The sequence below is a fragment of the Zingiber officinale genome, chromosome 2A, assembly GCF_018446385.1.
Source record: "Zingiber officinale cultivar Zhangliang chromosome 2A, Zo_v1.1, whole genome shotgun sequence".
NCBI lineage: Eukaryota > Viridiplantae > Streptophyta > Magnoliopsida > Zingiberales > Zingiberaceae > Zingiber > Zingiber officinale.
Genome location: NC_055988.1, coordinates 19,064,827 through 19,136,915, shown reverse-complemented (window position 1 = coordinate 19,136,915; position 72,089 = coordinate 19,064,827). Strand labels below are relative to the sequence as shown.

The window sequence follows — 72,089 nt, the reverse complement described above, 5'->3', positions numbered from 1 at the left end:
CAGCTTACAAACACGACTGTTCATCACAGTCCGAACGTACTGGATTCTATCCACAGTCCGGCCCAGTAGCATCCAAACTTTGGATCACAGCCACAATCCAAAAGCCTGACAAATTCAATTGATTCAACACGATATCGCTAGCCCGATCTGCCAATGAAAGCTCTCCTGTTAAATCAGTCCAGATCCGTTGGTTTATAACCTCTAGTCCCTTTTATAATTTGTATATTCGATCATGATTAAAATTCGATCAAAATTAATTACGATCTTCTCTGAGTTCATCTTTCCATTTAAATTATAATTTTGGATCAAGTCAGATAGTTGGAGGTCATTGATGGTGAACGGACCACCCTCTACTCGGCACTATACAATCTGTTCACCGTTAGTGACTTTCGACCGTTTATCTCGATCCAAAATTATAAATTAGATGGAAAGATGAATTTACATAAGATCATAATTAATTTTGATCAAATTTCTATCTCGATTTGACGTATAAATTATGAAAGTAACCAACAAAACTCAAGAATTATGGACTAAGATCTGGAACCATCAACCCAGCTTGCAAATCGGGCTGTCCACAGCAACCTGACTATTCTCGAATTTTTGGATCCCACTGAAATCTGGATAATCCACATGCACATTGATTTCAAATTTGGAATTCAAAATGCGAATTTTACACCATTCCCCCTGATGTTAGTGTTATATAGTTATATGGCCTATTTAGAATCCGTTAAAATAGGGTCTTGAGTTAAAATCGAATTGAATCATGCTCACCGAAACTGTATAATTTTTTTAAAAAAATAATTGAATCGATTAATTTTTAATAAAATTTAGATAAATTAAACTGATAAAATATTAATTAATTCTATCTAAAATTAAATTAATTAAAATTTTCTAATTAAGTTCTAAAATTTTATCACAATCAAAGTGGTGCCGAATTTAAAATTCCAACACCGCATCTTTGCGATTTTTTAAATCTAATATTATTTTTTATTAGTTCATTTTTTTATTTCAATTTATTTGATTTAATTGAATAAAAAAATTTAAAATTCAAACCGATATAATCAAATTTTTTAGAAAAAAATAAAATTTTAAAATAATTAAATTTGGTTGGTTTGTTCCATTTAACCAAATTTACATTCACTATTAGGATCCGCCATATATGTCACTGAAGTTATGCCCCCACATCGTATCTCTTCCTTTTCATCTATGCAGTTCTCCATCCCACCTGTATGCCATGACTCCTCTGCTGCCTTCCTCCTTTATATGGACCGAATAAGTTTTTTAAATTTTTATTAAATCAATTAAGTTTTTATTATTCTTAAAAAATAGGTTAACTGAGTTTACAATGGAATTAATAAATTTGATATCGATCTGGTTTATTTATTTATATGATTAAATAATAAAAAATTTATTAACTAGATGATTAAATAAAAAAATTATATTAATTTATTATTGAATGTGAAACAATATAAGTAATTATATTAAATTTGACCCGTTAGATTTTGAAATCTATGATTTAATCCTAATTCCATGATAAAATCTTGATTTGTATCATCTTTTGTTGTTGGTATGAATTTTGAATATGTTTACATAAGTTGTTTTTAGGATACATTAAAATGATTTGATATTTTTTTCCACAAAATAGTGTATGTTTTTTTTAAACTATAAGATATGTATTATTAGTGCTTTTGATATTTAATTTGTGAAAAAACATTCTGTTTAATAGTTATTGCCTTATATATTTATGACGTCTGTAAACTAGTCTATGTTTTAGTCTATGTTTAATAGTTATTGCCTTATATATTTATTAGTTTTTTTGATTTATGCTTTTCTTTTATCAATTCAATATCAATTGTCTGATGTACAACAATCGACTAATATAAAAATATTTATCATTGGCCCAATTAATCAATTTTATATTGATTAATATGTTTGATTTTTTTACAATAAAGTTTGATCGATTTGTTTTGTTAAAACAAAAAAAAACACGAACCCAACTGCTTCCCAAACTTTGGATCACAGCCCTATCCACACAACTTGCAAATTGGAGTGTTCATCACAGCCACAATCCAAAAGCCCGACAAATTCAATTGATTCAAGCCGATATTACAGAGCAAGTATACTTCGGTCAACTTTTTATGGATCAGGAAATGGTCTACAATGTAATTATAACAAGATTATGATTATAATTCGACCCTAATTGATTGCAATCCATCTTTAGATTCAACTTTCCATCCAAGTTATAGTTTGAGTAGGGATGGACGGTTGAAAATCGCCGATGATGGGTAGGTGGCCACCCGGGGGGACTTCTGGTCGTTCGCCCTAACTTAAACTATAATCCTATAACCTAGATAGGAAGGTAAACTTAGGGAGGAATTACAACTAATTACGGTCGAATCGTAACTACGATTCGACCACAATTATATTGTGAACCATCCATTGATATACAAAAAAAAAAAAAAAAAAAAAAAATGGATCAGATAATCTAATCTCAATATAATCATCCCCGCCATTGAAAGCTCGCCAATTAAGCCATCAGCCCAGCTTGCAAACTGACTATTGTCGAATTTTTTAGATCCCAGTGAAATCCAGGCAATCCACGTGCATATTCAATCCGTAATTTTGATATCTATTGATTTTGACTTCAAAAACAGCCGATGTTCAAATTTAGAATTCGAATTCAAATTTTGCATGCTTCTTTATTTTATCTGAATGCACGTGTCTCATATGTGAAAAAAAAAAAATAATTTGTTCGCTCCTAACGTCCTCGTCAAATTATCCGTACCTCATAATCTAATAAAAGATTTTAAAATTAAATTTTAAAAAATCAAAATTATGAAATAATTGAATTTCGTAAATTTGTTCCATTTAACCAAATTTTTACTTTGTATCCTCCCTCTATATGGACCGATTAATTTTTTAAAATTTTTATTAAATTAATTTAGTTTTTATTAAGTTATTAATTTTTATGATTCTCGAAAACTCGATTAATTGAGGTATGCCCCGAATTAATAAATTTTATATCTGTTTGGTTTATTCATTAAGATGATTAAATAAAAGTATTCTCTTTTTATAATGATTTACTGTTAAACGTTAAGAATACAAGTAATTATATTTGCTTTTCTAATTGTAATTTGAATTTTTAACATTTAGTCTAAAAATAATTATTTCTACGTAATTGGGTGAGAAAGTGATTATATAGTGAAAGTTTCTTAACTTGATTTGTATCTTTATTATAGAAATTATTTGTAGTAAAATATTTGTTTTAATTACTACATTGATATAATATATAAGATAAATATCAGAAATGCATTAGTTTCAGCCTCATAAAAAAAAAAGTTTATATTGTTATATTTGTTAGGTTGACGAATTGTGACATATTTTTTAAAAATCAATTATTGCATAATAAAAATCGGAATATATATGATGACATGAAAATAAGTATTCCAATTAGTGTGGAAATCAAATTTTCATATCACTGTTATCATTTTTAAACTAGGAATTTTACTAATGGTGTTTACTAGTCTTTTGTATGAATTTTGAATATGTTTATGCATAACTTCTGTTTAGAATACATTAAAATAATATGATATTTTTGTTAGAATATATAATTATTAGAATTATTTATATATACCCTTTGAGTAATTTAGCCTTTTACCTTTTTAATTTAGGGTTTAGATTTTTCTTGTAATTAATTATATAAAACTTTGTACTCTTTATTTCTTAATCACTTTTTGGATTCATCAAATCAAGATGAGTACTATTTCTTGGGCGTCAATTTCTATATGGTATCAAAGCCTCCATCTATATGTTTTTTGATAATTTGATTAAAGAATTGTTAATTCAATTGAATTTTTTTTTGTGCAACCATACAGTTTTGATTGAGTTTCTTTTTCTTTTCGCATCTACTTGGATTTATTTGTTGTTCAGTTATTCGTGAGCATAATTAGTTCTATCATCATGAGTGGTCACACAGAAGATTCGCTTCAATCGATCAATGTTCGACTGGATGGAAAAAATTATTTGTATTAGGGATATGTTATGAAAAAAAATTACGGGAAAAATCTATATGGGGATATGTATCAGGTGTGCGAGTTCAGCCTATGGACATCAATAATGCTGATGATTATGTAAAGTCGTTAGATGTTTGGGAGACCAATAATGCGAAGATTATTACGTGGATCAATAATTCTATTTCACACTCCACTGGTGCTCAGTTGGTCAAGTACGAGACAGCCAAAGAGGTTTGGGATCATTTGGCAAGATTATACATACAGTCTAACTTTACCAAACAATATTAATTGGAAGCAGATATCCGTGCACTTTGGCAGCAAGATATGTGCATCCAAATATTTTTATTCTGTCATATCAGAACTATGGGACCAGTTAGCACTCACAAAATCCTTAGAATTGCGAGCATTCTCAGCTTATGTCACTCGTAGAGAAGAATAACGTCTGGTTCAATTCTTGATGGCTCTTCGTGATGACTTTGAAGGATTGCGTGGAATAATTTTACATCGTAGTCCTCTCTCTTCCGTTGATTCAATATTACATGAATTTCTAGCCGAGGAGATTTGTCTTAAGTCTCAGGCTGATAAGAGGATTATTGCATCATCTATGTCATTTGTTTTTGCAGCACCATAGCGGTCTATGCTGCATAATCAAAATAGGTCAACTTCGAAGGTTTCTAGCAATGAGTGTGCTTATTGCAAAGAAATTATTGTTAAACAAAGGTAAATTACCGTAGCAGCAAAAATGGCCATCGCAACAGCAATATCAGCAGCAACAAGCTCAACAACCACCATTGCTACATTAGAATGTTTCATGAAAATCTGGTAATCAACCACAATAGTTGCCAAATGGACTATCTGTTAGAGTGTATACTAAAAGCCTAGCTTTTGGTATAAACATTTATCTAGAAATAAGAATCACATTGGTCAAATGTCTACATTTGTGATAAATGTAGTTGTTCAATTAATTTATATTGTAGATAACATGGTGTGTGGTGTCACACACAGAGGATCATGTTATCAGTACCTTATAAATTATAAACAGTAGCTCACGACCAAAATGGAAAGGAACAAACCATTAGAAGGTCGTAGTGTAATTAGGTATCAGTTTATCTTGACTGTATAATTACACTAGTACACTTAGAGTGTATTGAGTAGGACCATTTGAGGTCGTTTCTTTTATACTGATTTTATAAAGAAACAAAGACCTCAGTTATTATGGAAGTGTGTGCTCTTAATCCTAATATAATAACAAGCACATATATTTGATATTTATTTCTTTAATTTATCAAAGGGTGAGATTTAGTTCGACGAATCAATAAGCCCGATAAGTTGGGAAATGGTATCACTTATAGTGTGTGTTGTTGATTATAGAAGGAAACTGTGTCCTAGAGATACTAGGTTGATAATGTCCCCAAGAGGAGCTCATAAGGATTGTCATGTTAAACCCTGCAGGTGGACTTAGTCCGACATGACGATAAGGTTGAGTGGTACTACTCTTGGACTAAGATATTAATTAAGTGAGTTGTCAGTAACTCATTTAATTAGTGGACATTCATTATCTTAAACACAGGGAGACTAACACACTCATAATAAGAAGGAGGCCAAAATGTAATTTGGGATTGGTGCGGTAGTTCAATAATAGTTCTTTAGTGGAATGAATTATTATTGATGAAATTAAGTTATATGTTCGGGGTGAACACGGGATGCTTAATTTCATCGGGAGACCAAAACCAATTCCTCCTCTCGGCCCCTATCGTAGCCTCTTGTATATAGAGATTTATACCCACCACATACCCACCTTCTTACCCAACCAATAGGGGTCGGCCAAGCCAAGCTTGAAGCTCAAGCTTAGGGCCGGCCAAGCCTAAAGGTTGAGCCTTAAGGTGGCCGGCCAATAGCTTGGAGCCCAAGCTTAGGTGACCGACCGCATCATATTAAAAAGGTTTTTTGTTAAAATTATTTCTTATGTGGATATCATGATTTTAAAAGAGAGTTTAAAATTTAAATCTTTCCTTTTATAGCTTTCTACAAAAGTTTAAGAAAAGATTTGAAATCTTTCCTTATTTGTAGATTGAAAGGTAGATTTTAATTTTGAGAAAACTTTCCTTTTTAACCATGTTCAAGATTTAAAAGAGAGTTTAAAAATTAAATATTCTCTTTTATAAGTTTCTACAAAAGATTAAGAAAAGATTTGATATCTTTCCTTATTTGTAGATTGAAAAGAGATTTTAATTTTTAGAGATAACTTTCCTTTGAAATTATCCACATGTTTAAAAGAAGAATTTTAATTTATAAAATTATCCACCATGAAGGAAAATTATTGGAGAAATTTTTATAAATTTCGGAGACAAATTAGGAAGTTTTAATTAATTAAAACTCTCCTTGTTTATAACTTGATGGTGGCCAGCCATGTAAATTGAGAATAGGAAAATTGTTTTAATTAAATAAATTTTTCTTTTCATGGCAAAAGAATTAAGGAAGTTTTTAATTAAATTTCCTTATTTGCCAAGACCAAGGATTATAAAAGAGGGGGTAGAGGTGCCTTCATGGGTGATTAACTCTATTATTCTTCTCCTCTCTTTTCCTCCTTGGTGGCCGGCCCTAGCTTCTTCCTCTTCTCTTCTTCTTATGGCCGGCGGCAACCTCTCCTGGAGCTCTTGATGGTGGCCGGTTCTAGCTAGGAGAAGAAGGAGAGAAAGGTGGTTTTGTTTCTTGCATCCCTTGGAGCTTGGTGGTAGTGGCCGGACCTCTACTTCTCTTGGAGAATTGTGGTGGCCGAAACTTGTAAGGAAGAAGAAGGTGCTTGGTGGTTCTCATCTCGGAAGATCGTTGCCCACACAACGTCCGAGGTTAGAAGAGGAATACGGTAGAAGATCAAGAGGTCTTTTAGAAGGTATAACTAGTAATTTTTCCTTTCCGCATCATGCTAGTTATTTATGGAAATAATACTAAAATACAAGAGGCATACGATTCTAGAGTTTCGAATTCGTTTTCGATATAGTGTTCTTTTATTTTTCTTTTCCTTGTGATTTGATTGTTCTTTTCGGTTAACCTAAAGTTATTTTAGGAAATTAAATATTAGATTTCTATAAAAGGTTTTGTCTAGTCGGTGGTGGTTGCTCCCATATCCAAGAAGGCCATGTGCCTCGCCACGTCCAAAATTTAATTTAAAAGAAAATGGAATAATAACTTAAGGTGACTTGGGTCGAACGTGTTAAGTTCCGGAGATCCAAGTCAAAACCTAAAAGAACAAATAGATTAAGTTTTGGATCAAACGTGTTAAGTTCCGCAGGCGATCCAAAATTTAATTTAAAAGAACACATGGTAGCTAGGAAAAGGTTCAGACCTTTGTACAAAATTTTGTACAGTGGAACCTCTAGGCTTTCCGAGTAGCAACCAACAATTGGTATCAGAGCTAGGGTTTTGCCTCTGTGTATTTGGTATTAGTTTAATTATGCACATGTCATACATAATTTAGGCAGGATAATAGTAGGATGTGCTAACTTTGTGGATGCAGGATCCAACTATTATGGCTTATAGTTTTATGTGTGTGATTGGACCCTTGGACATGTCAAGGGCATTTATATGTGTGTGCATGATTGTATTATAAAATACAGCAGGAGCTGTATTTAGTTTTATTAGGATTTTATTTTTGATCTAGATACATGTACATTCCTTTTATGGAATATAGGATCAAAATTGTAAAATTCTATTTATGTCGCGGATCGAATCTTGCAAAGCGTGGAACCTTCTAAGGACCAGAGGCGCAGCGGAACAAGGAGCAAGATGGATGCGACAGCTAGACCCGGTGGCGGTGGCCAAATATGGCAGCAGCTTGGGATGACAACACACGGAGGACAACTAGAGATAAAAGCCATAATAGTTGAAAATTAGATTTTCTATTTATTGCTTTTATATTGTGTGTGCATGTTAGTTTACAAGTTTAGTAGGCTAGCATAGTTAAAATTCCTCATTAATAAATAACTAAGTGGGAGAGGATTTTAAGTAAATCCCATGGTCTCCATTACTGGTTTGTAAGTGATGCAAACAAGCTTGCGCGTTGGCTCTGAGTGCCTTCCTCCATAACGGATGAGCTTGTTTGCGGATCACTAGAACAGACTTACATTTTTGGATGACTATAGGAAGTTAATTAAGAGCGTGTGATCTTCCCCAACGGAAGGGGCATAATCTTATTAATGGACTTAGTGTCAAGTAATGGTATACACTTAGACACATCTAATAGTATCCTCCCATCGAAGTCACTGCTATTATTTGTGTGACCAAATGAAACCAACTATTAATTTGTCATAAAACTAGGTTGACAAGATAATAAAATTAAAGGGTTAAAACCCTCTTACAAATGATTGATTTTGTATACGTCCACACTAACGTGGCATACAAAATTAACGGTGTTTGAGATAATTTTATTTGTCATAAAGTTACGTTGACAAGATAGTTAATGGGTAAAACCCTCCTCTTACAAATGTTGATTTTGTATACGTCCACACTAACGTGGCATGCAAAATTCACGGTGTTTTGAGGTGTTGGTAAATTTAAATAGTATTGTTAGAGGAATCAATATTATTTTAAATTTAGAGTCTTGACCAAATATTTGATTAAAGATAGACCAACTATTAATTTTATTCGTCATAAAGTAAGGTTGACGAGATAATAAAATTAAATGATAAAATTTCCTCTTTGAATTTGTATACGTCCACACTAACGTGGCATACAAAATTCATGGGGATTTTTAAGGAGTTGGTCTTAACCAAATATTTTTGTGATTCTTAGGAAGATGGTCAATCCCTAGCTGATATACTTTAGGATAGACTTAGTGGTCCCAATTATAATTGATTGGAAATAGAATTTGGACATTAAGGTAGACTGTCCTCTTAGAACTAAGAACAATATAGGTGTATTTTATTCATTAGTTGATACTTGTTTAGTGGAGTTATCTACCGGTACCTGGTGTGTAGATATGGGAGTCACTGATCATGTCTGTAATTCATTGCAGGGTTCCAGGAAACCCGACAACTAAATGAAAATAAAAAACACCGTCCACATGGGCACTACTGCAAAAGTAGCAGCTGTTGCAGTGGGAGAGGTTTATTCTCTAATAGGAATAAAATTTAGATTATTAGGAATTGTCTTTACATACTAAGTTTAGAAAGAACCTGATTTCAGTTTCTAAACTATTATAGAATAGATATTGTGTCTATTTTGATAACAAAGTTGTTGTCAAGAAAAATAGGCAAGTTATCTATTCTGGTATGTTGGTTGACAATTTATAATCCAATAACTCCCATGATGCAACAAATGGAAATTAATAACACATCTTCTAACTTAAGAGAAAGCAACCTTCGAAAATGAACAAATTATATCTTTGACATCTAAGGCTAGGTTATATTAACTTAAGTAAGATTCATTGGTAGCTGATGAACTTTTGGGTTCATTAGTAGTGGAAATCTTTCCAACCTGCGAGTCTTACTTGGAAGGAAAATAACCAAGAAGCTTTTAAGTCCAAGGGGTATGGAGTCGAAGATATGTTGAAATCGGTTCATTCTGATTTGTGTGATCCTATGACTATCCAGACAAGAGGTAGTATTGAATATTTCATCTATTTTATAGACAACTATTCAAGATACAAATAAATTTACTTAATGTACCGCAAGACTAAGTACTTTGATTAGTTCAAAGAGTACAAGGCTGATGCGGAGAAATGTTAAAGTAAATGTCACTATGGTAAGATCGTAGTGGCAAGTACCTCTTGGGAGAATTTAGGAGTCACTTATCAAAAGTAGGGATTCAATCCCAACTAACTGCACCTGGTACACCCCAACAGAATGGTGTAGTAGAAAGAAGGTAAAGGACTCTTATGAAATAATTATATAGATGATGAGTTATTTAGAAAATTACCAAATTTGTTTTAAGGATAAACTCTGATAACTAAAGTGAACATAGTACCTTCCAAGTTAGAACTCTCTACTCATATAGAATTGCTGAATAGGTGAAAACCTATTTTGAAGCATATTCGGATTCGGGTAATCCAGCACATATGTTAAAGAGAGACAATGATAAGTTGGATAGGAGTTCACTTGTTTGTAAGTTATCCTAGATAAACAAAAGTAGGTTTATAGTCTTAAAAATCAGAAGGTCATTGTTAGCATCAATGACTGTTTTTTTTAGAAAAGGACTATATAATGAACCACGTACTCATAAGTAAATTTGTTCTTAAGGAAATAATAAAGGACATGTCTAACCTAGTACCAACTGTACAAGATGAGATACCACAAGAAAACTGCAACACGTATCACAAATTGATACACAATTACAGAAAGTGTCTTATTGTAGTGGGAGGGTTGTTATGCAACCTAAATAGGTTCATGTTTTGGGAGAGTTTTTGGACTCGATCCCTGGAGGGCATGAACCTGATCTCCGGTCATATGATGTAGCACTCCAAGATAAAGATGCAGCATCTTGGCAAAGAGTAATGAATAAAAGAATTAGAATATATGTATTCTAATAAAATCTGGAAGCTTGTAGAATCACCAAATGGTGTAAAAGCCGTTGGGTGTAAAAAGGTTTATAATAGGAAAAGAGGGATAGACAGGAAGGTAGTAACTTTCAAAGCAAGGCTTGATGAAAAAGGAAACTTTTTCACTGGTAGTCATGCTTAAGTCTATCCGGATTCTTTTAGCTATTTGGCAAGTGGATGTCAAGACAACATTCCTTAATGGAAGTCTTGAAGAAAACATCCATATAAAGCAACCAGAAGGGTTCATTGCAAAGGGCTAAGAGCATCTTGTGTGTAAGCTCAATCAGTCTATGGACTGAGGCAAAGCTTCAAGGTCTTGGAATATCCGATTTATCAAAGTAATCCAGATCTATGGATTTAGTAACCGGATAAGTCTTGTGTATACAAAAGATGTGATGGAAACGTGGTGGTATTTTTTGTACTATACTTAGATAACATTTTTGGTAGTTGGAAACAATATCAAAATGTTGTCAGAAGTAAGGGTATGGTTGTCCAAACAATTCGATATAAAGGACTTGGGAGAATGTATATATTCTTGAGATCAAATTAATAAGGGATCGCAAGAAAAGAATATTTTACTTATCCCAAGCTTCATACATCGGAAAAATCCTTGTTCGTTTTAAGCATACAAAACTCCAAGAAAGGTTTCTTACCTTTTCAGGATGGAGTAACTTTATCTAAAGATATGTCTCTGTAGACATCAAAGGAGATAAAGGAAATATAGGCAGTTCTTTATGCTACGGCTGTTGAAAGCCTAATGTATGCTATGCACGAGATCAGAAATTTGTTTTGCCAAAGGCATAGTTAGCAGATATCAAAGTAACCCTGGACAAGGATAGTGGACTGCAGTAAAGCATATATTGTAGTACCTTAGAGGCACTAGAGATTATATAGCTTACAAGACAGTTAATTTGGTCCTTGTGGGTTGCATGGATTTTGACTTCCAATCGGATAGGGACAATAATAAGTTAACCTCGGGGTTTTGTGTTTACTTTAGGAGGTAAAGTCATAACTATGGAAGAGTGATAAGCATAGGTGTTTTTCTGGACTCCACCATAGAAGCTTAGTATATGGCAAACCTCTGAGGTAGCTATAAAAGCTGAATGACTCAATAATCTCAAGATAGACTTAGATAAGATTTCTGGTTTGTCCAAAGATTATTACAATTTATTGTAATAATATTGGTGCAGTAGCAAACTCGAAGAAACCATAAGTCTATAAAGGCAAGTAAACACAAAAGAGCGCAAGTACCACCCAATACGAGAAATCGTATAAACGAGGAGAAGTTGTTGCTGCCTAGATTGCATCAGGTGATGACCTATAGATCCTTCCACCGAGGTCCTTAAGGCAAGAGCTTTTGATGGACATGTTGAAGGGTTAGGAATCAGATGTATGGCAGCAGATATAGCAGCTTAGTCTTTTAGTATAAGTGGGAGATTGTTAGAGTGTATACTAAAAACCTAGCTTTTGGTATAAACATTTATCTAGAAATAAGAATCACATTGGTCAAATGTCTACATTTGTGATAAATGTAGTTGTTCAATTAATTTATATTGTAGATAACATGGTGTGTGGTGTCACACACAGAGGATCATGTTATCAGTACCTTATAAATTATAAACAGTAGCTCACGACCAAAATGGAAAGGAACAAACCATTAGAAGGTCGTAGTGTAATTAGGTATCAGTTTATCTTGACGGTATAATTACACTAGTACACTTAGAGTGTATTGAGTAGGACCATTTGAGGTCGTTTCTTTTATACTGATTTTATAAAGAAACAAAGACCTCGGTTATTATGGAAGTGTGTGCTCTTAATCCTAATATAATAACAAGCACATATATTTGATATTTATTTCTTTAATTTATCAAAGGGTGAGATTTAGTTCGATGAATCAATAAGCCCGATAAGTTGGGAAATGGTATCACTTATAGTGTGTGTTGTTGATTATAGAAGGAAACTGTGTCCTAGAGATACTAGGTTGATAATGTCCTCAAGAGGAGCTCATAAGGATTGTCATGTTAAACCTGCGGTGGACCTAGTCCGACATGATGATAAGGTTGAGTGGTACTACTCTTGGACTAAGATATTAATTAAATGAGTTGTCGAACTCACTTAATTAGTGGACATTCGATATCTTAAACACAGGGAGACTAACACACTCATGATAAGAAGGAGCCCAAAATGTAATTTGGGATTGGTGCGGTAGTTCAATAATAGTTCTCTAGTGGAATGAATTATTATTGATAAAATTAAGTTGTGTGTTCGGGGCGAGCACGGGATGCTTAATTTTATCGGGAGACCAAAACCAATTCCTCCTCTCGGTCCCTATCGTAGCCTCTTGTATATAGAGATTTATACCCACCACATACCCACCTTCTTACCCAACCAATAGGGGCCGGCCAAGCTAAGCTTGAAGCTCAAGCTTAGGGCCGGCCAAGCCTAAAGGTTGGCCTTAAGGTGGCCGGCCAATAGCTTGGAGCCCAAGCTTAGGTGGCTAGCCACATCATATTAAAAAGGATTTTTTATTAAAATTATTTCTTATGTGGATATCATAGTTTTAAAAGAGAGTTTAAAATTAAATCTTTCCTTTTAAAAGCTTTCTACAAAAGATTAAGAAAAGATTTGAAATCTTTCCTTATTTGTAGATTGAAAGGAGATTTTATTTTTAAGAAAAACTTTCCTTTTTAACCATGATAATAATTTAAAAGAGAAGTTTAAAAATTAAATATTCTCTTATTAGTTTCTACAAAAGATTAAAAAAAGATTTGATATCTTTCCTTATTTGTAGATTGAAAAGAGATTTTAATTTTTAGAGATAACTTTCCTTTTGGAAATTATCCACATGTTTAAAAGAAGAATTTTAATTTATAAAATTTCCTTTTTATTAACCACCATGAAGGGAAAATTATTGGAGAAATTTTTTATAAATTTCTGGAGACAAATTAGGAAGTTTTAATTAATTAAAACTCTCCTTGTTTATAACTTGATGGTGGCCGGCCATGTAAATTGAGAATAGGAAAATTGTTTTTAATTAAATAAATTTTTCTTTTTCATGGCAAAAGAATTAAGGAAGTTTTTAATTAAATTTCCTTATTTGCCAAGACCAAGGATTATAAAAGAGGGGGTAGAGGTGCCTTCATGGGTGATTAACTCTATTATTCTTCTCCTCTCTTTTCCTCCTTGGTGGCCGGCCCTAGCTTCTTCCTCTTCTCTTCTTCTTATGGCCGGCGGCAACCTCTCTTGGAGCTCTTGATGGTGGTCGGTTCTAGCTAGGAGAAGAAGGAGAGAAAGGTGGTTTTGTTTCTTGCATCCCTTGGAGCTTGGTGGTGGTGGCCGGACCTCTACTTCTCTTGGAGAATTGTGGTGGCCGAAACTTGTAAGGAAGAAGAAGGTGCTTGGTGGTTCTCATCTCGGAAGATCGTTGCCCACACAACGTCCGAGGTTAGAAGAGGAATACGGTAGAAGATCAAGAGGTCTTTTAGAAGGTATAACTAGTAAATTTTCCTTTCCGCATCATGCTAGTTATTTATGGAAATAATACTAAAATACAAGAGGCATACGATTCTAGAGTTTCGAATTCGTTTTCGATATAGTGTTCTTTTGTTTTTCTTTTCCTTGTGATTTGATTGTTCTTTTCGGTTAACCTAAAGTTATTTTAGGAAATTAAATATTAGATTTCTATAAAAGGTTTTGTCTAGTCGGTGGTGGTTGCTCCCATATCCAAGAAGGTCATGTGCCTCGCCACGTCAGTACTGGGAACCGATTATGGAAATTAATATTTAATAGAATTAATAACTTAAGGTGACTTGGGTCGAACGTGTTAAGTTCCGCAGGAGATCCAAGTCAAAACCTAAAAGAACAAATAGATTAAGTTTTGGATCAAACGTGTTAAGTTCCGCAGGCGATCCAAAATTTAATTTAAAAGAACACATGGTAGCTAGGAAAAGGTTCAGACCTTTGTACAAAATTTTTGTACAGTGGAACCTCTAGGCTTTCCGAGTAGCAACCAACACTATCTCAGTTAAGTAATGTAGTGGTTGCCCCCTCTTCAGATCTGCATATGCTTAAGCAGTTTCAACAATTCCTATCTTCACAGCGCTCTGCTATGTCTGTTTCTTCTCATATAAGTCTGTCATCCTCTGGTACATCAGATATATCTTTCTCTTTATGGATCTTAGATTCTGGAGCCTCTCATCATATGTCAACTAACTTGTCATCTTTTATCTCCTTATCTTCTAATTCATCTTTATCAGTTATGATGACTGATGGTACTCCGATGTCATTAGGTGTTGATTATATTATTACAACTTGCTTGTCTGATCCTGATGTCTATTATATTCCTAGTCTTACACTTAATCTTATTTCTATTAGTCAAATGTCTGAATCTGAATATTCAATCTCTTTTTCTTCATCCAATTGTTATGTGCAGAACCTATGATCTCAGACGGTGATTAGGATAGGCTGTAGGCAAGGGGAACTCTATGTCTTGGATAAACTTCAAGTACCAGATGTTGCAACTTCTAGTGTCGATTTGTCATCTTTCCTATTGTGTCATACTCATCTAGGTCATGTTTCAGCCTCTCATTTATAATTTTTAGCTTCGTCTGGAGTATTAGAAACTTTAAAAAGTCATGATATTTCAGATTATAGTAGTTGTAAACTGACAAAATTTTCTGTATTACCTTTCAATAAAAGTCTATCTTTTTCTCCAAATCCTTTTGATCTTATTCATTCTGATGTGTGGAGGAATTCTCCTGTTACTACAAAAGGGGGATCAAGATATTATGTTTATTTTATTGATGATTGCACTCTCTATACGTGAGTTTATCTTATGAAACACAGATCTAATTATTTTAACATCTTTAATAACTTTATTGTTCTTGTTAAAACTCAACATTCAGTAGTTATCAAGTGTTTTCGTTGTGATTTGAGGGGTGAATACACTTCTAATATTTTTTTTCATTTACTTGCATCAGAATGTATTATACATCAAACCTCATGTTGAGAAACACCTGAACAGAATGGGGTTGCAGAGAGAAAGCATAGACATCTTGTTGAGACAGCCTGTTCATTCTTATTATCTGCAGATGTTCCTAGTATTTTTGGGGAGAAGCTATTCTTATTGCAACTCATGTAATTAATAGGATTCCAACTTCTCATAATTCAGGTTTGTCTCCTTTTCAAATATTGTGTGGTCATGCTCCTGATTATTCCTCTTTACGTATTTTTGGTTGTACCTATTTTATTCTCCGACACTACAACAAAAACCCTCATAGACATTGATTTTCCACCGCTGTCTATTACATTTTCGACCGATGTCTATGAAGGCGATGTAAAAGGTCCGTCATTTTAGACATCGGGTTAAAATCGGTGTAGTATCACTTAACGACATCGGTTTTCGAATCGGTTATTAACCGGTGTAGTATCACTTAACGACACTGTTTCATCAACGATGTAAAACCGATGTAATATTATATGTTAATAACATCAGTTTTGGCAGCGATATACGATCAATGTAATATTAGTTAATGACACCGGTTTTACAGCGGTGGAAAACTGATGTAATATTAGTATTGTTTAACGACACAAATTCGATTTCCGAAACAGTGAAAAACCGACAGTATCCAAGAAAATACACAAATATTCACAAATTACACAAATATTTTTCTTCCAACAGTATCCATAAAATACACAAATATTCACAAATTACATAAATATTCTTCTTACAACAGTATCCATAAAATACACAAATATTCTTTTTACATCAAAAGCTAATAGATATTGTACACATCAAGGTAGAACATCGTGAGTCAAAAATCAAGCTGAGGCTACATTAAATTATGAGAATCAGAATCTGTTCAACTTGCTATACTGCTTCATTCTTCTTGCGCCTTTCATTTCCCTAATCTCACCACTTTTCACCTTCAAATGCCTAGTTTTCTGAGTTAAAACATCCACTGTTCTAATCTGTCAAACAAAAGTATTATTTGGTCTACTTAACTACAGCAAAGAACAAAAATAGAAGAAATATACATGCTGTAGAAGTCCTAGAATATCACAATCAGAAAGAAAAAATCACACTTGGTGGACATAAAACCTCAAACATATCCAGCAAACTACCTCTTGCAGTTTCCTCTTGACATTTTCCAGCCCACCAATATCATCGCAGCTGACATTTGGTACTTCAACAACCTGATCAAAACCCAACAAACTATCAGCATATCTCAAGGTAGAAATAGAAGTGGTTTTTAGACCATTCATCAACATATGACAGTAAACACAAGTTACCAACCAGACATATGAGGCTATAGAATTTCTTGAGTTGAAAAAGGTAAGTTTAATTTAGAAAGAACACCAATGTCAAATTTCTCATTTTCAATTCTTGCAGCAACAATTTATTTTAAAAATTCATGTAGATGATCATATTTAGAAGGAAAAAAACTAACTGAAAATGATTACAATTACTAAAGCAAAGACTTACAGTTTCACAGAGGGCAGATGGGTTACTAGATCCCAAAGCAGTCTTAAAGTGTTCATTTGTAACGGACAAGGAATTGAGAATCTCAGCATCAATTGATTCATCTTCTAGATCAATTATGTCCATCTTTTCACGGATACACTGTAGAGCAGCTTCAGTGCATAAAGCAGCAAGGTCAGCCCCAACATAGCCATGAGTATCCTTAGCAATCCTTTCCAAATCAACCTGCATTGAATAAATCAAATTTCACAACTTGGACATTCACTGCAAGATATCTATTAACAAGGTAACAGCAATTGGTAATGTTCACATACATCATCAAATAGCTTCATGTTCTTAGTATGGATGCGAAGAACCTCCAATCGGCCAACCTCATCAGGAACACCAATGTCAATTTCTCTGTTAAACCTACCGAATCGTCTAAGAGCTGGATCGATACTGTTTGGCCTATTCGTAGCCCCAATGACAATTACATGAGCACGAGACTTCAACCCATCCATCAGTGTCAACAGTTGAGACACTATGTGCCTTTCAACTTCCCCATGAGTTTTCTCTCTCTTAGGAGTGTCAACAGTTGAGACACTATGCACCTTTCAATCTCATCAATGAATATAATTGAGGGTGCATTTTTCTCTGCTTCCTCAAAAGCCTTCCTCAAATTACTCTCACTCTCCTGAGAATCATCCTCACTTATAATGTAGACATCATGAGTCTATGACCCAGCAAACACAATCCATTATGAATAAAAGGACATCCATGAAATAGTAGAGATAGCAACTAGAAGTCAAATAGAGAAATAGAATGTATTAATTACTAAATAAAAAGAAAATATTAATAAACGTGTACAAGTGATACCCCATAGCTAATAGAGTGAATATGTCACATATCCGGTAACCACAATTAGAGCCAGTCAATAGTTAGTCAGTCAACAGTTAGCCAGTCAATAGTCCCATGAACCTAGAGGTACCTCCTAGAGAACATGCAGTCAGTCATATAGCTGAAGCTACCATATATAATTTATCAGTCATGTTTGGATGGGTCCTCCCCGGAGCTCATCCCGGGTCACCCATCCCGTACTGTCGCCACATATGCTCATATTCATTCTATTAGCTATGTAGAAAACCATAAACAACTACCTTATCATGTGACAATTTATCATGCCTAGCTATTTCATTCTTACAGTCAACATATCCATTCACAGTGCCCATTCCTTATCCGTATTTCATACAGCATAGCTATACACAATATAAGCATGCGTATCAAAACCCAGGAAACTATCACAGAATATTCATATTATCATGGTAGAAAGCAGTCACGATTTTTAAGAAAAGCATGCAATCATACAGGGTAGTAGATCACAGAACTAGTAACAACCAAGGATTAGATTTTTGAACTTCTACCAAAAACCACAATCAAAACACCTCTGCTCGGAGAAAATTAGAACCCATCAACACCGTAACAATTCCGAAGAGAGAAGCTTAACTACAATTTCAAATCGTGTTTGAAATCCCAGCCACCATAGACGGACCTTCCAGCTTCAAAGGTCACCCCCACTTCCAAATAAAATTTCAGAGTCTAGTACACCACAATTAAGTCCGAACCGGAAAGCAAAACAAATCTCAAATTCATCTCGAAGATGTCGCAAGAATCAACACACCAGAGCTCCACAGAAATCCCAATTCATGACACATTCCACCAACCAGCCATTAAGCCAAGCATATCAACGAACAGGTAACGTGCAAGACGTGCAAAACACTTACAGTAGCAACAATACGGTGGAACTCGATTAAAAACTCATACACAGTCAATCAAACATTGCAATATTTGTATTAAGAACATTCCAGTGGTTATCAAGCTTCAACAATAACCGAATACACCGACCAGATATTGAAATTCAGAAATCAGGCGATTTCAACCGCACTTCGATGAACCTTCGATTCAAATCGATAAATCTCAGGGGAAACCGAGTACAATCTTATTCACAGACAGGCGAAATCCACAAGATTCACCACCGAGTAGACCACCAGAAATCCATTTCCATCGATAATAGAACGCAGGGAAAAAACTCAGAAACCACGCGATTCAAACTAAGAAATCCCCAATGAAACCTCAACCGAACAAGGCTCTAAAGAACGTAAACCTTTCGCAAATCATTTCACCAATCACTGCACCTAAGAGAAACGATCCACACCTCCTAAGTTCCTACCACATTACCTCACAGATCTCGCACAATCATAAAGGGAATGAACTTGCCTTTCCTTGTGTTTCCCCTTTCCAATGTTGCCTCTACGAGTCCTCACGCGATGGTAGCACCGTCGTGAGGTGGTGGTAGGAATCCATGTCTAGGCGCACTGCCCCTTAGAACCGCCTGCGTGAGGTGGCGCCTGGCGGAGAGCTCGGTCGTCGGTGAGGTGCTTCGCCAATTTGGTGGAGCGACATCGCCGAGAGGAACAGCGATCGCGAATGGAGATGGTGTGGTTCGATGTTGTTCGGCATGTTTAGGGCTACAGTGAATGGGTCAGTAAAGTTTAGTTTTTATAAGTAAGTTATCTTGCCTAACTTCGGATGTGGTCGTGGGCGTCCTCTCGCTGTTAGGATCTCGTCGGCCCCTGCCTCAGCCGGGAAGAGCGAAGAGAGGAAGGAGGAGGAGGAAGAGATGATCGGACGAGGAGGCAAAACGGAACGATTTATGCTGCGGTTTTGCTTAGGACCGAAGCAGGTGGTTTTGATCCTGATCGGAAGAAGCAGGTACGTTGATCTAGAAGGAGAAGAGGGAGATGAGGCTGAGAGAGATGGCTGGAGGAAAGTGGTGGTGGCGTTGCGACGATATAGGTTTAGGGATAAGTATGGGTGGACGGCGCGATATAGGTTTAGGTTTGGAGGGAAGAGTGAAGTGTTGCAAATTTCGGCTAAGTATGAGTGGAAAAATTAAATTATTTTATTTTATCATAGACATTGGATTTTAAAAACCGCTGTTAAAATCGGTGTCTATTAACGAAAAAAAAGCGCTCATAGACATCGCCTAAAAAATTGATGTCTATGAGCGAAAATCTGTGCTCATAGACACCGATTTTTGAAAAAACCGGTGTAAAATATTCAAAGACATCGGTTTTTGCTTAAAACCGTTGTTGTTCCACTGATGTCTATGAGGGTTTTTGTTGTAGTGTGACCACACATCGAGCATGATAAGTTGTCCTCTAAGTCTGCTTTGTGTGTCTTCCTTGATTATGGTGTTGGTCAGAAGGGATATCGTTGTTTTGATTCAGTTAGTAAAAAATTATATGTCTTTCGTCATGTTATTTTTCTTGAGCATATTTCTTTCTTCTCCATACCTCTTCTACCACATAACATGACTCATGTAGATCTTATTAGCATTGATCACTTCAGTACCGACACGGACGAAGCCTCCCCCACGACTACACTTCCATATGACGGCTTCACTGAATATAGTATTCTCGAGACATCTCCTTCACCTCCCCCTCCCCCTCCCCCTCCTGCAATTGTTCCATCACCACTAAAGATTGCGGACAATCCTATTCGTCGGTCTACACTGTTGGATCGATACACACGTGAGGAGAGGGGGGGGGGTGAATCATGTGATTTTAAAAACTTATCTTTTCTTTTTCTTTTTAAAAGCAAAGTACGAACGCAGCGAAAAACTAAAAAAAACGAGAACATAAGAAAGCACAAGCAGTTTTACTTGGTTCAGAGCCTTCGGCGACTTTTATTCCAAGACCCAGGTCCTGTGGACCTATCGATGGGTAATCCACTAAAAGTCTCTTCCAGTACCTCCGAAAGAGGAAATTGAATACAAAAAAGATCGAAGAAGTGTAACAGACTACAATTCCCGTTTACAGGATTTAAGTACAAGAAAAATGTATTACCGACAAGTAAGGATCGAAGTGGCTTGTTCGTGTGTCAATGTTGGTATGTTGGCAGCGATCAGAAGTCCTCGGAGCAGTTGTTGGGCATAGTAGCTTCACAGCAGAGTCATAGCAGGAGACCGGAAGAGTCAGAACCTCAAATGAATGCGTAGTAGCTCGTATGGAAGTTGTGTTTGAAGCTTTGGGTGAGCATCCTTATAAAGAGCTTGGAAGGCGCCTTCCATAACCATTGAAGGCGCCTTCAATGTGAGAAACTTTATCCTGAACAGCCTGACTCTTAGCCGCAACAACGTCCAAAGTTTATCCTGCAAAAGGCGCCTTCCATAGCTATGGAAGGCGCATTTGATGAATAGTACGAAGGCGCCTTCGGACACTGTTTATCCGAAGGCTTTTGCTCTTTTTTCCCTGCAAAATGTGTTAGTCTAATAATTAAAACATCTACCCTGCAAAACAAAGTTAGTACATTTGTAATAAGTGGTAGTAATTAGTTCCTGTTCTCCTAGGACTAGAAACTAGTCAAGGTCTTAATTTAGGGATCTAAAATGGACCTAAACTAGATCGACGCCTACTATCCCCTCAATCGGGACGTGTCCTCACTAAGTCACTCTCCTCTAGTGGCTTACCTTTACTTACCAATTTACTAGTTGTCCGGTCCGCAGACCTAATTAGACTTCTTACCATATATCTGGTCGACCCGTTGACCTATCTGGAATTCGCACCAGCTATCCAGTCGGTCTATTGACCTAGCTGGACTTCCCGCCAGATATCCAGTCAGCCCGTTGACCTATCTAGACTTCACACTAGCTATTCGGTCGACCCATTAACCTAGCTGGACTTCCCGCCAAATATCCAGTCGGCCCGTTAACCTATCTGGACTTCCTATCAACTATCCGGTCAGCCCGTTGACCTAGTTGGACTTCCTCAGACATGTCAACTCCTGCACACTTGGTAAAATGGTTAGATCATAACAACACCTAACTTAACTCACTTGTCATTCATCAAAACTTGAGTTAGACTGTTAGTGCAAATTGCACCAACAATCTCGCCCTTTTTGATGCAATGACAACCTGAGTTAAGTTAGGAAAAAGAATATGCAAAATAAGCAAAAAAAAATGATTTTTAAGAGAAGTAAAAGGTTAGTTTTGTTCTCTTGATCATTTTTAGGGTTAAGTTATTTTGATTTTTTGTTTGCTAACTTAATCTCTAACCCTCCTCCTTTGACATTCATCAAAAAATATGAGTAAATAAGCAAAACAATGCTAAGTAAAGCAATGAGGGAAAGTAATGAAATTTTGGTAACACAAAAAAATTTCAGGATTATTAAGGGAGTTTAAAGAATTTTAAACTTTTTCAAATCATTCGAAAAACTAAGTTTGCAAAACATTTGTATTTTTCAAACAAAAAATTATCAAAATTTTTAGGGTTTGTATGTTATTTTTCAAACAAAAAATTATCAGAATATTTTTCAAGGAAAGTTTTTGAAGGTTTATATCAGGTTTGAAAGCTGACTGTTACAAAGCTAACAATAAAGTTTAGATAGCTGTTTAAGACACTTTCAAAATAATTTTTAAGATCTACTAACTTTTCAAAATACTTTAGATAAGAATTTTGAGCATAGAAAATATTTTTAAGATGCTTTAAAATATGAAAAGTTTTAAGGAAATTTTAAAATAAGATTTGCAAGAATGAAACTTTTCAAAACTTTTCCAAAACATCTTTCAAAGTAGTTTTAAAAAATTGAAACAGTTTTCAAATTAATTTTTCAAAACATATGATTTGAGAAAGTATCAAAATTTTTTAATACATGTGATTTTTCAAGATGTGTTAAGAATGTTTTTGAAAAATATCTTTTAAAAATATTGTGAAAATTATTTTTAAATATCCTCCCCCTGAACTTGATATTCAAAAAATCTGATCATTTAGAAATTCTCCTTAAGTGTCTAATCGTTAGGGATGTAAATGAGCCAAGCCGCTCATGAGCTATTCGAACCTCGATTCGATAAAAGCTCGTTTGAGCTCGTTTAATGAGGCTCGTTAAGATAAACAAATCATGCTCAAGTTTCACAATATTCGGCTCGTTAGTGTTGGTGCAACCTTAGGTCAAGGTTGACCTGGTTGACCTGACTCGAGTTGTATTTTGATGTTTGACGAGAATAGAAAAGTTCTATTCTGATGTTTGACGAGAGTAGAAAAGTTGTATTATGATGTTTGACAAAATACAAACTTGGGAGATTGTGGGTGCAATCTTTGGTCAAGGTTGACCTGGTTGACCCGAGGTGAGTCGACCTGATTCGGAAAATCCTAGTGAGTGAAGCCAGGTGAAAGTCCTGGTGAGTGAAGCCAGGCAGTTGGAAAGTCCTGGTGAGTGAAGCCAGGCAGTTGGAAAGTCCTGGTGAGTGAAGCCAGGCAAGGGAAATCCAGATAGGTCAAGATTGACCAGACATCTGGTGAAAAGTCCAAGCAGGGAGCTTGGCACGGGAAAAGTCCAAGTATGGAAGCTTGGCATGTGAAGTCGGAAAGGGCTCGGTAGCTCGTTCTCCGGACTAGGTCAGAGAGGGCTCGGTAGCTCGTTCTCTGGACCGGATGAAGTCGGAGAGGGCTCGGTAGCTCGTTCTCCGGACTAAGTCGGAGAGGGCTCGGTAGCTCGTTCTCCGGACTAGGTCAGAGAGGGCTCGGTAGCTCGTTCTCTGGACTGGATGGAGTCGGAGAGGGCTCGGAAGCTCGTTCTCTGGACCGGATGGAGTAGGCGAGGGCTCGGTAGCTCGTTCTCCGGACTAGGTCAGAGAGGACTCGGTAGCTCGTTCTCTGGACCGGACGATGTCGGAGAGGGCTCGGTAGCTTGTTCTCCGGACTAGGTAGGGTTTAGGGCTGGGAGCTCTAAACCTGGATCGGTCTGGTGACCGATCCAGTGATACGCTGGTTGACTGATCGGTCTGGTGACCAATCAGTAACCAAACAGTGTGTTTCTGTGAATTACCTGATCGGTCTGGTGACCGATCAGTAATCATACAGAAGCGAAGAAGATCGGGAGAAGAAAGAGGGGGATCGGTCTGTGGACCGATCCACCTGAGTCCTGATCGGTCTATAGACCGATCAGAGAGTTGGGCAACTCTCTGTGAAGCGTGCTGATCGGTCTGGGGACCGATCAGTATAGGTCCTGATCTGTCCCCAAGACCGATCAGAGAAGGTCTGGACTGATCAGGGTGGAGCCTGATCGGTCCAGCTCTAGCTGATCGGACCAGCTCTAGCCGTTGAGTCATAACGGCTAGATTTCTGCTGTGTCTTCTGCCCTCTTCTTAGGTTCGCAGGTTCGCAGGTTCAGGGATATAAAGGGGTCGAGTGCCTCTATAGTCTGGTTGTCGCCTCTCTTTTCTTGCTGATCTTACTGAAATCAGAGCTTTGCTGAGCTCTCATTTTCCTGAAGCTTCGTGGAAGCTTCCTTCGGCTGGTTCCTGCTGTTGTAGGTGTTTCGTGAAGTTGCTGCTTCATCCAGTCGACGAGAAGGCAAGCTGTGTTTTTACATTCTTACTACCTTTGTATTGTATTGTATCTTTGTACTCCTATCTTGCTGTTGCAAGAAGTTTGTGGCGAGGTTTCTCCACCCAGAAGGAGTTTCTATTAGCCGGTTTTCCGGGGTCTCATCCACCGACAGATTGAGAGGATTCGTCCACCTTACGGACACGCCGAGGAGTAGGAGTTTCATCTCCGAACCTCGTTACATCGCTGTGCTTGAGGTTTGATTTCTCCATTTACGTTTCTGTTGTTATTTTTCCGCTGCGCTAACTTGATTTGTAGAAAGAAACGCGAATTTGGGGTCGGCTATTCACACCCCCCCTCTCTAGCCGCGACCGTCGATCCTAACAAGTGGTATCAGAGCGAGGTCGCTCTTCGTCGGATTAACACCCGGGGGAGCACGAGCTAGAGAATGGATGAACTTGGAGAAGACGTAACGATTCCACCCTTCTACGATAGCGACGACTTCCAAATTGTTGGTTGCTACTCGGAAAACCTATAGGTTCCACTGTACAAAAATTTTGTACAAAGGTCTGAACCTTTTCCTAGCTACCATGTGTTCTTTTAAATTAAATTTTGGATCGCCTGCGGAACTTAACACGTTTGATCCAAAACTTAATCTATTTGTTCTTTTAGGTTTTGACTTGGATCTCCTGCGGAACTTTACACGTTCGACCCAAGTCTCCTTAAGTTATTAATTCCATTAAATATTAATTTCCATAATTGGTTCCCAGTACTGACGTGGCGAGGCACATGGCCTTCTTGGATATGGGAGCAACCACCACCGACTAGACAAAACCTTTTATAGAAAGCTAATATTTAATTTCCTAAAATAACTTTAGGTTAACCAAAGAGAACAATCAAATCACAAGGAAAAGAAAAAATAAAAGAACACAATATCGAAAAACATATTCGAAATTCTTGAACGTAAACCTCTTGTATTTGGTATTATTTCCATAAATAACTAGCATGATGCGGAAATAAAAATTACTAGTTATACCTTGTAGAAAAACCTCTTGATCTTCTACCGTATTCCTCTTCTAACCTCGGACGTTGTGTGGGCAACGATCTACCGAGATGAGAAACCACCAACCACCTTCTTCTCCTCCAAGCAAGGTTCGGCCACAAAGGAAGAACTTCACCAAAGAAGAAAACCAAAATACTAACCAAGCTCCAAGAGATGCTAGCTTTCTCTCCTTCTTCTTCTTCTTCTCCAAGTAGTATCCGGCCACCACAAGAGCTCCAAGGAAGGGAGAGAGGTTCGGCCACCACAAGAGGAAGAGAGGGAGAGGATGGCCGGCCACACCAAGGAACAAAAGAGGGAGAGAAAATAATAGAGGTTGTGTCTCATGAAGGCACCCCTACCCCTTCTTTTATATTCCTTGGCCTACGCAAATTAGGAAATTTATTTACAATAAAATTTTCTTAATTTCCTTGACATGATTTATTTGAGAAAAATAAAATAAAATTTCCCAAATAAACTCTAATGGCCGGCCACATCAAGAGGAAGCAAATTGGACAAGTTTCAATCAACAATTAAAACTTTCTTTATTTGTTTCCGGAAATTTTAAAAATAAAATTTCTCTTTAAAAATCTCTTCATGGTTAATAAAAGGAAATTTCTATAATTTTAATTTTATTAACATGTGAATAATTTTAAAGAATAAAATAAAACATCTCTCCAATCTACAAATAAGGAAAGAGATCTAATCTCTTTCTTTAATCTTTTGTAGATCTTTTACAAGAGAGATATTTTAATTTTAATTCTCTTTAAATTATATCTTCCACATAATAATAAAAATTAAAATTAAATTTCTTTTTTAATTTAATTTGGCCGGCCCTACTAGCTTGGGTTCAAGGTAGGGCCGGCCACCCAATTTTATACCTAGGCCGGCCCTAGCTTGTTCCCAAGCTAGCTTGGCTGGCCCCTATTGGGTGGGTATATAAGGTGGGTATAGGTAGGTATAGAACTCTATAAATAAGAGGCTACGATAGGGACCGAGAGGATAAATTGGTTTTGGTCTCCCGATAAAATTAAGCATCCCGTGTTCACCCCGAACACACAACTTAATTTTATCAATGATAATTCATTCCACTAGAGAACTATCATTGAACTACCACACCAATCCCAAATTACATTTTTGGGCTCCTTCTTATTATGAGTGTGTTAGTCTCCCTGTGTTTAAGATATCGAATGTCCACTAATTAAGTGAGTTACTGACAACTCATTTAATTAATATCTAAGTCCAAGAGTAGTACCACTCAACATTATCGTCATGTCGGACTAAGTCCACCTGCAGGGTTTAACATGACAATCCTTATGAGCTCCTCTTGAGGACATTATCAACCTAGTATCTCTAGGACACAGTTTCCTTCTATAATCAACAACACACACTATAAGTGATATCATTTCCAAATTTATCGGGCTTGTTGATTTATCGAACTAAATCTCACCCATTGATAAATTAAAGAAATTAATATCAAATATATGTGCTTGTTATTATATTAGGATTAAGAGCACACACTTCCATAATAACCGAGGTCTTTGTTTCTTTATAAAGTCAGTATAAAAGAAACGACCTCAAATGGTCCTACTCAATACACTCTGAGTGTACTAGTGTAATTATACAGTCAAGATAAACTGACACCTAATTACACTACGACCTTCTAATGGTTTGTTCCTTTCCATTTTGGTCGTGAGCTACTGTTTATAATTTATAAGGTATTGATAATATCATCTTCTGTATGTGACACCACATACTATATTATCTACAATATAAATTAATTGAACAACTACAACTAAATGTAGAAAATTTAACCAAATGTGATTCTTTATTCATAATGAATGTTTACAAAGCTTAGGCTTTCAGTATACACTCCAATAATCTCCCACTTATACTAATGACTAAGCTGCCATATCTTCTACCATACATCTGATTCCCATTCCCTCCACATGCCGATCGAAAGCTTTCGCCGGAAGGGCCTTAGTGAAAGGATCTGCCAGGTTATCCGCTGATGCAATCTTGGCGATGACAACTTCTCCTCGCTTCACGATATCTCGTATCAGGTGGTACTTGCGCTCTATATGTTTACTTGCCTTATGAGCTTGTGGTTCCTTCGAGTTTGCAACGCTATTATCACAATAAATTGTGATGATTTTGGGCAAACCAGAATCACATCTAAGTCCATTAGAAAGTTCCCGAGCCATACTGCTTCTTTAGCCGCCTCAGCCATACTCAGCTTCCATGGTTGAGTCCGAAACGCATTTCTGCTTAACACTCCTCCATGAAATGGCTCCACCTCCTAAAGTAAACACATAGCCTGATGTAGACTTACTGTTATCCCTATCTGATTGGAAATCTGAATCCGGGTAACCCACAGGAAGCAGATCGTCTGCTTGGTAAACTAGCATATAATCTCTAGTCCTTCTCAGGTATTTTAATATATGCTTTACCGCAGTCCAATGTCCTTGTCTAGGGTTACTCTGATATCTGCTGACCATGCCCACGGCAAAACAGATATCAGGTCTCGTACATAGCATTGCATACATTAGGCTTCCTACAGCCGAAGCATAAGGAACTGCTTTCATGTCCTCTATCTCTTTCGACGTCTTTGAAGACATCTCTTTAGATAGAGCTACTCCATGTCTAAAAGGTAAGAAACCTTTCTTGGAATCCTGCATGCTAAAACGAGCAAGGATTGTATCTATATATAAAGCTTGGGATAGACACAACATTCTTTTCTTACGATCCCTTATAACTTTGATCCCAAGAATGTGTGCACAATCTCCTAAGTCCTTCATATCAAATTGTTTGGACAACCATACCCTTACGTCTGATAATACCTTGACATTATTGCCAATTAACAAAATATTATCTACGTATAGTACAAGAAATACCACCACGTTTCCGTTACACTTCTTATATACACAAGACTCATCCGGACTTTGAATAAATCCATATGACTGGATCACTTCATTAAACCGGATGTTCCAAGACCTTGAAACTTGCTTCAGTCCATAAATGGACCGATTGAGCTTGCACACTAGATGCTCTTTGTCTTTTTCAATGAACCCTTCTGGTTGCTTCATATGGATGTTCTCTTCAAGACTTCCATTAAGGAAAGCTGTCTTGACATCCATTTGCCAAATCTCATAATCCATATGAGCAGCAATGGATAAGAGTATCCGGATAGACTTAAGCATGGCTACCGGTGAAAAGGTTTCCTCATAATCGATTCCCTCTTTCTGAGTGTACCCTTTCGCAACAAGCCTAGCTTTGAAGGTTTCTACCTTCCCGTCTGTCCCTCTTTTCCTTTTGTAGATCCACTTACATCCAACGGCTTTTACACCATCAGGTGGTTCTACAAGCTCCCAGACCTTGTTAGAGTACATTGACTCTATTTCAGAATTCATCGCCTTTTGCCAAGATGCTGCATCTGTATCTTGGAGTGCTTCGTCATATGTCCGGGGATCAGGTTCATGTTTACCTGGGATCAAATCCGAAGATTCTCCCAAAAACATGAATCTTTCAGGTTGCCTTACAACCCTCCCACTACGACGAGGCACTGTCTGTGGTTGTGTATCATGTGTGACACGTGTTGCAGTCTCTTGTGTTACTTCATCTTGTACTGTTGGTACTGAAGTAGACGTGTCCTCTCTAAGTTCTTCTAAAACAACTTTGCTACTGGGCTTGTGATCCATTATATAGTCTTCTTCTAAAAACTGGGCATTGGTGCTAACAATGACCTTCTGGTCTTTAGGACTATAGAATAAACCACCTTTCTTTCCTTTGGGATATCCTACAAACACGCGAACTTTTGTACGGGATTCTAACTTATCAGCATCTGGTTTCAGCACATGTGCTGGACTACCCCAAATTCGAATATGTCTTAGACTGGGCTTTCGCCCATTCCACAATTCTATGGGAGTAGAAGAAACTGATTTAGAAGGTACTAAGTTCAAAACGTATATTGCTGTTTCCAGAGCATATCCCCAAAACGAATTTGGTAATTCTGAATAACTCATCATCGATCTAACCATCTCCATAAGAGTCCTATTCCTTCGTTCTACTACACCATTCTGTTGGGGTGTTCCAGGTGCAGACAATTGGGATTGAATCCCGGCCTCTGATAAGTAATTCCTAAATTCTCCTAAGAGGTATTCGCCACCACGATCTGACCGTAGTGTCTTGATACTTTTACCTAGTCATTTTTCCACATCAGCCTTGTATTCTTTGAACTTATCAAAGCACTCGGACTTGCGGCGCATTAGGTAAATGTATCCATATCTTGAATAATCGTCTATGAAAGAGACAAAATATTCAAAACCTCCTCTTGCCTGGACAGACATAGGACCACACAAATCAGAGTGAACCAACTCTAACACTTCTTTGGCTCTATACCCCTTGGCCTTGAACGACCTCTTGGTCATTTTACCTTCCAAGCAGGATTCACAAGTTGGAAAATTTTCCAACTCTAATGAACCCAAAAGTCCATCGGCTATAAGCCTCTGAATCCTACTTAAGTTAATATGACCAAGCCTTAGATGCCAAAGATATGCTTGGTTCATTTCCGAAGGTTCTTTTCTCTTTTTAGAGTTAGAAGATGAGTTATAAATTTCCATGTTTTGCTTTGTGGAAGAAATTGGATTTAAAGTATATAAATTGCCAACTAATGCACCAGAACAGATAATCACTTTATTTCTTTTAATAACTACATCGTTACTGAAAGAAACTGAATATCCATCTAAAAACAGTTTAGAAACTGAAATTAAATTCTTTCAAAAACTGGGTACATAATGACAATTTCTTAAAATCAAATTTCTATTTCTACTAAAAGATAAGTAGACGTCTCCCACTGCAACAGCTGCCACCTTAGTAGCATTGCCCATGTAGACGGTAATTTCTCCTTCAGATAGTCGTCGGGTTTCCTGGAACCCCTGCAAGGAATTGCAGACATGATCGATGGCTCCGTATCTACACACCAGGTCTTGGTAGATAACACCGCTAAACATGTTTCAACAACTAGAGTATGAGATATACCTTTGTTTTGGTTCCTACGAGGGCAGTCCGCCTTCCAATGTCCTGCCTTCTTGCAGATGAAGCACTTGCTTCTTCATTCCAACTATAAATCCCGTACTCGAGATTTATTCACTTTCTTTCTTGAACCGACTTGTTTCTTCTTCTTCTTTCCTTTCGGTTTAGAAGTAGAACCATTTTCGACATAGTGAATTTGAGCATTGTGACGAAATAATCCTTCTGCTTGAAGTTCATCAGTAGTTCCGCTAATGAATAAACCCTCTTATTCATATTATAGTTCAGTGCTCAAAACTTCTAGGTAGCGTTGGAGGATCATATCGATCTGGGTTTCCCATCAATTTCTCCTCCAAGGATCGTATCTCGTTCGGATAAGCCATCATCTTTAGGATATGATCCCTTACAGGAGTACCCTCTTGCATGGTGGTCATTATCTTTCTCATGGCTTCTTGCCTAGAAGCCCTATCACGATGACCAAAGAGTTCCTTGAGATTGTTCATAATATCATAGGTTGTTGGTAAATCTTGATCTTGATGTTGCAATACATTTGACATTGAAGCCAAAATGTAACACCGCCATCTCATACGCTTTTACCCATTTCCTATGATATTCAATCTCCTCTTGGTAGATTCACCAGTGGGTGCATCTCTGACAGTTCATATTTATAGCTTTCAGCAGTAAGAACAATGTCCAGGTTTCTTTTCCAATCTATGTAGTTTGGTCCAGTAAGTCTATTCTGTTGAAGTATGATGGACAGTGGGTTGAAAGACATCCTAAGAATCACAAATAAGTTTTGGTCAGAACTCTAAATTTAGAATAATATTGATTCCTCAAACAATACTATTTTAAATTAACCAACACCTCATAACACCGTGAATTTTGTATGTCACGTTAGTGTGAACGTATACAAAATCAACATTTGTAAAAAGAAGGGTTTTAACCCATTAATTTTATTATCTTGTCAACCTAACTTTTTGACAAATAAAATTAATAGTTGGTATCATTTGGTCACACAAATAATAGCAGTGACTCCGTTGGGGAGGATACTATTAGATGTGTCTAAGTGTATACCATTACTTGACACTAAGTCCATTAATAAGATTATGCCCCTTCCGTTGGGGAAGATCACACGCTCTTAATTAACTTCCTATAGTCATCCAAAAATGGAAGTCTATTCTAGTGATCCGCAAACAAGCTCATCCGTTATGGAGGAAGGCACTCAGAGCCAACGCGCAAGCTTGTTTGCATCACTTACAAACCAGTAATGGAGACCATGGGATTTATTTAAAAATCCCTCTCCCACTTAGTTATTTATAAATGAGGAATTTTAACTATGCTAGCCTACTTTACTTGTAAACTAACATGCACACACATCATAATATAAAAGCAATAGAGAAACTAATTTTCAACTATTATGGCTTTTATCTCTAGTTGTCCTCCGTGTGTTGTCATCCCAAGCTACTGCCACTGGTGTCGCATCCATCTTGCTCCTTGTTCCGCTGCGCCTCTGGTCCTTAGAAGGTTCCACGCTTTGCAAGATTCGATCCGCGACATAAATAGAATTTTACATTTTGATCCTATATTCCATAAAAGGAATGTACATGTATCTAGATCAAAAATAAAATCCTAATAAAACTAAATACAGCTCCTGCTATATTTGAATACAATCATGCACACACATTTAAATGCCCTTGACATGTCCAAGGGTCCAATCACACACATAATAACTAAAAGCCATAATAGTTGGATCCTGCATCCACAAAGTTAGCACATCCTACTATTAACCTGCCTAAATTATGTATGACATGTGCATAATTAAACTAAATACCAAATACACAGAGGCAAAACCCTAGCTCTGATACCAATTGTTGGTTGCTACTCGGAAAACCTATAGGTTCCACTGTACAAAAATTTTGTACAAAGGACTGAACCTTTTCCTAGCTACCATGTGTTCTTTTAAATTAAATTTTGGATCACCTGCGGAACTTAACACGTTTGATCCAAAACTTAATCTATTTGTTCTTTTAGGTTTTGACTTGGATCTCCTGCGGAACTTTACACGTTCGACCCAAGTCTCCTTAAGTTATTAATTCCATTAAATATTAATTTCCATAATTGGTTCCCAGTACTGACGTGGCGAGGCACATGGCCTTCTTGGATATGGGAGCAACCACCACCGACTAGACAAAACCTTTTATAGAAAGCTAATATTTAATTTCCTAAAATTACTTTAGGTTAACCAAAGAGAACAATCAAATCACAAGGAAAAGAAAAAATAAAAGAACACAATATCGAAAAACATATTCGAAATTCTTGAACGTAAGCCTCTTGTATTTGGTATTATTTCCATAAATAACTAGCATGATGCGGAAATAAAAATTACTAGTTATACCTTTTAGAAAAACCTCTTGATCTTCTACCGTATTCCTCTTCTAACCTCCAACGTTGTGTGGGCAACGATCTACCGAGATGAGAAACCACCAACCACCTTCTTCTCCTCCAAGCAAGGTTCGGCCACAAAGGAAGAACTTCACCAAAGAAGAAAACCAAAATACTAACCAAGCTCCAAGAGATGCTAGCTTTCTCTCCTTCTTCTTCTTCTTCTCCAAGTAGTATCCGGTCACCACAAGAGCTCCAAGGAAGGGAGAGAGGTTCGGCCACCACAAGAGGAAGAGAGGGAGAGGATGGCCGGCCACACCAAGGAACAAAAGAGGGAGAGAAAATAATAGAGGTTGTGTCTCATGAAGGCACCCCTACCCCTTCTTTTATATTCCTTGGCCTAGGCAAATTAGGAAATTTATTTACAATAAAATTTCCTTAATTTCCTTGACATGATTTATTTGAGAAAAATAAAATAAAATTTCCCAAATAAACTCTAATGGCCGGCCACATCAAGAGGAAGCAAATTGGACAAGTTTCAATCAACAATTAAAACTTTCCTTATTTGTTTCCGAAAATTTTAAAATTAAAATTTCTCTTTAAAAATCTCTTCATGGTTAATAAAAGGAAATTTCTATAATTTTAATTTTATTAACATGTGAATAATTTTAAAGAGAAAAATAAAACATCTCTCCAATCTACAAATAAGGAAAGAGATCTAATCTCTTTCTTTAATCTTTTGTAGATCTTTTACAAGAGAGATATTTTAATTTTAATTCTCTTTAAATTATATCTTCCACATAATAATAAAAATTAAAATTAAATTTCTTTTTTAATTTAATTTGGCCGGCCCTACTAGCTTGGGTTCAAGGTAGGGCCGGCCACCCAATTGTATACCTAGGCCGGCCCTAGCTTGTTCCCAAGCTAGCTTGGCCGGCCCCTATTGGGTGGGTATATAAGGTGGGTATAGGTGGGTATAGAACTCTATAAATAAGAGGCTACGATAGGGACCGAGAGGAGAAATTAGTTTTGGTCTCCCGATAAAATTAAGCATCCCGTGTTCGCCCCGAACACACAACTTAATTTTATCAATGATAATTCATTCCACTAGATAACTATCATTGAACTACCGCACCAATCCCAAATTACTTTTCTTGGGCTCCTTCTTATTATGAGTGTGTTAGTCTCCCTGTGTTTAAGATATCGAATGCCCACTAATTAAGTGAGTTACTGACAACTCATTTAATTAATATCTAAGTCCAAGAGTAGTACCACTCAACCTTATCGTCATGTCGGACTAAGTCCACCTGCAGGGTTTAACATGACAATCCTTATGAGCTCCTCTTGAGGACATTATCAACCTAGTATCTCTAGGACACAGTTTCCTTCTATAATCAACAACACACACTATAAGTGATATCATTTCCCAATTTATCGGGCTTGTTGATTTATCGAACTAAATCTCACCCATTGATAAATTAAAGAAATTAATATCAAATATATGTGCTTGTTATTATATTAGGATTAAGAGCACACACTTCCATAATAACCGAGGTCTTTGTTTCTTTATAAAGTCAGTATAAAAGAAACGACCCCAAATGGTCATACTCAATACACTCTGAGTGTACTAGTGTAATTATACAGTCAAGATAAACTGACACCTAATTACACTACGACCTTCTAATGGTTTGTTCCTTTCCATTTTGGTCGTGAGCTACTGTTTATAATTTATAAGGTACTGATAATATCATCTTCTGTATGTGACACCACATACTATATTATCTACAATATAAATTAATTGAACAACTACAACTAAATGTAGAAAATTTGACCAAATGTGATTCTTTATTCATAATGAATGTTTACAAAGCTTAGGCTTTCAGTATACACTCCAACACCTTTGTATTGTAATGTATCTTTGTACTCCTATCTTGCTGTTGCAAGAAGTTTGTGGCGAGGTTTCTCCACCCAGAAGGAGTTTCTATTAGCCGGTTTTCCAGGGTCTCATCCACCGACAGATTGAGAGGATTCGTCCACCTTACGGACACGCCGAGGAGTAGGAGTTTCATCTCCGAACCTCGTTACATCGCTGTGCTTGAGGTTTGATTTCTCCATTTACGTTTCTGTTGTTATTTTTCCGCTGCGCTAACTTGATTTGTAGAAAGAAACGCGAATTTGGGGTCGGCTATTCACACCCCCCCTCTCTAGCCGCGACCGTCGATCCTAACAAGTGGTATCAGAGAGAGGTCGCTCTTCGTCGGATTAACACCCGGGGGAGCACGAGCTAGAGAATGGATGGACTTGGAGAAGACGTAACGATTCCACCCTTCTACGATCGCGACGACTTCGCCTTTTGGAAGGTAAGAATGAAGTACTTTCTTATGACTAACTTAGTTAATTGGAAGTGTGTACAAGTAGGTTTTGTTCCTCCAAGGGATGAAGAAGGAGAAATTCTTGAGAAGAAGAGGTGGACGAAGGAACAAATCCACCAATCCGTAATCAACGACGAGGTAATGAAAATTTTTGAATTCTCATTACCTAACGATATCTTGTGTAAGATAGGTGGTTACAACAATGCCAAGGAATTGTGGAACAACTTGGCCAAGTTCCATGAGGGAAGCTCCAATTCAAGTCATGAAGAGGAATCAAGTGAGTCAAGTAGCTCACTTCATGGATGTAAGGAATTAGAAGTTGAGGGCTACTCAACATCTAAGGAAGAAGAGGAGGAGAGTTCTTCTTCAAGATTGGAGCAAGAAGAAGAAGCTTCTATCTCCGGAAGGGATGTAGGAGAAAGCTCATATCCACCCTCAACACTAGGTAACTCAAGCAATTTAATTTCTTGTAAATTACATATAATGTGCTTTGAGTGTAGGGAATATGGACATTACAAGAGTAAGTGTCCAAGGAGGATTAGGAAGACTCCACCGGCGCCAAAGGTCAAGAAAGCCGGAGTCCCGATACGCAAGGGTAAGGAGCACGTGGTGTGCTTCCAATGCAAGCGAAGGGGACACTATAGGAGCCAATGTCCGAGGGGGAGGCAATCTCACAAGGACAAGAGACCGAGCACGTCTATAGGGGGAGCTAAGGCAAACCCTAAGGTACCCTTTAAGGCACATTATTGCAATTCTAATAAGAAACATGCTAGTAGCTTTATTGCAATTGCCAATGATGATAAGCATGATAACTATAGTAACCGATACACGTGCTTAGGTGCCAAACATGTTAGTCTAGATAAGGACAATACTAGAAAAACCAACCCTAGAATTGACTCATCTAAGGTTAAGGAAAACCTAGGTAGGAATCCCAAAATAACTAGACATATGCCTAGGTATACCTCAAAGAAAAATGACAAATTAAAACTTGAGGTATTAGAAAAGGAAAATCAAGTCTTGAGGTCAAGACTTGACAATTTAGAAAAGGCCCTTAAGAATTTAGAGAAGTCAACTCAAGGGTCTAAGGGTCAAAAATCAAAGCCCACTTATCATAAAGTTTCATTTGATTATGGAACAAGACCTAGGGCTAGAAAGACCATCACCAAGGTCACAAGGGGAGTCACCCCTAGAGTTGATCTTGATGAGTCCCAAATGACCAAGGCTTTAAAGCCTAGGAGGGTCATTAGGAGGGTTGCTAGGGAAGTCATCCCTAGTGAATATTTAGTGAACCCAATGAGCTCAAATAGGTTTTGGGTTCCTAGGAGCGTGATTTCATCACGCTAGATGGTTTAGGGTGTGCCAACCTTACTTGAATAGGTAGTTAACCTAATCATGGCAACAGGTGGCACTTTAGGAATTTTCAAGGTGTAATCAAGCCTTGAAAATGAAATGAAAAGTTATTCCTAAGGTGATTAGGATGTGCCAATCATATTTGAGGAGTTGTCTAGAGTCAATCTAATTGGCACATAGTGATCTAAAAATCTTTGGTATAAGATGCTAGGTCTATTACACTTAGGAATATAGAACCTATGGAAAAATGATCAAAACTATCAAAAATGGCAATTAAGGCTAGAATTAGGTATCTTCTATACCTTTACATGTTATTTGTCATATATTATTTGCCATATGCAATGTCATGACATCATATTTAATTTATTATCATTTGAAATGTCATGATAATGCTTAGGTTAGTTAAATGTCATGCTCTATTTAAGTTTCATACTTTATGCCATGACATCATAACTTTGGCACATGTTTTTACTTATGATATCATTATATGCCATGTCATCATCTTTTGCATTTATAATCAATTAATTTGATTTAAGGACAAAAACACAATTTGATATGGAGATCAAATTGTTGTTTAGAAAATGCATGAGAACTTAGCCTAAGATGACCTAAACCCATATCTCACATCAAAATTGACTTAGATGTGTTTGATACACCTTAGATGTGTGTGAGATATTAGGATCATGAGTTAGGATCAAGGTGCATAGTTCTTGTACCTAGATGAGCATAATTCGAAATTGAGGATCATAGGGAAAACTTGTGTACAAGTCATGTACATTTAGCCCTAAGATTGTGGTCCTAAATTAAATGGTTTAAAATCATTTCAATGTTGATTTGAAAAACCTTGATGAAGCTTTTCTAGTGATAGCATTCATCATTGAGTAAGTTGATACAAAGATTGATTAACTTTGAGTTATTTCAAAATCTTTTGAACTTTGTATCAGGATTTGAAAATGGAAGTTATTTTCATAAAAAAACTATTTTTTCTTGATAGTATATGTTATGAGGAATGTATCCTCAAAGTTTTACAATTTTTTGAATTTTCTGGAATTTTCTAGGAGTTTCTGAATTTCGGGAGGAAAATCAGAAATTCTGATATTAGTCTTGTGGGCCGATTAGAGAGGATTCTGATCGGTCCAGGAAAGTGTGGATCGGTCACTAGGACCGATCCAAGAGAGTGTGGATCGGTCTGGTGACCGATCCAGTGAAGGTTGATCGGTGACCGATCAGAGCGTGCCAAATGCTGATTTTTCGACTGTTGACTGAAATTTCAGCTATGGAAGTTGGTGGTTTAGATTTCTAAAGGTTTGAAACTCTCCACGACATTGTTGGTGCAATGGTCAAGGGGGAGTTGACCTTTAGGGGGAGTTTTACTACTGGTCAAGGGGGAGTTGACCTTTAGGGGGAGTTTTTACTCCTAAAGACTTGAGTGATATGGGATTATCACTAAGTTAATTGTTGACCTTAGTATAAGGGGGAAATTAAGGGTTTCAATGAAAGGTATGGGACTTTCATTAGGAAGAAACTCTTGACCTTAAGTCACTCTTTTTGATGTGTGTCAAAAAGGGGGAGAATGGGAGAATGTCCAAAGAATGTTCAAGGAAGAACATTAGAGTGTGGGGAGAATGTTCAAAGAAGAACATTGGAAAACCTAAGTTAGGTTATCGGGTTAACCTAACTTGATTATGGTTTTTGTCAAACATCAAAAAGGGGGAGATTGTTGGTGCAACCTTAGGTCAAGGTTGACCTGACTCGAGTTGTATTTTGATATTTGACGAGAATAGAAAAGTTCTATTCTGATGTTTGACGAGAGTAGAAAAGTTGTATTATGATGTTTGACAGAATACAAACTTGGGAGATTGTGGGTGCAATCTTTGGTCAAGGTTGACCCGAGGTGAGTCGATCTGATTCGGGACCTCCTGGTGAGTGAAGCCAGGTGAAAGTCTTGGTGAGTGAAGCCAGGCAAGGGAAAGTCCTGGTGAGTGAAGCCAGACAGGTGGAAAGTCCTGGTGAGTGAAGCCAGGCAGGTGGAAAGTCCTGGTGAGTGAAGCCAGGCAAGGGAAATCCAGATAGGTCAAGATTGACCAGACATCTGGTGAAAAGTCCAAGCAGGGAGCTTGGCACGGGAAAAGTCCAAGTATGGAAGCTTGGCATGTGAAGTCGGAAAGGGCTCGGTAGCTCGTTCTCCGGACTAGGTCAGAGAGGGCTCGGTAGCTCGTTCTCTAGACCGGATGAAGTCCGAGAGGGCTCGGTAGCTAGTTCTCCGGACTAAGTCGGAGAGGGCTCGGTAGCTCGTTCTCCGGACTAGGTCAGAGAGGGCTCGGTAGCTCGTTCTCTGGACCGGATGGAGTCGGAGAGGGCTCAGTAGCTCGTTTTATGGACCGGACGAAGTCGGAGAGGGCTCGGTAGCTCGTTCTCCGGACTATGTAGGGTTTAGGGATGGGAGCTCTAAACCTGGATCGGCCTAGTGACCGATCCAGTGATACGCTGGTTGACTGATCGGTCTGGTGACCGATCAGTAACCAAACAGTGTGTTTCTGTGAATTACCTGATCGGTCTGGTGACCGATCAGTAATCATACAGAAGCGAAGAAGATCGGGAGAAGAAAGAGGGGGATCGGTCTGTGGACAGATCCACCTGAGTCCTGATCGGTCTACAGACCGATCAGAGAGTTGGGCAACTCTCTGTGAAGCGTGCTGATCGGTCTGGGGACCGATCAGTATAGGTCCTGATCGGTCCCCAAGACCGATCAGAGAAGGTCTGGACCGATCAGGGTGGAGCCTGATCGGTCCAGCTCTAGCCGTTGAGTCACAACGGCTAGATTTCTGCTGTGTCTTCTGCCCTCTTCACAGGTTCGCAGGTTCAGGGATATAAAGGGGTCGAGTGCCTCTACAGTCTGGCGGTCGCCTCTCTTTTCTTGCTGATCTTACTGCAATCAGAGCTTTGCTGAGCTCTCATTTTCCTGAAGCTTCGTGGAAGCTTCCTTCGGCTGGTTCCTGCTGTTGTAGGTGTTTCGTGAAGTTGCTGCTTCATCCAGTCGACGAGAAGGCAAGCTGTGTTTTTACATTCTTACTGCCTTTGTATTGTGCTGTATCTTTGTACTCCTATCTTGCTGTTGCAAGAAGTTTGTGGCGAGGTTTCTCCACCCAGAAGGAGTTTCTATTAGCCGATTTTCCGGGGTCTCATCCACCGACGGATTGAGAGGATTCGTCCACCTTACGGACACGCCGAGGAGTAGGAGTTTCATCTCCGAACCTCGTTACATCGCTGTACTTGAGGTTTGATTTCTCCATTTACGTTTCTGTTGTTATTTTTCCGCTGCGCTTACTTGATTTGTAGAAAGAAACGCGAATTTGGGGTCGGCTATTCACACCCCCCCCCCCTCTCTAGCCGCGACCGTCGATCCTAACAGTTAGCTCGTGAACATGTTTATTAAACTCATAAATCAACTTTTAAATAAAAATAATAATAGTTTTGATATTGAATTTATAGATTTTATACTCTACTTATGAAAAACATAGACAAATATATTAAATTTATTTATTAGAATAAAATTATAAATTTTAACAAGAATATTATAATTTTTTTAAAATATATAATTTAGTTTTTAATGAATATTTAAATTTATAATTTATATTTATTAAGCTCGTTTAGGCTCGATAAAAGCTCGTGAGCCATGAATATATTCGTTAAATAAAGCTCGAGCTCGGTTTGATTATAAACGAGCCAAACTCAAACATCCAAGAGTTCAACTCGGCTCGACTCGATTACACCCCTACTGATCGTTAGTTATTAACTAACTATCAGAAGATAGCAGTATTTACTTGGTTAGTCAGGTTAAGTGATTTTATCCAGTTAGTGTTTGACTAAAAATGGATTACTTAACCTAATCAATGTACAATTGTATTTTACACTCGGACTTATGTTGATGCACTGATAGAAGCATCTGAAGTCTAGGCAAAATGCCTACGCATCTCACACCATTCTATGTTCATAAATACACAATCAAGGTAACCCTAGTGTGTTTGTGAGATGCTCAATTCCTAGAGCTATAGGATCATGGTTTCTATGGGTTTGATCTATGCTAAGGCTAAAACAGGTTTTGGAATACTAAAGAAATGGTAAATTTTTTAAAAAATAAATAATTATCCTAGAATTTGTAAAACACTTTGAAAATTCTATTTGATAATAAATGTCCAAGTCTATCGTGCACATTCATAATCGCCTTCTTAGATTACTGAATTCAGATTCTGGTAGTGCCTTGGTAAAAATGTCAGCCAGATTTGACTTGGACTCAACATAGTTGAGTTCAATATCTCCTTTGGTGATGTGATATCTCATAAAGTGATGTTTTATTTCAACATGTTTGGTTCTTGAATCATGCACTAGATTTTTGATTAAGTTAATTGAACTAATATTATCGATATGGATTTTTACATTTTTATATTCTAAGTTAAAGTCTTTTAATGTGTGCATCATCCATAACAGTTGTGTTACACACTCACCCATTGCTATGTATTCAGCTTCAATAGTAGACAAAGTGACACAGTGTTATTTTCTGCTAAACCTGTAGATAAGTGATGGTTCAAGTAACTGGCATCCACCACTTGTACTTTTACCATCTAGTTTACAGCTGCATAGTCTGAGTCAGAGCAACCTATTAGTTCAAGATTAGGTGTTCTAAGATACCAAATTCTTACATTTGGTGTTCCTTTTAGATATCTAAAAATTATTTTTACATTTGTTAAGTGGGATTTCTTAGCACAGGTTTGTATTTAGCACACATATTAACTGCAAATAAAATATCAGGTCAACTTACAGTTAAGTATAAAATGCTGCCTATGACACTCCTATAGTATTCTAGGTCTACGGATTTTTCATTTGGGTCATTATCTAAGGTTGTGTCGGTTGCCATTGGTGTTTCTATTTCTTTGGTGTTTTCCATTCCAAATATTTTAAGTAATTCTTTGATATATTTTTATTGGTAAACATAATTTCCTTTATTAATTTGTTTAATTTGTAATCCTAAAAAATAAGTTAGTTTACCTACTAATCTCATTTCAAATTCTTATTCCATTAAGGTTATAAATTCTTGTAAAAATTCTGAATTGGTTGAACCAAAGATTATGTCATCTACATATACTTGGGATATAAAGATATCTTGTTTGACTGATTTTACAAATAGATTTGGATCAATTTATCCTTGGTTGAATCCTTTAGAAATTAGATAGGAGGTCAACCTTTCATACCAAGCCCTAGGTGCTTGTTTAAGACCATACAAGGTTTTCTTAAGTTTAAAGACATGGTCAGGATGATCTAAACTCTCAAACACAGATGGTTGACTTACATAAACTTCTTCTTTTATTAGCCCATTTAAGAAGGAGGATTTAACATCCGTTTGATAAAGTTTAAATCCTTTATGGGCTGCATAGCTAAGTAACATTCTAATAGACTCAAGTCTAGCTATTGAAGCATATGTTTCATCATAGTCAAGCCCCTCTACTTGACTAAGCCCATTAACTACTGGTCTAGCATTGTTTCTAACAATATCTCCATTTTCACTTAGTCTATTTATGAATACTCATTTTGTTTCTATTACCTTTTTATTGTCAGGTAGTGGTACTAAGTCTCAGACTTCATTTCTTTCAAATTAGGCTAGTTCTTCTTGCATGACTATGATCCAATCTGTGTCAAGTAGAGATTCTTCTATCGTTTTGGGTTTAATCTTAGAGATCAAGGATATTTGACTTAAATTTCTAAAAGCTGATCTAATTTGGACTCTTAGGTCTGGGCCACCAATTATTTGGTCAATTGGATGGTTTGGGTTAGCTCTTATGGTTCTAGTAGGTTCATTCTCTTGAGGTTGATGTTCTTCTTTGTATTCGTGACTTAGATTTTCATTTGCTCTCCCTTGACTAGTGTTACCTAGAACAAAGTTAATTGTTTGAATCTGGGTTTGTTCTAAGTTTTGGTTAGATCCTTTAAATTTTACATTTGTGGTTTCTTTGATTCTTAAAGTGGTTTTGTTATATACTCTGTAACCTCTACTATTTAATGAGTAACCTACAAAAATTCCATTTTCTACTTTTGAGGTGAATTTTTCTAAGTATTCTCTTGTATTTAATATATAAACTGGGCATCTGAATACCTTAAAGTATTTGATATTGGGTGTTTTATTATAGTAGAGTTCAAATAAAGTTTTATTATGATTTTTATTTATTATGGTTCGGTTTTGTACATATCAAGTTGTACTAACAGCTTCTGTCCAAAAATATTTTGGGAGTTGATATTCGTTTAACATTGTTCTGGAGGGTTCAAGTAGGGTTCTATTTTTTCTTTCCACTATTTTATTTTGTTGGGATGTTTTAGGGCATGAAAATTCATGATGATAACTATTTTCAAGGAAAAATAGATTAAAGTTATTATTCTTAAATTCACCTTTATTATCACTTCTTATTCGTTTAATTTTTTGGTATTTTTTATTTTTAGTTTGTTTGCAAAAATTACTAAAGTCTTTAAATGTTTCATCTTTATTTTTTATGAATTTTACCCAGGTGAATCTAGTGTAATCATATATTATTACTAGACAATAGAGACTTCCATTTATTGATTTAGTTCTATGAGAGTCAAATAGGTCCAAGTGCAACAATTCTAGTATAAAGTTTGTTTGAATTTGATTGGTTGATTTGTGAGTTGATTTTATTTATTTTCCTTATTGACAGACATTACAAATTGTTGAGTCTAAGTTAGGTAATCTTGGTAAGCCTCTAACTAACCCATTTAATTTGCTTAGATTTCTAAAGTTTGTGTGGGACATTCTTCTATGCTATAACTAGGTTTCTTCTTTTTGTGACAAGTGACACTTAAGTGAGGAAATGGCTAGGTTAATTGCATAGATGTTGTCCTTTCTAAATCCTTTTAATTTATGGTAGGGTTATATATGTGTTTAATTAAGCATTATGAAGATAGGAACCTAACCTTATATCCAGAATTACACAACTGACTAATGCTAAGTAGATTGTATTTGAAATTATCAACAAGTAATACTTTTTTAACAATAAAGTCAGTTTTGAGTTTGATATTACCTATCTTAATTACCTTGAGTTTGCCATTGTTTCCAAAGGCAATTGTTCCTAAACTTTTGCATGAGTTTACCTTGAGTTTGAGTGAACTTTGTGTGATCCCCAGTCATGTGTCTGGAACAATCACTGTTTAATATCCACTAAGTTTTCTACAACAGGTAGGAGTTATTAACAAAACCAATTTAGATTAAGCTTAATTTGAAATTTGAGTTGAATTTTAAATTAAGGTGAATAAGTTTAATTAAGTTTTAAGTTTGAGTGTTAAATTTTAATCTTAGTTTTAATTTAATTTAATTTTAAATCCTTAATCATCTCACCCGATTTATGTTTTCAATAAAAGTATCATATAGTTTTGTAGATGAGTTAGATGGAATTTTTAGGGTTGAGTTTAACTTTGTGTCAAATTCAAGTTTAGCTTTGGATTCAACAAATAGACATTCTTCATATAAACTTCTGGGCTATGATGAGTCACTTGGGCATCATTAGAGTAACCATGCCTTCGAGGTTTTCCAAATAGTCCTATCCACTGAACTTAGTACAAAACTTTGGTCTAACTAGTTAGGATTCTTAAGGGGTAGCTTCAACTAGTTCCACAAAATGCACCAGGTCGAAGTCATATCTTCCTAGACATGCATAGACAAAGTTTCCCTAACCTAATATCATCCAAAACTTCACCAGTACCGTTTATCAAGTTAAATTGTTGTCCCTATTTAAGCTAATCCTAATTACCCAGTTAGGTAAGTTATTATTTTGGAGGTGCCAACTAATTTAGAGCCTCCCTCTGAATTATTGAACTTGAATTTTAAGTTTTGGATTTGTATCAATTACTTTTATAATTATAGTGGACTTAAAGATAATTTGATTTATTTTGTTTGTATGAGTTTGAACTGTTTGACTTTATTTTACCTTTTAGATTTAGATTTGATTTATTTGATTTTATTTTGTTCTTAAGTTTGGAATTTAGATTTGAAGGTTTATTTTGGTTTGAATTTATAGATTTAGTTGGATTTGATTTTAGATAATGGATTTCATTTTTAGGTACGTAATATTGGTTGATTCCTACTTGCGTGGTTAGACACGCTTTTGGAACCCAAACTTTAATTTTATTTTGGTTAACTAAGGATATAAAGGTTTTGTTGGTTGAGCTAGACTTGTATCCGAGTCCGGACTTGTTGTACATAGCTCTTTATGACCCAAGTATCATGTCGAGATACTTGGATCTAGTTGTGAATTTCTTTAGTAATTCTTTTAGTTCGACTACTTCTCTTTTCAATCTAAAATTGCCCTCCTCAAGTTTTGTAACTTGAGTTGGGATTTCAGCTTGAATCAGTTCAGTCGTTGAATTTGATTTTAATTGCTCATTAAGTATTTTATTTTATTTTGTTAGTTCGTTTATTTTATTTTCAGAGTTAGTTAATTTCTTATTTAAACATGCAATAATTTTAAAAAACTTTTTTCTTAAACCAAAATATACCTCATCGGAACCTTTGAAAACGAGTGCGGTCTCGTGACTCGATTCAGGTTCGGACTTATCTTCCGATTCACTTTCTGATTCTGGTCCGTATGCCATCAGTGCGAGGTAGTTGGTGTGCTTCAGTTCTTCACCATCTGATTCATCCCCAGATGATTCATCCCCAGTCGCCTTGAAGGTTTTCTTCTTCTTGAGATTCAGGCAGTTGGTCTTGTAGTGTCATGTCTTGTTACATTCAAAGCATGTCACATTCGTCTTATTGTTGCTAGAGTTTGAGGTTGAGTTGATCTTCTGCAGGTCTCTTTTTGCGAAATTCTTCTTTCTCCTGGTGAACATCTTTCTTACAAGGTTCACCATGTATTCTTCATCATCTGAATTTGGGTCAGACTTGACTTCAGGTTCTAGCTTAGTTTTGGATTTTCCTTTTGACGTTCTTGCAACAAGAGCAATACCTTTCTTGATTTTAGCATTTGTTTGTTCGTGTAGCTCTAATTCATAAAACAATTCATCTAACTTTAACTTGGACAAGTTTCTCGAAATCTTATAGGCATCCACGATGGATGTCCACAGTGTATTTTGAGGAAATGTATTTATAGCGTACCTTATAAGATCACGGTTCTCCATCTGGTGGCCAATTGTGTGAAGTCCATTGAGGATATCCTTTATCCTCACGTGCAGTTGACTGACAGTCTCACCTTCCTATATTTTTATATTAAATAATTTATTTAAATATAGATCTCTTTTCGTTACCTTTGCGTCGTTAGTTCCCTCGTATAGTTCTATGAGTTTGTCCCATAGCTCTTTGGCATTTTCGTGTGGGTTGATGTGGTTCAGCTCCTCTTTTGTTAGCCCGCACTGGATTATGTTAAGGGCCTTGAAGTCAATCTGGGTCTTCTTCTTCATTTCCGAATTCAAATTTTTCGAGTCCATTAGAATTTTGGCATTGTCCATTGGTGTCTTGTACCCTTTGGTGACGCTGAACCATTGGTTGAAATCAGTTTTGAAATACACCTTCATCCGCTTCTTCTAGTATGGGAAATCTGTTGGTGCATTTTGCACTAATGGTCTAACTCAGATTTTGATGAATGACAAGAAAGTTAAGTTAGGTGTTGTTATGATGTAACCACTTGACCAAGTGTGTAGGAGTTAACATGTCCAGCTAGGTCAACGGGCTGGCCGGATAGCTGGCAGAAAGTCCAGCTAGGTCAACGGACCAACCGAATAGCTGGTGGAAAGTCCAACTAGGTCAACGGGTCGATCAGATAGCTTGTGGGAAGCTCAACTAGGTCAATGGGTCGACCGGATAGCTGGCAAGAAGTCCATATAGGTCAACGAGCCGACCGAATATCTAGCAAGAAGTCCAACTAGATCTACGAGCCAACCGGATAACTGGTGTGAAATCCAGATAGGTCGACAGGCCGACCAGATATCTAGCAGGAAATCTAGTTAGGTATGTGGACCGGATAACTGACAAACTGGTAAGTAAAGGTAAGTCATTTGAGGAGAGTGATCTTGTGAGGATGCGTCCCAGTTGAGGGACAGTTGGCGTCAATCCATGTTAGGATCCCTAATCTGAGACCTTGACTAGTTCCTGGTCCTGGGAAGATAGGAACTAATTACTACTGATCAGTATTATTATTGTAATAACACTTGTCTTGCAGGTTATTTGATTTATTAGACTAACGTCATTTTGCAGGACAAATGAGCAAATTTACCTTTGGATGAACAGTGTTCGAAGGCAACTTCAAGCAAGTGGAAGGCGCCTTCGTACTGTTCATGGAAGGGATAAAACTTAACCGCTTTGACAATAAGTTGCGGCAAACTTCGGGATAAAATTTAACCCATCGGATGCGCCTTCCATGCCTTATATAAGGTAGTCTCGAGAAGGCTTCAATACAAAACATTTATACGAGCTACTACGCATCCAAACGACTTTTCGACTGCTCCGAGAGCTCCTGCTACGACTCTGTTGCAAAGTTGCTACGCCCGACGATTGTTCCAAGGACTTTAGATCACGGCCAGCAGACTGACATCGACACGCGAATAAGTCATTTTGATCCTTACATGTTGGTAACTTTTATTATTGTACTTAAGTTCTGCAAACAGAAAGTGTAGTCTGTTACACTTTTCCGATCTTTCTTTGTACTCAATTTCCTCTTTCGGAGGTACCGAAAGAGGTTTTTAGTGGATTATCCATCGATAGGTCCGTGGGACCTGGGTCTTGGAGTCGGAGTCACCGAAGGCTCCAAACCAAGTAAAACCGCCTATGTTTTCTAGTGTTGTTTGTTTGTTTAGTTTTCTGCTGCGCGTACTCGTGATTTTAAAACCTAAAAGATGAGTTTTTAAAACCACATAATTAGCCACCCCCACTCTCACGTGCGTATCGATCCAACAAAATCATCCTCGTTGAAGAGTGGGGGGGGGGGCAAACGGTACTGTACCCTTCATTTTGGGTCATTTTAGAGCTATAGATAGAAAACTAACAAAAGGTACCAAGATTTGGTCTTGGATTAGCAGAGTTTGAGAAGAATAAGAAATTTCTAAGAACTCGAGTGATGTTGCACCAATTTCGAGTTAAGAACTGAATAATAAATCATTCTTTGAAAGGGTAAGTTCTACCAGTTCAAATTGAATACGAAAAACTAAAATTCAAAAAGAAAATAAAGTAATTCCCCCTGGTTTGATTGGTGGTTGTATCAATTCAGAGAAAAACTTATTCTGATACCACTTGTTGGATCGATACGCACATGAGACGGGGGAGGGGGGTGAATTACGTGGTTTTAAAAAAATTTTCTTTTCTTTTTAAAAGCAAAGTACGAACGCAGCGGAAAACTAAAAAGAATGAGAACAAAAGAAAACACGAGTGATTTTACTTGGTTTGGAGCCTTCGGCGACTTCTACTCCAAGACCCAGGTCCCCATCTATCGATGGGTAATCCACTAAAAGGCTCTTCCGGTACCTCCGGAAGAGGAAATCGAATACAAAGAAGATCGGAGAAGTGTAACAGACTACACTTCCCGTTTACAAGATTTAAGTACAAGAAAAACTTGTTACCGACATGTAAGGATCGAAGTGGCTTGTTTGTGTGTCAATGTTGGTTTGTCGGCATGATCATAAGTCCTCAGAGCAGTTGTCGGACGTAGCAGCTTCGTAACAGAGTCGTAGTAGGAGCTCGGAGCAGTCAAAACCTCAAATGAACGCGTAGTAGCTCGTATGGAAGTTGTGTTTGAAGCTTCGGGCGAGCATCCTTATACAGAGCTTGGAAGGCACCTTCCATAGCCATTGAAGGCATCTTCAATGTGAGAAACTTTATCCCGAACAACCCGGCTCTTATTTGCGACAACGTCTAATGTTTATACTACGGAAGGCGCCTTCGATGAACAATACGAATGCACCTTTACTGCTTGAAGGCGCCTTCGAACACTGCTCATTTGAAGGCTTTTGCTCCTTTTGCCCTGTAAAATGTGTTAGACTAATAACTAAAATATCTACCTTGCAAAACAAAGTTAGTATAGATGTAATAAGTGATAGTAATTAGTTCCTATCCTCCCAGGACCAAGAACTAGTCAAGGTCTCAACTTAGGGATCTAAAATGGACCTAAACTGGACCGACGGCTAGTGTCCCCTCAACCGGGACGTGTCCTCACTAAGTCACTCTTCTCTAGTGGCTTACCTTTACTTACCAATTTACTAGTTGTCCGGTCCGCAGACCCAACTAGACTTCCTGCCAAATATTGAGTCGGCCTGTTGATCTATCTGGACATCGTACCAGCTATTCGGTAAGCCCGTTGACCTAGTTGGACTTCTCTCCAGATATTTGGTCGGCCCGTTAACTTATCTGGACTTCACATCAGCTATCTGGTCGGTCCGTTGATCTAGTTGGACTTCTAGCCATATATCCGATCGACCCGTTAACCTATCTGGATTTCCCGCCAGCTATCCGATTGGCCCGTTGACCTAGCTGGACTTCCTCAGACATGTCAACTCCTGCACACTTGGTAAAGTGGTTAGATCACAATGACACCTAACTTAACTCACTTGTCATTAATCAAAACTTGACTTAGACCGTTAATGCAAACTGCACCAACATACACGTCCTCATAAGTCTACTGAACTACTTGATTTTGCTTATTCTTATTATTCTACTTCCTTTGCTTCTTTTGTTGCCTCTGTTCATCATGTTTCTGAGCCTTTATCCTAAAGAGAATCTGTCGATAATCCTCTTTAGCAGAATGCTATGGACGAAGAATTAACTGCTCTGCATTATACTCATACTTGGGATTTCGTACCTCTGCCACTAAAGAAACGCGTCATTGGTTCTCGTTAGGCCTATAAGATCAAAACTAAATCTGATGGTTCTGTCAAATAGTACAAAGCTTATTTTGTTGGTAAAGGTTACTCTAGATGAATGTTAAGAATGTTTTCTTGAATGGTGATCTTCAAGAAGTGTATATGGTGACTCCTCCTGGAGTTGCTCACCGATCTAGTGAAGTTTGCAGGCTTCACAAAGTTCTCTATGGAACTCAAACAAGCACCACGTGCTTGGTTGCGAAGTTCTCTACGGTGATTACCTCGCTTGGCTTTCGTCCTAGTAATCATGATTCAGCTTTATTTGTCAAGAGTACGCATGCAGATTGTATACTTTGATGTTTATATGTGGATGTCATGATAATTACTAGAGATGATTTTGATCGAATTGTGTCTTTGAAGTTTGAACTAGCTCATTGTTGATGGTGCAGTGGGGTCGACAAGAGAGGAGGGGTGAATTGCCTGCAATACGAAAATACCCTCGTTCTTTCAACTATAAAAATAACAACAATTATAAAATAAAATAACATAAATAAAAGTAAGAGAAGAGTCACAGCAATTTGACTTGGTTACAACCTAGATGGTTGTTAATCCAAGGCGGTTGAAAAAACGCACTACGTACGAATCTCCTTCTCTGAAGGCGGAGAAGCCTTTTACACAATTAGAGAGCTCAAGAGTTGCTAGGAAATTAGTACTAGAGTTGATTAAATAATTCCTAGTTCCAGGGGCCTTTATATAGCTTCTGGAAATCCTATCTCGAGTCTTGAGGGCGCCTCCAAAGGGGTTAAGGGCGCCTCCAAGGGGATAAGCGGATAAACTTTATCCGCTCGCCAACAACTATTTGACCCAGTTGAGGGCACCCTCAATGCTGTTGAGGACGCCCTCAAGTTGATGAGGGCAGAGGCGCCTCCAATGACTGTTGAGAGCGCTCTCAAGCTGATGAGGGCAGAGGCGCCTCCAACGACTGTTGAGGGCACCTCCAGCTGCTTTTCCAGCACTTCTTCATCTTCACTTTGCCTTTCAAAGTTCTGTTCGCTTGGGTGATTATGGCCAACCAAAATAGGGCTCACTCGAACCCAATTTCTGGCCTTCTCCTCGAGCAGGCTTCCACCCCAGCTTCTCGTCCCTCGAACGTCGCGCACGTTCTTCTCGTCCACCGATGCACTCTTCTGCAGCTCTTTTGTCCTTCAGACGCACCGAGCCCATCGACTCCCTTCCCGTGTCATCATTCTCGCTAGCTGCGTCTTCCGCTCGACTTCTTGGACTCCTAAGTGTTGGTGCAATATCCCTCAGGTCAAGGTTGACCTGGGTAACCAAGCTGAGTCTTGGTTTGGGTTTAGATGTTTGACAATAAGATATTGATTGAAGAAGAGTCAAGTAGGTCAAGGTTGACTGGATACTTGACTGGGAAGTCCTAACTGGGATGTTAGGCAAAATGAAAGACCTAGTGAGTGAAGCTAGGCAGTATGAAAGTCCTGGTGAGTGAAGCCAGGCAGAAGGAAGTCCTAGTGAGTAAAGCTAGGCAGATGGAAATCCTGGTGAGTGAAGCCAGGTGAAAGTCCTAGTGAGTGAAGCTAGGCAGATGGAAATCCTGGTGAGTGAAGCCAGGTGAAAGTCCTAGTGAGTGAAGCTAGGCAGATGGAAATCCTGGTGAGTGAAGCCAGGTGAAAGTCCTAGTGAGTGAAGCTAGGCAGATGGAAAATCCTGGTGAGTGAAGCCAGGTGAAAGTCCTAGTGAGTGAAGCTAGGCAGATGGAAAACCCTAGTGAGTGAAGCTAGGTGAAATTCCTGGTGAGTGAAGCCAGGCAAGGGAAAATCCAGATGGATCAAGGATGATCGAACATCTGGTGCTGGGAAGTCCAAGTAGGTCAAAGGATTGACTGGATACTTGGCATGAAAGAAAAGTCCAAGTAGGTCAAAGGATTGACTGGATACTTGGCATGAAAGAAAAGTCCAAGTAGGTCAAAGGGATTGACCGGATACTTGGCACAGAGAAAAGTCCAAGTGGGTCAAAGGGATTGACCGGACACTTGGTAAGGGAGTCCTAGCAGGTCAAGGGAGTGACTAGATGCTAGGCATGACATACCAACAGGTCAAGGTTGACCGGATGTTGGTTTGGGAGGTTTGGGACTTGGTTTTGGACAAAAATCAAGTGCTGGATCGATCAGTGGATCGATCCAGGCTCTGGATCGATCAGTGGATCGATCCAGACCTGTCCCAGCGAACAGAGAGCCTCTGGATCGATCCGTGGATCGATCCAGAGGTCCCAATCGATCAGTGGATCGATTGGGACGCTGCTGCTTCGCGCGATAAGCGCTGGCGTGTTTCCAGAGCACAGAGGCGCTCTGGATCGATCCGTGGATCGATCCAAAGCCTCCCCGATCGATTGGGAACATTCGAATCGATCGGGATCCGACCGTTGGCGTCGTTTATAGCTGCAGGCGTGTGATGGCTGCGGTATTGCTTCACGATTTCATCTCAGATCTTCGCCAGCTCCTCACAGTGCTCTCAAAGATCAGATCGCCAGTTCTTGAAGGATCTTGGAAGCTTTCCAAGTCAAGAGGCGGATCAAAGGCAAGAAGAGAAGCTAGGGTTAGGGTTTTCTGTACTCATTGTAAGCTTTGCGCTTGTATTTTGTTTCCCTTTCCTTTCTTCTTGTACGGAGAGTCTTGTAGGGCTTCTCCGCCCTCGGTAGTTACCGAAAAGGAGTGTTTTCATAGTGGAGGGTGCGTGCGTGGTGTGGATCCTTGGACTAGTCACCTCTTGTGAGGTGGATACCAAGTAAACCAACCGTGTTAGCGTTGTTGTATTTGTTTCTGTATTTTCCGCTGCATATTCTTGAAGAAACAAGCAACGCCGAGCAACGAGCGAACGCGACGAGCTATTCACCCCCCCCCCCTCTAGCTACTTTTGGTCCTAACAAGTGGTATCAGAGCGAGGTTGCTCTTCACCGGAATCATCGCCGGAAGGGTCAAGTATAACAAGAAAAGCTAGAGGGTGAAGAAGTTGGAGCAAATTCTTCAAGTTCAAGATTTTATCAAGCTCAACTTCAAGATGCAATTCCAAGATGGGCTTGGATTTGACACAAGGGTGGCTCCACCATACACTTCTACGAGTTTCGATTCTTGGAAATCAAGAATCGAAAATTTTCTTATGATGGAGATAGAGCAATGGTTTGCTCTCATGGAAGGTTTTGAAGCTCCCACAAATTCCAAGGGCAAAGTACTCAAAAGGAGCAAGTGGAGCAAAGACCAAATCCAAAGATGTGAGGCCAATGACAAAGTGACCAAGCTTTTGGTCAATTTATTGCCAAGCAACATCTTGGAACAAATTGGAGAGTTTGAAGATGCCAAGGAGCTTTGGAGCAAATTGGCAAGAATTCATGAGATCCCCTCCACTGTATCAAATCAAGGAGAATCCAAAGAGGGCGACTCATTGGATCAAGACCAAGAGGAGGACTCCGAGGTTGAGAGATGCTCAACCTCCGAAGAAGAGGAAATCCAAGATGCTTCATCCTCAAGGGAATGCAACGAAGGGAACAAGGAGGGAGCATACTCCTTGTTTCATATTCAAGATGATGAAGCCTCCACCTCTAGGATTGAGGGGGAGCAATCCTTGGTGACACCGGATCAAGAAGAAGGAGAAGCTTCTACATCCGGGTCAAGTGAAGAAGAAGAAGATAGTGCCACCTCCGAAATTCAAGAAATATCAAATGGAGGAGCAAGTGCCATCCCTATACAAGAAGGTATAAATGGTTCAATTAAAAATAAAAATCATATAATATGTTTTGAGTGTAGGGAAAGTGGGCACTACAAGAGCAAGTGCCCTAAATTGGCCAAGAAGAAGGGCCAAATGGCAAAAAAGGGCAAGGAGAAGCTCAAGGAGACCACCCCCGGGACAAAGAAGAGCAAGGAGCACATTGTGTGCTTCTTGTGTCAACAAAAAGGGCATTACCGAAGTCAATGCCCCAAGGGGAAGAAGATGGTCAAGGCTCAAGGAGGCACTAGTCAAGGGGGAGCCTCCAAGGTAAAAAGGAAGGTAACTTTCATTGAGCCTATTCTCTTGCAAAATGGTAAAAAGCATGCTAGGTCAAATTTTTATCATCTTAATGCGATTTACCATAAGAATAGGAAGCATGAAGGCTTTAAGGAAAAGCATGTGGCCCTACATGCCAAAACTACTATCCCTAAGGCTAGGAATGTAGGTAAAAATCTAGGCGAAAACTCTAAGGATTTTAGATACAAGCCTAGAAACAAAAATGCTCATGGGTCAAATACTAAGGACTTAGTGAGAGAAAATCAAGTCTTGAGGTCAAGACTTGATAAAATGGAAAAGACCCTAAAAAGGATGGAAAATATCCTATTAGGGCAAAATGAGCATAACCTAGGTTTAGGGGTACAAAAGCCATCCAATGGCCATAGAGGTTTGGGATACAAACCAAAGGCTAAGAAGGATGTGCCCTCTTACCATAGAGTTCCATATAGTTATGGAACAAACCCTAGGTCTAGTGGTCAAGCCAAAAATACTAGGGAAGTCATCCTTAAGAGTATTTTTGCAATAAATGTGACTAAGACTTCTAAGAAGTCTAAGAAAGTCACAAACAAGGTCACAAGGGAGGTTATCCCTAGAGTTGACCTAGAAAATGTGACCAAGGCTTCTAAGAAGCCCAACAAGGTCACTAGGAAGGTATCTAGGGAAGTTATCCCTAGTGAGTACCTAGAGCATCCAAGGAGCACCAATAGGTGTTGGGTTCCTAGGAGCATCTTCTCTACCCCATAGATGGGTTAGAGAGTGTCAACTCCGATTAGAAGGGTAGTTAACCCAACTTTGAGGAAATTGACACTCAAGGAGCATTTTCAAGGTTGTGTTAACCTTTGAAAATGAAATGAAATTATTATTTACTCCTTGAAAGAGTAAAATGTGCCTAATGGTGGAAGAATTGATTTTAAACTTAAATGGCACATATTGGGAAATTCATAAGAAATACCAAGTTGGGATTTTGGTATGTTCTTAGGCAATTTAAGGCAATCCGGGCCTTAAATTTAAAAGTGCTACTCTTGAAGAAAATATGGAATATGCCAACATTTGAGGACATGTTTATTTTCAATTGGCATACATTTAAATCAAGGAAATTAGAAATGCCAAATTTAGGCTTTGGCATTCTCTTGTAGCACTTTAGGGCAATCTAGGTTTAAGTTGTAAGTTTAGCTAAGACTTTAAGGATACTTAGATAGTTAATCTAGGTATATTTTATTTATGCTAAATCTTGCCATGATTGTTTGCTCATAATATGCCATGACATCATGTCTAGTTTTGCATTCATGTTTTATTATGAAAAATCCAAAAAATACCATGTCATGACATTCATACATCATGTAGTAATAGGATATTTTCTTTTGAAAATTATTCTCTTTTGATGTATGCCATAACATAATAATGCATTAAGTTTAATTCCTTGTAATTAAGGACAAATGGCATTTAACGACACTTATTGACAAGTGACATCCTAGGTGGATGTCTAACATTTCTAAAATGCCTAGATAAATATGCATGATCCCTAGATTAGGGCAAAAACCAAAATCTACATCTCATAAAGACTATAAGGTGACTTGTATGTGTTTTAGTGCATATTATACACAAGTGAGATGTTAGGATGATGAACAAAGCTCAAGATGTTGATTTAGTGCATTCCTTTGAGTTTTAAATTCATCAAAACACATAGTTATGTGTTTTCCCATCATTGGGAAAGCTAATGTACAAGTCATGTGCATTATGCCCAAGGAACATGATGGGATATTGGTTCTGAAAATGTTTTCAAAATGTTTTTGGAAAACCTTGGTGAAGGCTATCTTTTGATAGTAATCACCATTGAATAGTTAGACACAAACTTGAAGAAAAACACTAAAGTTTTTGCAAGTTTTCAAGTTTGTGTCAATCTTTGAAAATATGATGTATTTTCATAGAAAGCTATTTTTCCATGATTAAGTATGCCCTAAATAATGTCTACACGAAATTTCATAATTTTTGGATTTTTGTAGAATTTTCTAGGGGTTTCTGAAGTTGACTGAAATGGGATTTCAGCAACTATCAGAGCTCCGATCGATCCATGGATCGATTGGAGTTCCTGAATCGATCCATGGATCGATTCAAACGGCAATTCCCGCGAGCAGAAGCTGCTGGATCGATCAGCAGTCTGAATCGATCAGTGGATCGATTCAGCAAGGTTCAATCGATTGGAACCCAACTCCAATCGATCCAAGTTGCTGATTTTGGCTGGGAAGGCTTGATTTCAGCATCTTTGAACCTCCTTGAGTCTAGGTAACCATTCCAAACCCCTTAAATACATTTGTATACATACAAAGGGTGTTTTCATGTTGAAAACAAGGATGGATTGGTTAACGAAGACTAAGTAGAAGTTTAGGTTGAGGTTGTTTCAAATTTTGAATATTTGAACCTCAAAACTTCTAAATTTGGGTTTCCTAATGTTTTAGGGATTCCAAGTCATTGTTGGTGCAATGACAGAAGTTACCACCATGTCTTTAGGGGGAGGGACTCTTTAAAGACATGAAAATTATTTTTCATGAACCTTGGAAGGTGGTTAACCTTCTGTTGTGAACTTGCTCAAGGTTGAGCATTTAAACTTGAAATGGGAAGAAATGGGGAGTGGATATCCTTATTATTTCAAGTGGATACTCAAGTGGTTGAAAATGCTCAAGGTTGGGTATTTGTCAACATTGAGGGAGAAGTTAAGGATAAATGAAGGGTAAGGGACCTTCATTATCGTGTTGATCACAACGAGTGATGTTGTGAACAACGATGAGCAACTCTTCAGGGGGAGAGTCTTCAACAAATGGATTTGTTGAAGTGTGCCCAAAAATTGGAGCATAGGTTGATGTGTGTCCAACGATGGGTTGATGTGTGCCAATAGGGGGAGAATGTATGGTTAAGCTTAGTCCTTCATTACCTATGAGAAGGTCATAGGGGGAGAATGAAAGGACTCATGAAAGGGAGTAAGTTAGGATTTCATTACCTAGAGGGAGTTTGCCCTCTTAGGGGGAGAATGAAGAGCTTAATTTATGCTTTCATTACCTAGTGGCATGAAGAAGAAGGCTATGGGATTAGCCTAACTTACATATGGGATTGTAAGTGTTATTGTGGTATTGTCAAACATCAAAAAGGGGGAGATTGTTGGTGCAATATCCCTCAGGTCAAGGTTGACTGTACCAAGCTGAGTCTTGGTTTGGGTTTAGATGTTTGACAATAAGATATTGATTGAAGAAGAGTCAAGTAGGTCAAGGTTGACTGGATACTTGACTGGGAAGTCCTAACTGGGATGTTAGGCAAAATGAAAGACCTAGTGAGTGAAGCTAGGCAGTATGAAAGTCCTGGTGAGTGAAGCCAGGCAGAAGGAAGTCCTAGTGAGTGAAGCTAGGCAGATGGAAATCCTGGTGAGTGAAGCCAGGTGAAAGTCCTAGTGAGTGAAGCTAGGCAGATGGAAATCCTGGTGAGTGAAGCCAGGTGAAAGTCCTAGTGAGTGAAGCTAGGCAGATGGAAATCCTGGTGAGTGAAGTCAGGTGAAAGTCCTAGTGAGTGAAGCTAGGCAGATGGAAAATCCTGGTGAGTGAAGCCAGGTGAAAGTCCTAGTGAGTGAAGCTAGGCGATGGAAAACCCTAGTGAGTGAAGCTAGGTGAAAGTCCTGGTGAGTGAAGCCAGGCAAGGGAAAATCCAGATGGATCAAGGATGATCGGACATCTGGTGCTGGGAAGTCCAAGTAGGTCAAAGGATTGACTGGATACTTGGCATGAAAGAAAAGTCCAAGTAGGTCAAAGGGATTGACCGGATACTTGGCACAGAGAAAAGTCCAAGTAGGTCAAAGGGATTGACCGGATACTTGGCACAGAGAAAAGTCCAAGTGGGTCAAAGGGATTGACCGGACACTTGGTAAGGGAGTCCTAGCAGGTCAAGGGAGTGACTAGATGCTAGGCATGACATACCAACAGGTCAAGGTTGACCGGATGTTGGTTTGGGAGGTTTGGGATTTGGTTTTGGACAAAAATCAAGTGCTGGATCAATCAGTGGATCGATCCAGGCTCTGGATCGATCAGTGGATCGATCCAGACCTGTCCCAGCGAACAGAGAGCCTCTGGATCGATCCGTGGATCGATCCAGAGGTCCCAATCGATCGGTGGATTGATTGGGACGCGGCTGCTTCGCGCGACAAGCGCTGGATCGATCCGTGGATCGATCCAGGCGTTTTCCCAGAGCACAGAGGTGCTCTGGATCGATCCGTGGATCGATCCAAAGCCTCCCCGATCGATTGGGAACATTCGAATCGATCGGGATCCGACCGTTGGCGTCGTTTATAGCTGCAGGCGTGTGATGGCTGCGGTATTGCTTCACGATTTCATCTCAGATCTTCGCCAGCTCCTCACAGTGCTCTCAAAGATCAGATCGCCAGTTCTTGAAGGATCTTGGAAGCTTTCCAAGTCAAGAGGCGGATCAAAGGCAAGAAGAGAAGCTAGGGTTAGGGTTTTCTGTACTCATTGTAAGCTTTGCGCTTGTATTTTGTTTCCCTTTCCTTTCTTCTTGTACTGAGAGTCTTGTAGGGCTTCTCCGCCCTCGGTAGTTACCGAAAAGGAGTGTTTTCATAGTGGAGGGTGCGTGCGTGGTGTGGATCCTTGGACTAGTCACCTCTTGTGAGGTGGATACCAAGTAAACCAACCGTGTTAGCGTTGTTGTATTTGTTTCTGTATTTTTCGCTGCATATTCTTGAAGAAACAAGCAACGCCGAGCAACGAGCGAACGCGACAAGCTATTCACCCCCCCCCTCTAGCTACTTTTGGTCCTAACACTAAGCTCCTACATACTTAGACACAGGGATCAAAACCAAACAGGATCTAACTTAGCTTGGTTGATCACATCAAAACAACCACGGGGTCCAACAATCTCCCCCTTTTTGATGTGTATCAACCCAATTTCAAGTTAGGGAGAAAACAGACAAGTAGTAATTTAAAGAAATTACTAAACTAACATTTTAAGCATAAAGATTGCAATAATAGAATTTGCAACACCAAAATTTTTTTAAAAAAAATATTAACTCCCCCTAAACTTGTTCCTATCTCTCTCCCTTTGATTACATTAAAAAATAGGGTAGAAATTTTTCAAAATAAATTCTAAGTTAACAAAGCCTTAAATTTCAAATTAAACATTAAATTTCAATTAATTGAAAATTAAAAAAACATTTTCTAAATTACTAATCAGTTTGTCAATTAAACATTTAATTCGATAATCTGTTTTCAGGCTGTGGCGAGACACTAGGCCTTCTTGGTTATTGGATCATCAACCACTTCTAGACAAAGCCTTTTAAGGAATTAAAATATTTAATTTCTTCTGAAAGCCTTAACTTAAAAAAAATAATCTAGAATAGATTTTGGAACCCAATATAGGTTCCTTCCTACTGGATTAATCAAAAACTTAGGGGGTACATAATTTCTAAGAATTTTTCTAAGTTGTCCCTAATGTTTTCTAATGTACCAGTTTAACTTTCTATAAATTCTAAGTTTTGATTTTTTAAATTATCTTGGATTAAAGCATGCATCAGTTTTCAGATTTTCAATTTGCATTTTCAAATTATCATTTTCTGATTTTAAATTATCTAACAGTAATTTTAAATCAGCAATTTCTTTTTCTGATTTTACTAAATCTTTAGTAAGCACTTTAATGAACTGAAAGGACTGCTTGCGAGTTAGAGCATGTACTTTAGTTACCTCAATTTCTGATGCTCCCCCTTCATCGTAACTTTCTTCTTCTGATGATCCTCATCTTTCATCTATGCTCATTTCTGAGCTGTTCTCATCTTCTTCATGATGGATTGCTGTTAGAGCAAGTCCAGCGTAGGCTTTGACTTCATATTCAGAGGATGATGATTCATCCCATGTAGCCTTCAGACTCTTGCGTTTAGAGGACGTCGACCTTTCAGATTTCTCCATATCTTTTTTCTTTAATTTTGGATAGTCATCCTTGATGTACCCTTCTTCGTTGCAATTGTAGCAACGGACCGTCCTTTTGTTGCATCGATGCTTTCTCGACTGTGATCTAAATTTATTAGTATTAATAAACTTATTTAACTTTCTTACCAATAGCACCGCTTCAGTTTCGTCGATTGACGCTTTAGAGTCAGGATCGTCCATCTCGGCTTATAGGGCAACATTGAAATTTGACTTCTTTATTTGTTTAGGTTCTGCAATTCGTGATTCGTGAAGTTCGAAGGTAGAAAATAAATTTTCTAGCATACCTACCTCAAAGTCCTTAGAGATGTAGTATGCATCTACTAAGGACACTCATTCTGGAGTTCATGGGAAGGCGTTGAGTGCATACCAGATCAAGTCTCGGTTTGTTACCAATTCTCCGAGGTTGTTCAGTTGAGTTATTATTTCTTTGATTCTCGCTTGGAGTTGCGCTACCTTCTCTCCATTGTTCATCCAGAGATTTGTAAGCTAAGTCCGGAGGATGTCCTACCTTGCTAACTTCGCTTCTGAGGTGCCTTCATAGAGCTCCAGGAATTTTACCCAGAGGTCTTTGGCGAAGTCGTAGCTTCCGATCCAACTTACCTCCTAGGGCGACAGAACGCTGAGCAGATGGAATTTTGCCTTTCCATTGGCCACAAAATCAGCTTTCTCCTTCTTAGTCCAGTGGTATTCTTCCTTATCTTTTGGGGCTGAAAAACCACATTTTATTGTTAATAAAATATCAAAATCCATTTTTAAAAATACCTCCATTCGGTATTTCCGTGTAGCGAAGTCTCCATCAAATTTTGGGGGATAAATACTTGCACCAGCCATCGTCTTGATCTTGATGCTTCAGTCGGCGATCAGTTCTTCTGAGATGGTCTAGCTCTGATACCAATTGATGGTACAGCGGGGCCGACAAGAGGGGAGGGGTGAATTGCCTGCAATACAAAAATACCCTCCTCGTTCTTTCAACTCTAAAAATAGCAACAATTATAAAATGAAATAACAGAAATAAAAGTAAGAGAAGAGTCACAGCAATTTGACTTGGTTACAACCTAGATGGTTGTTAATCCAAGGCGGTTGAAAAAACGCACTATGAATCTCCTTCTCTGAAGGCGAAGAAGTATTTTACACACTTAGATAGCTCAAGAGTTGCTAGGAAATTAGTACTAGAGTTGATTGAATAATTCCTAGTTCCAGGGGTCTTTATATAGCTCCTGAAAATCCTATCTCGAGTCTTGAGGGTGCCTCCAAATGGGTTGAGGGTGCCTTCAAGGAGATAAGCGGATACAACTTTATCCGCTTGCCAACGGCTGTTTGACCCAGTTGAGGGTGCCCTCAATGTTGTTGAGGGTGTCCTCAATGTTGTTGAGGGCACCCTCAAGCTGATGATGGTGGAGGCACCTCCAACGACTGTTGGGGGCGCCTCCAGCTGCTTTTCCAGCACTTCTTCATCTTCACTTTGCCTTCCGAAGTTCCGTTCGCTTGGGTGATTGCGGCCAACCGAAATAGGGCTCACTTGAACTCAATTTCTGTCCTTCTCCTCAAGTAGGTTTTCGCCCTCACTTCTCATCCCTCGAACATCGTGCACATTTTTCTCGTCCACCGATGTACTCTTCTGAAGTTCTTTCATCCTTCGGATGCACCGAGCCCGTCGGCTCCCTTCCCGTGACGTCCTTCTCGCTAGCTGCGTCTTCCGCTTGACTTCCTGCGCTCCTAAGCTCCTGCACACTTAGATACAGGGATCAAAACCAAATAGGACCTAACCTAACTTAGTTGATCACATCAAAACAACCACGAGGTCCAACAGTTGTTTCACTATAAAAGACTTGGGTTTACTACACTATTTTCTGAGGATCAAGATCGCCTCTTCACCTAAAGGTTATCTCTTGTTTTAATCAAAGTACATAGTTGATCTATTTGAGCGTGTATGTCTCACTGACAATAAGGTAGTTGATACTTGATAAGCCCATTCTAGGTGTCATGAATGAACTTATTAAATTAACAATTTATATCCAATGAACCTCTTAACTATACAATGATGTTGCAATAAAGAGCCCAAGGTCAAATCTCTCAAGGAAACTAATAGTAAGATGTTTGTTCGTGATTAAGGATAATTTTTGGGGTTTTCATTATAAAAATGGAGTTGTTCGATTTTGATTCTAAACCTAACAAATGAAAATCAAAACAAGTAAGAAACTAATCTAATGTGTGAATGAAATCTAACTTAAGTGTCGACAATTAATCTATAACGCATTATCACTTTACGCTATGGGTTTTATTATCAACACAATTAAACTAAGGGATAAAATAGCAAGACACATAAGAAAGTTAACTAAACAGTAAAATAAATCTGTTCCAAGCTACAAAAACAGTAAATGAAATGAAGGGAACCGATCCAACTCGCAACCTACTACACAAACATCACACTCTTGCCGTCACACAAGAGGTTGGAGATGAAACCTCACAACTCCAGTCATCAGAGGAGAAGCACAAGTAAGCTTTGAACTTTGGAATCAATACTCATGCCATCACACAAAAAATGCTCTTGGGAAACAATCTGAAAGCAATCAACGAAGAAGATCCCAACTCCCAGCTAAGAATAGATGATGCTCACAACTCCTGGGAAACACCCTTCAAGCTTATGAACAACTCTGTTATATGATGGAAACTCAGATCTGGGAAATGCCCTCTGATCTGTGTAAGTAGTGGAACACAGAAATCAAGATCGCAGACAGGGAAAACTCCTCCTATCGTGCTCTGATCCTCGGACGTTGGTTGCTGGTTGCCCAAATTTCACCGTTGATGAATGAAACTGGATCTCTAAATCTGGATAGAGGTCGCGGATGGTGATGGTCGTCGGAAGGAGCTCAAAATTCAGCAAACTCACCCTCGAAACCACCCTTCGGCGAGCTTCCAGCTGATCTGGAAATGGTCCAGGAGCTACCGAGAAGAAGGAAGGAAGTGGAATCGGGAGCTGCTGGAGAAGAAAATCACGAATGAACAATTACCCAAGCTCATGTTCATTCGCAAGAAAACTGTTTTGTACCTCTGGTTTGAACCAGACTTAAGTGGGGTTTAGGTTTTGGTTCAATGGAGGTTTTAGGGATTTGGTAAGGGGATTTGATTTGGGTCAAGCTCAATGGGTTGGATTAATGAAATGGGTTGGAATCAAATTGAATGTGAATAATCTCCAATTGAATTGAACTAATTCCCAATTGAACCTTGCTTCTTCTTTGATAAACTTCTTGGGCTAGATATTGGTCCAGTTGAATCAACTCCATGGCTCATCTTTGATTCCCTACAAAAATCATGAAATAATGCCAAAATTAGGGGAAGGTGATAACAAGCTCCAAATTCTATCCTAACTCATAAATCATGGTGTTAAACAATATTTAATTGAAAGAGATGATAAGAAAATGTTAAGTATAAGAGCTAAAATAACATTAACAAATGCTAATTATCAATGCACCCCTTAAGACTAATGTTAAGCACTTTCCATTAGATGATTCTCCTTTGTCAAATCCTAACTTCTACCATACAGTTATGGGAAGCATAATTTATCTCACTGTGACTCGTCCGAATATTACGTATGTTGTACATGTGGTTAGTGTTAGAGTGTATACTGAAAGCCTAAGCTTTTGTTAACATTTATTTTAAATAAAGAAACACATTTGGTCAAATTGTCTACATTTAGTTGTAGTTGTTCAATTAATTTATATTGTAGATAACATAGTATGTGGTGCCACATACAGAAGATGATGTTATCAGTAGCTTATAAATTATAAACAATAGCTCACGACCAAAATGGAAAGGAACAAACCATTGGAAGGTTGTAGTGTAATTAGGAATTAGTTTATTTTGACTATATAATTACACTAGTACACTTAGAGTGTATTGAGTAGGATCATAAGAGGTCGTTTCTTTTATACTGACTTTATAAAGGAACAAAGACCTCAGTTATTATGGAAGTGTGTGCTCTTAATCCTAATATAATAACAAGCACATATATTTGATATTTATTTCTTTAATTTATCAATGGGTGAGATTTAGTTCGATAAATCAATAAACCCGATAAGTTGGCAAATGATATCACTTATAGTGTGTGTTGTTGATTATAGAAGGAAATTGTGTCCTAGTATCTAGGTTGATAATGTCCCCAAGAAGAGCTCATAAGGTTTGTCATGTTAAACCCTGCAGGTGGACTTAGTCCGACATGACGATAAAGTTGAGTGGTACTATTCTTGGATTAAGATATTAATTAAATGAGTTGTCAGTAACTCACTTAATTAGTGGACATTCGACATCTTAAACACAGGGAGACTAACACACTCATAATAAGAAGGAGCCCAAAAAATGTAATTTGGGATTGGTGCGGTAGTTCAATAATAGTTCTCTAGTGGAATGAATTATTATTGATAAAATTAAGTTGTGTGTTCGAAATGAACATTAATTTTATCGGGAGACCAAAATCAATTCCTCCTCTCGGTCCCTATCGTAGCCTCTTATTTATAGAGTACTATACCCACCTTCGTACCCATGATGTAGGGGCCGGCCAAGCTAGCTTGTGGTTCAAGCTAGGGCCGGCCAAGCCTTGGTTCATGGGTGGCCGACCCTAGCTTGAACCCAAGCTTAGGTGGCCGACCCCCATTAAATTAAAAAGAATTTTAATTTTAAAATTTTCTTATGTGAAAGATATAATTTATTGGAGAGATTTAAAATTAAAATATCTCTTTTAAAAGGATCTACAAAAGATTAAAGAAAGAGATTAGATCTCTTTCCTTATTTGTAGATTGGAAAGATATTTTTTTTTCTTCTTTATAAATTATTCACATGTAGAAAAATTAAAATTATAAAAATTTCTTTTTATCAACCATGAAGAGATTGTAAAGAGAAATTTTATTTTTAAAAATTTCTGAAGACAAATAAGGAATTTTTAATTGTTGATTGAAAATTATCTTATTTGCTCTCCATGAGGTGGTCAGCCAATACATAATTGATTAGGAAATTTTATTTAATTTTTCTTAATTAATTGTTGTCAAGGAAAGTTAAGGAAATTTTGTTGTAATTAAATTTCCTTATTTACCAAAGCTAAGGAATATAAAAGAGGGGGTTGGGGTGCCTTCATGTGACAACAACCTCTATTATTCTCTCCCTCTTTTTCCTTGGTGTTGTGGTCGGCCATCCTCTCTCCCTCTCTTCTTCTTTATGGTGGCCGAAACTTTGTTTTGCTTGGAGCTCTTGTGGTGGCCGGATACTACTTGGAGAAGAAGAAGAAGAAGGAGAGAAAGCTTGCATCCCTTGGAGCATAGTTGGTGGAAAAAGTTCTTCATCCTTGGATTTTGGTGCTTGGCCGAAACTTGAAGGAAGAAGAAGAAGGTGCTAGGTGGTCCTCATCTTGGAAGATCGTTGCCCACACAACGTCCGAGGTTAGAAGAGGAATACGGTAGAAGATCAAGAGGTCTTTCTAAAAGGTATAACTAGTATTTTTCCTTTCCGCATCATACTAGTTATTTTTGAAAATAATACCAAATACAAGAGGTATGCGATTCTAGTATTTCAAATTTATTTTCGATGTTGTGTTCTTTTATTTTTTTTTTATTTTTCCTTGTGATTTGATTGTTTTTTTCGGTTGACCTAAAGTTATTTAAGGAAATTAAATATTAGTTTTCCTTAAAAGGCTTTGTCTAGTCGGTGGTGGTTGCTCCCATATCCAAGAAGGCCATGTGCCTCGCCACATTAGAACTGGAAGCCAATTTTGGAAATTAATATTTAATAGAATTAATAACCTAGGTGATTTGGATCGAAAGTGTTAAGTTCCGCATGAGATCCAAGTCTAAACTTAAAAGAACAAATAGATTAAACTTTGGATCAAACGTGTTAAGTTCCGCAGGCGATCCAAGTTTAATTTAAAAGAACACATGGTAGCTAGGAAAATGTTCCGACCTTTGTACAAAATTTTTGTACAGTGGAACCATTAGGTTTTCCGAGTAGCAACCAACAATTGGTATCAGAGCTAGGGTTTTGCCTCTGTGTATTTGGTATTAGTTTAATTATGCACATGTCATACATAATTTAGGCAGGATAATAGTAGGATGTGCTAACTTTGTGGATGCAGGATCCAACTATTATGGCTTTTAGTTATTATGTGTGTTATTGGACCTTTGGACGTGTCAAGGGCATTTATATGTGTGTGCATGATTGTATTGTAAAATACAACAGGAGCTGTATTTAGTTTTATTAGGATTTTATTTTTGATCTAATTACATGTACATTCCTTTTATGGAATATAGGATCGATGGATGTAAATTTTTATTTTATGTTCGATCTAGTTTACATGTACATTCCTTCGTGGAATATAGGATCGAAAAATGTAAAATTCTATTTGTGTCGCGGATCAAATCTTGCAAGGCGTGGAACCTTTTAAGGACCAGAGGCGCAGCGGAACAAGGAGCAAGATGAATGCGACAGCAAGACCCGATGGCGGTGGCCAAATATGGCAGCAGCTTGGGATGACAACACACGGAGGACAACCATAGATAAAAGCCATAATAGTTGAAAATTAGATTTTCTATTTATTGCTTTTATATTGTGTTGTGTGTGTTAGTATACATGTTTAGTAGGCTAGCATAGTTAAAATTCCTCATTTATAAATAACTAAGTGGGAGAGGGATTTTAAATAAATTCCACGGTCTCCATTACTGGTTTGTAAGTGATACAAACAAGCTTGCGCGTTGGCTCTGAGTGTCTTCCTCCATATCGGATGAACTTGTTTGTGGATCACTAGAACAAACTTCCATCTGGGATGACTATAGGAAGTTAATTAAGAGCGTGTGATCTTCCCCATCGGAAGGGGCACATTCTTATTAATGGACTTAGTGTCAAGTAATGGTATACACTTAGGCACAACTAATAGTATCCTCCCCATCGGAGTCACTGCTATTATTTGTGTGACCAAAGGATACCAACTATTAATTTTATTTGTCAAAAAGTTAGGTTGACAAGATAATAAAATTAATGGGTTAAAACCCTCCTTTTATAAATGTTGAATTTGTATACGTCCACACTATCGTGGCATACAAAATTCACGGTGTTTTGAGGTATTGGTTAATTTAAAATAGTATTATTTGAGGAATCAATATTATTCTAAATTTAGAGTTCTGACCAAAAGTTATTTGTGATTCTTAGGATGACTTTCAACCCACTGTCCATCATACTACAACAGAATAGACTTACTGATCATAACTACATAGATTGGAAAAGAAACCTGGACATTGTTCTTACTGCTGAAAGCTATAAGTTTGTACTGACTGAGCCTTGTCCTGATGCACCCACTGGTGAATCTACCCAAGAAGAGATTGAATATCATAAGAAATGGGTAAAGGCATATGAGATGGCGCGGTGTTACATTTTGGCTTCAATGTCAAATGTATTGCAACATCAACATCAAGATTTACCAATAGCTTATGATATTATGAACAATCTCAAGGAACTCTTTGGTCATCAGGATCGGGCTTCTAGATAAGAAGCCATGAGAAAGATAATGACAGCCACCATGCAAGAGGGTACTCCTGTGAGGGATCATATCCTAAAGATGATGGCTTATCTGAACGAAATACAGATCCTTGGAGGAGAAATTGATGGGGAAACCCAGATCGATATGATTCTCCAAACACTACCTAGAAGTTTTGAGCAATTTCGCCTGAATTACAATATGAACAAAAGGGTATATTCATTGGCGGAACTACTGACAGAACTTCAGGCAGCAGAAGGTTTGTTTCGTCACAATTCTCATATTCACTATGCTGAAAATGGTTCTACTTCTAAACCGAAAGGAAAGAAGAAGAAGAAACAAGTTGGTTCAGCAAAGAAAGTAAATAAATCTCAAAGTACAGGACCTAAAGCTGGAATGAAGAAGCCGAAGGGCAAGTGCTTCATCTGCAAGCAGTTAGGGCATTGGAAGGCGGACTGTCCTCGTAGAAATCAGAACAACAAAGGTATATCTCATGCTCTAGTTGTTGAAATATGTTTAGCGGTGTTATCTACCAGGACCTAGTGTGTAGATACAGGAGCCACTGATCATGTCTGCAATTCCTTGCAGGGGTTCCAGGAAACCCGACGACTAACTGAAGGAGAGATTACCGTCTACATGGGCAATGCTACTAAGGTGGCGGCTGTTGCAGTGGGAGACGTCTACTTATCTTTTAATAGGAATAGAAATTTGGTTTTAAGAAATTGTCTTTATGTACCCATTTTTAGAAAAAATTTAATTTCAGTTTCTAAACTGTTTTTGGATGGATATTCAGTTTCTTTTAGTAATGATGTAGTTATTAAGAGAAATAAAATGATTATCTGTTCTGGTGCATTAGTTGGCAATTTTTATACTTTAAATCCAATTTCTCCCACAAAGCAAAACATGGAAATTTATAACTCATCTTCTAACTCAAATAAGAGAAAAGAACCTTCGGAAATGAACCAAGTATATCTTTGGCATCTAAGGCTTGGTCATATTAACTTAAGTAGGATTCAGATGCTTATAGCCGATGGACTTCTGGGTTCATTAGAGTTGGAAAATTTTTTGACTAGTGAATCTTGCTTGGAAGGTAAAATAACCAAGAGGCCTTTTAAGGCCAAGGGGTATAGAGCCAAAGAAGTGTTAGAATTGGTTCATTCTGATTTGTGTGGTCCTATGTCTGTCCAGGCAAGAGGTGGTTTTGAATATTTTGTCTCTTTTATAGATGATTATTCAAGATACGGATACATTTACCTAATGCGCCGCAAGTCCGAGTGCTTTGATAAGTTCAAAGAGTACAAGGCTGATGTGGAAAAACGACTAGGTAAAAGTATCAAGACACTACGGTCTGATCGTGGTGGCGAATACCTCTTAGGAGAGTTTAGGAATTACTTATCAGAGGCCGGGATTCAATCCCAAATGTCTGCATCTGGTACACCCCAACAGAATGGTGTGGCAGAACGAAGGAATAGGACTCTTATGGAAATGGTTAGATCGATGATGAGTTATTCAAAATTACCAAATTCGTTTTGGGGATACGCTTTGAAAACAGCAGTGTACATTCTGAACTTAGTACCTTCTAAATCAGTTTCATCTACTCCCACGGAATTGTGGAATGGGCGAAAGCCCAGTCTAAGACATATTCGGATTTGGGGTAGTCCAGCACATGTGCTGAAACCAGATGCTGATTAGTTAGAATCTCGTACAGAAGTTCGCGTATTTGTGGGGTATCCCAGAGGAACGAAAGGTGGTTTATTTTATAGTCCTAAAAATCAGAAGGTCATTGTTAGCACCAATGCCCAGTTTTTAGAAGAAGACTATATAATGGATCACAAGCCCAGTAGCAAAATTGTTTTAGAAGAACTTAGAGAGGACACGTCTACTTCAGTACCAACAGTACAAGATGAAGTACCACAAGAGACTGCAACACGTGTCATACATGATACACAACCACAGACTGTGCCTCATCGTAGTGAGAGGGTTGTTAGGCAGCCTGAAAGATTCATGTTTTTGGGAGAGTCTTCGGACTTGATCCCGGGTAAACATGAACCTGATCCCCGAACATATGAGGAAGCACTCCAAGATATAGATGCAACATCTTGGCAAAAGGCAATGAATTCTGAAATAGAGTCTATGTACTCTAATAAGGTCTGGGAGCTTGTAGAACCACCTGATGGTGTAAAAGTCGTTGGATGCAAGTGGATCTACAAAAGGAAAAGAGAGATAGACGGGAAGGTAGAAACCTTCAAAGCTAGGCTTGTTGTGAAAGGGTACACTCAAAAAGAGGGAATCGACTATGAGGAGACCTTTTCACCAGTAGCCATGCTTAAGTCTATCCGGATACTCTTATCCATTGCTGCTCATATGGATTATGAGATTTGGCAAATGAATGTCAAGACAGCTTTCCTTAATGGAAGTCTTGAAGAGAATATCCATATGAAGCAACCAGAAGGGTTTATTGAAAAGGGCAAAGAACATCTAGTGTGCAAGCTCAATCGGTCCATTTATGGACTAAAGCAAGCTTCAAGGTCTTGGAACATCCGGTTTAATGAAGTAATCTAGTCATATGGATTTATTCAGTGTCCGGATGAGTCTTGTGTATACAAGAAGTGTAACGGAAACGTGGTGGTATTTCTTGTACTATACGTAGATGATATTTTGTTAATTGGCAACAATGTCAAGGTATTATCGGATGTAAGGGTATGGTTGTCCAAACAATTTGATATGAATGACTTAGGAGATTGTGCACACATTCTTGGGATCAAAGTTATAAGGGATCGCAAGAAAAGAATGTTGTGTCTGTCCCAAGCTTCATATATAGATACAATCCTTGCTCGTTTTAGCATGCAGGATTCCAAGAAAGGTTTCTTACCTTTTAGGCATGGAGTAGCTCTATCTAAAGAGATGTCTCCAAAAACATCAAAGGAGATAAAGGACATGAAAGCAGTTCCTTATGCTTCGGCTGTAGGAAGCCTAATGTATGCAATGCTATGTACGAGACCTGATATCTGTTTTGCCGTGGGCATGGTTAGCAGATATCAGAGTAACCCTGGACAAGGGCATTGGACTGCGGTAAAGCATATATTAAAGTACCTGAGAAGGACTAGAGATTATATGCTAGTTTACCAAGCAGTCGATTTGCTCCCTGTGGGTAACACGGATTCAGATTTCCAATCAGATAGGGACAACAGTAAGTCTACATCAGGCAATGTGTTTACTTTGGGAGGTGGAGCCATTGCATGGAGGAGTGTTATGCAGAAATGCGTTTCGGACTCAACCATGGAAGCTGAGTATGTAGCAGCCTTTGAGGCAGCTAAAGAAGCAGTATGGCTCAGGAACTTTCTAATGGACTTAGATGTGATTCTTGCTTTGCCCAAAATCATCACAATTTATTGTGATAATAGCGGTGCAGTTGCAAACTCGAAGGAACCACGAGGCCATAAGGCAAGTAAACATATAGAGCGCAAGTACCACCTGATACGAGATATCGTGAAGCGAGGAGAAGTTGTCATCGCCAAGATTGCATCAGCAGATAACCTGGAAAATCCTTTCACTAAGGCCCTTCTAGCAAAAGCTTTCGATCGTCATGTGGAGGGAATGAGAATCAGATGTATGGCAGAAGATATGGCAGCTTAGTCATTAGTATAAGTGGGAGATTGTTAGAGTGTATACTGAAAGCCTAAGCTTTTGTAAACATTTATTTTAAATAAAGAATCACATTTGGTCAAATTGTCTACATTTAGTTGTAGTTGTTCAATTAATTTATATTGTAGATAACATAGTATGTGGTGTCACATAAAGAAGATGATGTTATCAGTACCTTATAAATTATAAACAGTAGCTCACGACCAAAATGGAAAGGAACAAATCATTGGAAGGTCGTAGTGTAACTAGGAATTAGTTTATCTTGACTATATAATTACACTAGTACACTTAGAGTGTATTGAGTAGGATCATAAGAGGTCGTTTCTTTTATACTGACTTTATAAAGGAACAAAGACCTCAGTTATTATAGAAGTGTGTGCTCTTAATCCTAATATAATAACAAGCACATATATTTGATATTTATTTCTTTAATTTATCAATGGGTGAGATTTAGTTCGATAAATCAATAAACTCAATAAGTTAGTAAATGATATCACTTATAGTGTGTGTTGTTGATTATAGAAGGAAATTGTGTCCTAGTATCTAGGTTGATAATGTCCCCAAGAAGAGCTCATAAGGTTTGTCATGTTAAACCCTGCAGGTGGACTTAGTCCGACATGACGATAAGGTTGAGTGGTACTATTCTTGGATTAAGATATTAATTAAATGAGTTGTCAGTAACTCACTTAATTAGTGGACATTCGACATCTTAAACACAGGGAGACTAACACACTCATAATAAGAAGGAGCCCAAAAAATGTAATTTGGGATCGGTGCGGTAGTTCAATAATAGTTCTCTAGTGGAATGAATTATTATTGATAAAATTAAGTTGTGTGTTCGGGGCGAACACGGGATGCTTAATTTTATTGGGAGACCAAAATCAATTCCTCCTCTCGGTCCCTATCGTAGCCTCTTATTTATAGAGTACTATACCCACCTATACCCACCTTCGTACCCATGATGTAGGGGCCGGCCAAGCTAGCTTGTGGTTCAAGCTAGGGCCGGCCAAGCCTTGGTTCATGGGTGGCCGGCCCTAGCTTGAACCCAAGCTTAGGTGGTCGGCCCCCATTAAATTAAAAAGAATTTTAATTTTAAATTTTTCTTATGTAAAAGATATAATTTATTGGAGAGATTTAAAATTAAAATATCTCTTTTAAAAGGATCTACAAAAGCTTAAAGAAAGAGATTAGATCTCTTTCCTTATTTGTAGATTGGAAAGATATTTTATTTTTTCTTCTTTATAAATTATTCACATGTAGAAAAATTAAAATTATAGAAATTTCTTTTTATCAATTATGAAGGGATTGTAAAGAGAAATTTTATTTTTGAAAATTTCCGAAGACAAATAAGGAATTTTTAATTGTTGATTGAAAATTATCTTATTTGCTCTCCATGAGGTGGTCGGCCAATACATAATTGATTAGGAAATTTTATTTAATTTTTCTTAATTAATTGTTGTCAAGGAAAGTTAAGGAAATTTTATTATAATTAAATTTCCT

The 72,089-nt window shown here is 37.9% G+C and overlaps 1 protein-coding gene across 1 annotated transcript; it reads right to left on the bottom strand.

Annotated features, from left to right (window-relative positions):
• Positions 1-16,747: 16,747 nt before the first annotated feature.
• LOC122043568 (transitional endoplasmic reticulum ATPase homolog 2-like) lies at positions 16,748-46,017 on the bottom strand. Its single transcript, XM_042604186.1, has 6 exons — positions 45,865-46,017; positions 45,460-45,738; positions 45,118-45,324; positions 17,344-17,619; positions 17,033-17,254; positions 16,748-16,762 (listed from the first exon to the last, which is right to left on the bottom strand). Exons 1-6 carry the CDS (start codon positions 46,015-46,017, stop codon positions 16,748-16,750), a joined length of 1,152 nt encoding a protein of 383 aa, XP_042460120.1.
• Between the last annotated feature and the right edge of the window lie 26,072 nt (positions 46,018-72,089).

Excerpts from the sequence above, each read along its gene's own strand:
- LOC122043568 (XM_042604186.1), bottom strand. The coding sequence starts at position 46,017 with ATGAAGAAGAAGACCCAGATTGACTTCAAGGCCCTTAACATAATCCAG. Across the intron at positions 45,739-45,864 it reads AGGGAACTAACGACGCAAAG|ATGGAGAACCGTGATCTTAT; the intron begins GTAACGAAAAGA and ends ATTGGCCACCAG. Across the intron at positions 45,325-45,459 it reads AAGAATACATGGTGAACCTT|ACCAACTGCCTGAATCTCAA; the intron begins GTAAGAAAGATG and ends TGACACTACAAG.